General features: G+C 57.9%; 1 protein-coding gene across 1 annotated transcript; it reads left to right on the forward strand.

Moving 5' to 3' along the window:
- Window positions 1–320: 320 nt before the first annotated feature.
- Window positions 321–10,872, forward strand: LOC100357709 (alpha-1-antichymotrypsin). The gene is made up of 5 exons (XM_002723248.5): window positions 321–478; window positions 2,247–2,894; window positions 5,761–6,034; window positions 8,842–8,992; window positions 9,955–10,872. The coding sequence occupies exons 2-5, from the start codon at window positions 2,264–2,266 to the stop codon at window positions 10,156–10,158; spliced, it is 1,260 nt and encodes a 419-aa protein (XP_002723294.3). The 5' UTR covers window positions 321–478; window positions 2,247–2,263; the 3' UTR covers window positions 10,159–10,872.
- The last annotated feature ends 59,010 nt before the right edge of the window (window positions 10,873–69,882 follow it).

Raw genomic sequence — 69,882 nt, forward strand, 5'->3', positions numbered from 1 at the left:
GTTTGCGTTCAGAGATTCACACCTCACACACACACAGACGCATGAAGACTCACGCCCAACGCTCAGAAGCAAAGCGACGTGGAAATACACCAACGGGTTAGCCGGGCCCACCCTGGGGGATATTTCCAGCATCTTTATTTATATTTTCTGGGTTATTCCATGTTCCTCAATACACATTTTATACACAGAAAGTGCACTAAGAAGGCAGTTTTTGTTGTCATTGTTTTTAAGGAACAAAAAGTTAGAGGCGCTTCCCATCACCGGGTTGTTCCATTGGAGCCAATAAACCAGGTTATGGGAAACAGTCGTCTGGCTGTTTCCAGTCTAAGAACAGAGCCCTCGGCTGTTCCCGACAACATTTCCTAAGCAAGGGGCGGGGTTCCCTGCCAGGACAAATAAGTGCTGGCCTTCGGGCAAAGCCAGCACTCCGGGCGGGCGCCTCCGGAACCTCCCAGTGCCTCCTCGGCTTTACCAGCAGGTAACCCACGCTGCTGCCTCCGTGCTGGGAGCTGAGGATTCCTGGGGTGCTAGGCTGTGACCTGGAGCTTGTGGCCTGTGTGGGGTGCAAGGGGGCTCAGGTCATGGGGCTGGGGGCCAAGGGACGGTTCTGGGGCTGCCACCAACTCCAATGTCCCCTTCTCGGGGGATGCGGGTTTTCACGCCTGCCCTGGGTGGAGGGGCCACTGTGGTTTCTTGGGTCATTTCTGACTCCACGCTCTGGGCTCTGAGTGGGAGCGAGCTGTGACCTTGACCCTCAGAGGGGGAGGAGGTGCCGTCCCCTCGGCTGGCACAGGGCACTGCTCTCAGGACGGGGTGCAGACGCACACCCTGCCGTGGGGCCCCTGGACAAAGCACGCAGGCCCCATCAGGGCTGCAGGGTCTGCGGGAGACAGGGGCTGCCTTTGGAGGGGCCAGGGCTCCACTTCTCCCTGAGGCCCCGTGGCCGAGCTGACGGACGGCTGCGCCCCCCTCTGGCTGGCTTAGATACACCAGCCATCTCCCTCCAGCTGTGATTTGCGGAAAATCCCGTGTGACACCATTCCAAAGGACTGGCCACATCTGCCCGACTGTCAGCCGACAGCTGAGGCCAAGGCTGCCCTGTCCCTCAACTCCGGATTCCCAGCAACCCGGAACTGCCTCCCCTCCTCTTCCTCCTCTTCTCCTTCCTCCTCCTCCTCTCCTTCCATCCTCCCCTGGGACCCAACATGAGCGACCCCCTTTCTTTAAGGTCTATTTATTTATTAATTTGAAAACCAGAGTTATACAGAGATAGGAGAGACAGAGAGAGAGAGAGAGGTCTTCCATCCGCTGGTTCACTCCCCAGATGGCCACAACGGCCGGAGCTGTGCCGATCCAAAGCCAGGAGCCAGGAACTTCCTCTGGGTCTTCCCATGCAGCGCAGGGGCTCAAGCACTTGGGCCATCTTCCACTGCTTTCCCAGGCCATAGCAGAGAGCTGAATTGGAAGTGGAGCAGTGGGGTCTTGAACCAGCGCCCATATGGGACGCTGACACTGCAGGTGGCGGCTTTACCTGCTATGCCACAGCGCCGGCCCCAGCCCCCTTTCTCCTCTGGAGTCAGGGACCACGTGGGTGGAAGCTGCCGGCCACAGTCAGGGGTTTGAATGCAGCCCCTGTCTCCGGTCTTGTGCAGCAGCTCCAGGGGCCAGGGGAGGAAGTCAACCCCGCAGAACCTCTCAGGGACCAGCCGCTTGCTGGGTCCTCCCTTAGCAGACCGCGCTGTGACCGGGCCCCTCCAGGGATGGCCTGCCTGGGACCATGGCACCTGCCACCCAGGACTGGGGGAGGGCTGAGGTCTGACACGGGGCAGGAGACCTCCAGGGTCCTACTTCAGGGCAGATAGTGGTTGGGGTGGGGACAAGGCCCCCTACTGTCTCTCCCTCTGATGGGTGCCCATGGGGGAGGAGAAGGCATTCTGGAAGGACACGTCCCCCAACCTCATGGCCACCGGAACTAAGAGCTGGGTGGGCCTGGCTGCTGACCGCACCTCCGTGCCTGGCCCGCTGTGTTCCCTTGGGGAGCCCCCTGCACCACTCTGTGCCCCACTTCTGTCCCAGGGACAGCACTCACCCTCACAGCAGTGGTGTCTGTTGGGTCCCCAGGAAAGCATCGCCCCCAGGGGAGGTCACGAAGCCATGAGGGCTGGAGCGCAGGCCAGGAGGGAGGCCCTGAGGGGACGAGCTGCACCATTTGGGCCTCTGAGCCTTACAGGGTTCCTGCTTTTCAGGGTTGAGAGCGGTGAGGATGTCAACTCTCCTGGCGCTGGCGCTGGTGGTAGCGGGGCTCTGCCCTGCTGTCCTCTGCCACCCCGCGGGCACAGCTGGCCAGGAGACCCGGGGCCAGGAGCTCTCGGAGGATGGGCGGCGGCTTGCAGGGCTCGTCTCCAGCAACGCCCACTTCGCCTGCAGCCTGTACAAGCAGCTCGCTTCGACGATGCCCCACAAGAACCTCATCTTCTCCCCGCTGAGCCTCTCCACGGCCCTGGCCTTCCTGTCCCTGGGAGCCCGCAACTCCACGCTCACCGAGCTGCTTGAAGGCCTCAAGTTCAACCTCACCGAGACGCCGGAGATGGAAATCCACTGGGGCTTCCAGCAGCTCCTGAGCGCCCTCCGCCAGCCGCGCGCGCAGCTGCAGCTGAGCCTGGGCAACGCACTGTTCGTCCGCGAGTCGCTGGAGATGCTGGCGACCTTTGCCGAGGGCGCGGAGAAGCTGTACGGCTCGGCCGCCATCGCCACCGACTTCCAGGACCCCGCCGCCGCCGAGAGACTCATCAACAGCTACGTGGAGAAGGAAACCCAGGGCAAAATCGTGGACCTCATCCAGGGCCTCGACCCGCAGACCGCGATGGTCCTGGTGAATTACATCTTCTTCAAAGGTGAGCGCCCGCCCGGGGTCCGCAGGTCCCAGACGCAGGGTCCTGAGTCCGCAGGCTCTTTCTGCCCCGGCCCAGCAGCTGTGCTAGGGGGCAGGGGACATGGACCGGGCGCCTGCCTTGCTGGTGGGGTTCCCGCCGCCCTGCCCTAGGGCCCCACCCCTAGGGTCACAGCAGACAGACCAGTTGCCGCTTCCACCTCTAGCCATCGGGCACAGGCAGTGCAGCAAAGCCAGCAGCGGAGGGATGGAGGGAGCTACACACTTGGGCCCCCAGGAGGCTGCCACCTCCCTGCTTAGAGCCCCCTCCTCCCTCTCCTGTGCTGACCCCTGGCAGCCCCACCCTTCAGCTTCCCGTTCTGTGCCTCGCCTCCATCTGGTTCACACACAGGAACCTGTCACGTGTGTGCCGGGCCTGGTCGATAGCCAAGTGTGGAGTGTGGACAGCAGGGGGCAGTGTGTGACGCTCAGGTTCCAGAAGTTCTGGCTCGGGGCGCCCTGTCAGTGTCAGTTCCTCCTCTCCCACTGCACCCCACCAGCAGAGGGCGCCAGCTGGCAGTGCTGCAGACCCAGTCTGTGAAAGCAGGGGCAGGGGGCTTCCAGCCAGGCGGGGAAGGGGAGCCGGAGAGGGAAGCCTTCCCCCAGGACACAGCTCTCCTTTGCCTTTACAGGAGAAAGCAGCACCGCAGAGGGAGGTGGAGGCAAACAGAGCTGGGTCACAAAGCCACCCTGGCCTTGTGAGCCACCTGGACCCCCGGGGGAGGGGGCCTAGACTGAGATGATGGAGCGAAGGCTTTGAGAAGAATCAGGAGAGCTGGTGACACACGCAGAGATGGGGGCAGAGGTCAGAAGGGTTAGGGACCTGTAGAGCCACGGCAGGATTCAGTCCAGACCAGGCTTCTTCCCACCCCGGCCCCCTGGGCATCAGTCACGTCCCCAGGGGCACCTTCCTGGCCAGGGCGGGGTGGTGGGCAGGGAGCTGTCTGCTGCCCTGCCAGGGGGCTTGGCTCCGGCTGCCGCTGTCAGTTGTTCACGCCTGGTAGGGGGCAGACAGGGGGCACAGGGGCTGAGCAGAGACTGGCAGCTGCCTTGGTCCTAGAAACCCTGAAGGTAGGAATGACGGGAAGGGGCCAGGCAAGGAAGTGAGGGAGCCAGAGACACGGGGGGCCCCCAGACGCTGCTCGCAATGATGGAAGGAAGGCGGGGAGGGAGGGAGTCCCAGCCCCCAGGCATTCCGGCCGTGGCCATGCTGCGCCTCTGCGAACTGCCCCACGGTTCTTGGAGGCCCTGCCTTTATCACTCCTGCTTCTCTCTGTGCTCCGTCCGGAAGTCCCATCAGCCCGCATCCCCGCACCCAGGCTCTCTCCTCGGCTGCATCAAGTCTCCCGGTGAGGCCGGGGAGGGCGCGCTCCATTTCCGTGCCGCTGATCTCTGGCAATGCTTTCCGCGTCTTGCTCAGTCTCCCTCTCTCTGCCGACCCTGCTCACCTATTCATGCATATCCTTGGAGCCCTTACCTTACTGGTTAGGGTGACTTTAAATTCTCTGCCTCACGCCTAACAATTCCGATGTCCGTGTCGCATCTGAGTGTGACGCTCTGCTGTCCCGGGAGCTGTTTCTCTGGCCTTTTGGTGACGATGGTGATGATGAGGATGACGACGATGACAGCTGGACGTAGTGGGCAGGGCGATAGGAATGTTGGTCAGTCGGTCCTTGGGATGAGGGTTTACGTCAGCCTGGCCCGGGTGGGCTTGTGTTCCAGGTGTGCAGCGGCTATGGGTGCCAGAAGCAGTTTTACCCCTGCAGACCTCAGTGCTGAACAGATGCTGGGGTCAACCTCGCCCACGACGGAATCCTCAGTCAGGACACCAAGCAGGCCCTAGAGGGAGAGAGCTGGGAGGGGGCGTGGGCGATGCTGACCTGGGGACTCTGGAGGGAATCCCCTCCCAAGCCCAGGGACCAGGGCTGGGCACCAACCCCCAGCTGCAACGGGGCTGCCCATGGGGTGGGATCTCAGCGGCTGGATCTTGGCCAACCCAGGGATCTCAGCGGCGGGATCTTGGCCAACCCGGAGCCTTGTGAGACGGTGAGCGAGAGACCTGACAGCCGTCATGAGGGCAGCGGCTCGGTCTGGGCCCAGAGCTAGCACGGCCTTGAGGGGGACAGGAAGGGCCCGGAGACAAGGCTGGCTGGGAGGGCTGACTCCACCGGGTTGCAGGACGCGGCCACAAGGCTGACGAGGCTGGGCTCCCAGGAGCAAGCGGGAGACAGACGCAGAGTCCCAGGGTCCCGAGTTCAAGAAATCAGAGTGGGTGTGACTCGGCGTGAGCGGAGGACCCACAGCCAGCACGTCGCAGCCCCGGCTTGGGGGCACCCAGTGTCCCTGCCTCCTAAGATGCTGCGCGTACCCACGCGTTTGTGCTCATGGTCACTCCTGGCTCTGAGTTCTCCTTCCATTAAGGCCCCATCCCCACCCCCAGGGCTTACGCTGCTATTCCGTCTGCCACTTCCCGTCCCCGTGTGGAGCTCAGACTCAGAGCTGCCACACCCCAGCCATGCCAGCGACTCCAGACACTGATCCTTCCAGGGAGCCAGGAACTTCCCATTCCCCCGGGCTCCTGCCTGCCCCTGGGCCGCCGGGCCCTCTCGCCCACCTGTGCCAACCCCTGCCTCTCTGTTGCGACCTACTCCCAGCCTGCATGGCTCCCCCTCACACCCACGGCTTCTCCACTCACCGAGGTGTTACTGCAGACCCAGGCAGGGCCCCCCGAAGAGGGCCCCTGGCTGGCGGGGGACGGGCAGAGCTCTGTTGCCCCCAGGGGAGGCTGCCCTGGCACTCACCTGGCCTCTGCCCGCTTGCTCCACTTTCAGCCAAGTGGGAGAAGCCCTTTGACCCCCGCGATACCATCAAGTCCAGGTTCCAGCTGGAAAAGGGCAAATGGGTGCCGGTTCCCATGATGACCATGGAGGACTTTGCCACACCCTACTTCCGGGACCAGGAGCTGTCCTGCACCGTGGTGCAACTCAACTACCTGGGCAATGCCAGCGCGTTCTTCATCCTCCCCGACGAGGGCAAAATGGAGGAGGTGGAAGCCAAGCTGTCCCCGGAGACCCTGAGCAGGTGGAGAAGCTCAGTGCAGGCGAAGTGAGTACCCTCAGGGGCGGCGCCGTTGCTGGCCGCCTTCCCTCCCAGCGGCCAGGGTGTGGGGGCTCGGTGGGGGGAGGTTCTGCAGGGGAGCAGGTGGACGCTGGGGTCATCTTGCTCCCTGTAGTTTTGGGTCTGATTTTTTTTTCTTTAAGCTGATGGCATCGGGGGTGGGCATTTGGCACGGATGCGGGAATCCTGCAATAGCAGCTCTGCTTCCAATCCAGCTCCCTGCTAATGCACACCCTGGGAGGCAGCAGGTGGTGGCCCCGGTAACTGGGCCCCTGGAACCCTCACAGGAGAGCTAGAGCTGGATGGAGCTCCAAGCTCCTGGCTTTGGCCTCGTCCAACCTTGGTTGTTGCAGGCATTTGGGGAGTGAACCAGTGGATGGAAGATCTCTCCATCTGTCTCTGTCTTTCTGTTTCTCTTTCATTCTCTTCCTTTCAAATAAGGAATATATATCTATATGTATATATTTAAAAGATGATGGTGTCAGACTGAGCCAGGGCCGGGGGCTTCCTCTGATCCTCAGTGTGTCCTGAGTCAGGAGGAATCTAACACAACGCCCAGCTCTCATGGACAGCTCGGCTCAGTGCGGGGAGACGGCAGGAACTGCAATCAGCCAAGGGGGAGGCGAGGCAGCTGTGAGAACCAGTGCTGCACTGGTTACCCATTCATTCATTCAGCGTCTGTTGAGTGACTAATTGAGCACCTACTATGCGCTTGACACTAACAGTGAATAAAACACAAAACTCTCTGCCCTAGGAAGCCGACCTTGCACCTGGGGGAGAGGCAGACAATAAATACACAGATCGGAAATGACTGGTTTGTTAGAACATAAGACTAGGAGAGGACGGCAGTGCGGGTAACGGGGTCGGGAAAGTGGAGCTGGCGGTGGTCTGTGATGTTGAACCCTTAGATGGCCCTTAGGGGAAGCTGGGGCGCCAACAGAGCCGAGGCAGGGGACTGAGTTAGCAGATATTTGGGGAAAAGCATTCCTGGCGGAGGGAACAGCAGGGCCAAGCCCCTAGGGCTGTGTTCATCGAAGAGCGAGGCCGGAGCACCTGCAGCTGGACAGTGAGGCAGAGGCCCCAGGGCAGTGGAGCAGGTTGTGGAGGGCCTTGCAGACCCCTGCAGATCCCTACAGACCCCTGGATACCCCTGCAGACCCCTGGAGAACCCTGGCCTCCCCTCCCCCCAGAGAAACGGAGAGCCGAGGAGACCTGCCCCGGGTGGTTTTCAAAGAACCACCCTGCTGCTAAGAGCACAGAGAGTGGGTTAGCGAGAGGCGGGGAGAGCAGCCAGGAGCCCCGCACAGAACTCCAGGGGGTGTGGCGGCGGGGAGCAGGGACGGGGTGTGCAGTGTGAGAGGCGACTGAGCTCTAGAGAGACCCGAGGTGGGCAGCACAGGCTGGCCGCGTGGAGCCCAGAGGCTCAGCTCCCAGGGGAATAGGCGAGGCAGCACAGTGGGTGTGGCCTCGGGGAGGGGGAGGGACAGCTGTGAGGGGTGGTGGGGCCACCAGGCTCAGCCCCGTTCCCAAGGCTCAGCCCTGGGGGGGCTGCTTCCTACAAAGTGGGGAGCAGCATCCTGCCTGCACCCTTGTTCTTGGGGGTAATGCTGGGGGGGAGTGTCTGGGGGGCCACTTGGTGAACCACAGAGGGAGGAGGCTGCTGCGAGGGCCACTGGCGGCCGCAGCTCCTGCCCCGGCTGCTGTCCAGGCAGCTGGCGCCCTCTGGGGCTGCCTCACTCTCAGAGCCCAGGAGACCATGAGGCCTGGCTCCCGCCCCTCCCATCCATGTGTCCCCCCACCTCCCACCCCCGTCCCTCCCCAGTCTCCATTTTAGCACCAAGTGACGGCCTGCGAGCTGGGGCTCCAGGAGTGGTTCTGAAAGAAAAGCCTCTTCCTCTGACACTTTGATCTGCGAAACACGGACGAAGTGTCTGTGTGCACCTGCGTGGCCCAGAGTGGATGCTCCGTGGACACTTGTGGTGGGAGGGAGGGAGGGAGGGCTGCAGAGGCGTAGGACGCCGTCTCTGCTCCCACGGCTTCAGAGAAGGATGGAGACATGAGACGTCCGCTCCTTAGTCTGGGCGGCCGTGAGAGCGGGCAGCCGACAGCAGGTGTCTCGGGGAGAGGGGTGCACAGGGCGAGGTGCCCGTTCTGCGAGCAGCCTGCTCCAGGCTCAGGCTCAGCACTGCAGGCAGAGGCAGCCCCGCCCTCACGGAGCTCCCCAGCAGGCCAAGCGGCAACTGCAGCTGTCTCAGGGCACCACGGGCAGCCGAGGCCCCTGCCCGGCCTCCTCCCTACCGCTCCCTGCCATGCCACGGCCACTCCGCACTCACAGTGCCCCCTCTTGCTTCCCACCTTCCTCTGAGTTCTCCCAGCCTTCCCCCAGCCAGCTCCTTCTGATCCTTTGAGACTGAGCCTCCATGCCGCCTCCTGCAGGAAGCCCTCCTGGTGCCCCTGCTGCAGGTTGCTATGCGGCCGATGAGGCTGCCCTGGGCCCCCCCCCCCCCCCGTCTCTCACTGCGGGGGTCCCTGCTGCAGCACAGGTGTCTCCTGATGCATTGTGAGCCAAGGGACAAGGTCAAGGCCAAGCTCAGGCATGGCCCCAACCCAGCCCTGGCCCTGTGCCCAGCCCATGTGGACGCTCACAGATGACACAGGTGTCGATGAATTAGAGGCATAGACCGGGTGGGGAATATGGATGGGGCGGGGTGGGGGAGGGACCAGGGAAGCTCACGCTGGCCTTGGGGAGGACCCTGGGCCAAGCCGCGTTCCAGCGTGGTTCCTGCACTTCCCAGGTGGATTGACGAGCTGCACCTGCCCAAGTTCTCCATCTCCAGCGACTTGAACCTGAAAGACCTCCTTTCCGAGCTGGGCATCAGAGAAGTCTTCACCACGCACGCCGACCTGTCCGGGGTCATGGGGGTCAAGAACCTGGCGGTCTCCCAGGTGAGGCTGTGAAACCCACGCTCCCTCTGACCTTGAGGGCCGAAGCCAGGTGCATGTGGGAGGAGTCTGAGATTTGGGAACCCCTCAAGCCTAGAGAGCCGGCATGGTCCAGCACCTCCTGCCCGGCTGGGGGCTGGCACCCACCTCCCCTGCGGCATAAAGTGATGCAGGAGCTGCCGTGGGGAAGAGTTTGGGCTCAAATCAGACATCTGTGGCCACCGTCCCACACTCCACTGTTTACTGCCCAATGTGGGCAAAATAGAGTCCTCCACCCTCGGGCTTTCCCCCTGCAAAGTGGGGCCATAGTTCTTGGCTAGATGCAGTGCTTGGCTGGGCAGGTGATGGTGGCTCTAGGGCACTTGTGATGTATATGCCATGACTATGAGCGAAGAGCACTCGGGACTCCCGGACTGCGTCACCAGGGACAGAGCCACCAGGAAAAGGGGGCCTCTGGGCAGCCGAGCCTTGTGCTAGGGCTGCTCCCCACCTCCCCAGGAGCACTGGGTGCAAAGGTGTGAAGAGGAGGGGACGGGTGTGTTCCAGGGGTGCGATGTCACTCCCAATGTAAAGCAGTCGTAGCTGAGAGCCGTGGCACGTTGAGGCTGGAGCTGGAGAGGTGCTGAGCCCAGGGCCGGCCCAGCCACGGAGCATGGCTGCATGGTGGAGACGGCTGCAGGGTTACTGGCCAAAGAAATGCGCAGTGTTGGCCTGGCCCCTGCTCCTGGCAGCTGTTGGTATTTGGGGGCAGCACAGACTCGGGACGCAGACCCAGAGGGACGCAGGTCGGCCCCTGCCACACACACCGGACCTCCGCGACTCTGGGCAAATCCCTCAGAACTCTGCACCTGGGCAGAAGTAGCAGAGAGGGCGCTGGGAGGGGGGGGCCCAGCACAGCCAGGCAGGCACCTCCCTCCAGCCCATACCCCCGCCCCGCCGTGAGTCACGCTCTGATGTCCCCGCAGGTGGTCCACAAGGCTGTGCTGGACGTAGCCGAGAAGGGCACTGAAGCGGCGGCCGCCACCGGCGTCAAAATTTCACTCTTGTCCGGGAAACTGGGCCCATTGACCGCGGTGCATTTCAACAGGCCTTTCCTGGCGGTCATCACCCCCAGCAACACAGCGAGCGTCCTCTTTCTGAGCAAAGTCGTCGACCCCACACAAGCCTAGGGCTCCTGCTGGACGTCGGGGGGCTTGGGCCCTCGGTGCGGCCGGACCTCCGAGCCCTGCGCCTCCGTGGGAAGGGGACAGTGACCGCCAGCGTGGCGCCCAGCGCCCAGGGAGCCCTTGCACTGCAGTGTCCTGAGAGCAGTAAACTCTCCCTGGATGGACACGTCCCTGTGCCTGCGCACACGGACGGCCCTGCTGCTGCTGTGCCCTGACACCCACCCTGCCTGCCCCCCAGGCGTCAGCCGCCTGGCCAGGCTCACTGGACCCCAGCCCCAGGCCTGGGCAGGGGCCCATCTGTCCCCAGGCTCGTTCCTGCCCTGGAGCTACCTGGTCCCCTGCCACAGTTTCACACTTCCCCTCCCCCAGAGCCCCTGCTCTGCCACCTGCTAGCCCTGACCCTGTGACACGGCTCCTGCCCCCTGGCATCCCGTATCCACCCGGTTCGAGTCCCGGCTGCTCTGCTTCCGATTCAGCTCCCTGCTTATGCCCCTGGGAAAGCAGCAGAAGGTCACCAAGTGCTTGGGCCCCTGCACCCACGTGGGAGACCTGGATGGAGTTCCGGGCTCTTGGCTTTGGTGGGGCCCAGCCCCAGCCCTGACAGCCATCTGGGGAGCGAACCAGAGGATGGAAGACCTCTCTGTCTCCTCCCCCTACCCGATCTGTGTCAGTATGCCTTTCCAATAAATAAGTCAATGTCTAAACAGAAAAGGAAAAGTCCTCTGCCACTGGGCACAGAAGGGATTTGGGGGTCGGGGATGGGGGTGCACCGGGCATGGCGGGGCCGGGCAGGAATGGGGGCCCCCGGAGGGACACAGGGGCGCCTCAGCTCAAGGGCAGTGGGGCCCAGGGGCGCTCTGTGATTCTGTTGGGGGAGGAAGGGCGAACACAACGGATCCGAGGGCGGGCCCCTGGCTGCCGAGAACACTCTCCGGGCAGCAAGCCGAGCAGGAGAGTGCGTCGGGAGGAAGTGGTGTTCAGGCTGAGCATGCTGGGAGACAGCCGAGGGGCCTGCAGTCAGGAGAGGAATCCAGGCGGAGGGAGGCGCTGCAGATTCCTCCCTGCTCCGGGGAGGCGAGCGCCCCTCACTGCAGGATTGGGAAGGGACCAGGGGACACCTGCCATCCCACAAGTTCCCTCATCACCACCCCACACCTGCACACAGGCACGCCCCGCCTCTGCGACCTTGAACCTGCTCTTGCCTCTTCCGAAGCCCCCAGGCCCCCTTCCTGCCTCTCTCCTGACCCATCTTCCAGTCTCAGCTCAGGTACCACCTCCTCCAGGGAGCCTTCCAGGAGCTCCCTACGTTCCATGCCTCCTGTAGGCTCCAAGTTCACCTCTGACCTCTCCTCGCCAGCTGGGGGGAGCTCCCAACAGCTCAGTCCCCTACCGGGGCCCCCAGGCTCTTTCTGGGCAGACCTCCTGTCCTCACTGCAGACTCCCCGGCCCCGGGTTCCGCTGCGGGATGCTCGGCTTGTTCCGTGGCTCGGGGACCTCAGAGAACACAGTAGCTGCTGCCAGGTTCTGTTAGCACCCGGACGACCGGCACTCGGGGGACCCAAGCCGGAGAAAGCCAGATGCAGGCGGGTTCCAGTACTCACCGCTCTGCATCCCTCGTCCAAGCCGCCTCTGGATCGGGCTTGGCTGCAACCCCCGGCAGCCCTGGGGGGAGAGGTGTGAAGCCACAGGTGTGCACACTCAACCAGGGCAACCCAGGCCCCTCGAGAGAGAAAGCAGAGTCCTGCCCCTGGAGGGGGGGGGGCAGCGGAGGGAGGCAGGGGGAGACCCCAAAGCGGAGCTGAGGAAATTACTTCCAGAGCCCGTTTGGAGGTGGGCCCCCAGACCCCCAGACCCCACAGCCCTGTCACTTAGCGGGTCTAGAGGTCCCTGTGCAGCTGCCAGGGTGTGGGGCAGACGGGCCGGCTGGAGAAACTCTCACCAAACCAGCCTTGGCATCCCTGCGCTGGGGGAGGGGCGCCGAGGACCGGGGCCCACGTGGTAGGTGCGCACGCGCACTCCACACGCCCTCTGCTCCCCAGCAGCGGGTCGTGTGGGCACCCAGGGAGGCAGAGCTCCAAAAGAGGGGTGACCCCGAAAACTGGGAGCTCTGAGCTCCACACAGGAGCCCGGCTGCCAGCTCCCAGGTTGGCAAAGCTAAGGAAAACTGACTGGCTACTCCAAAAGAAATGCATGTAATTCTCTCTCTCTCTCTCTCTCTCTTTCTCTCTCTCTCTCTCTCTCCCTTCTTCCTCCCCCTCCTCCCGTCCCCCTCTCCCCGCCCCCCTTCTTCTCCTTTTTCTTCTTTAATCCCTCCATTACAGAAAGAACAGGTAATGTGAGGTCTCGCCTGTAACACTGAAGTGCCGGGCACAGTACCGTTAACGCAGGCCGGGGCGTGCGGGTCTCTAACTCCCTTGCCGTGCAGAGCCGGCTGCACCTGCTGGCAGCTACGCTCGCTTTTCCTCCCTCCACCCCTGGTGGCGGCCCGCACTCTGGCTACTCTGATGCCCCCTCAGGGTCACCGTGGCCCCCCTGAGCCTGGCTTGTTGCTTTGATAGAAAAATGTTCTCCAGCTTCACCCATGTCGGCCCACACTTTGGGTTTCCTCCTTTTTCAAAGCTGAATAATACTCCGCTGTATATACGCAACAAAAGGGCAGCCTACAGAACGGGAGAAAGGATTCCCAAGCCTCAGGTCTGCTAAAGAGTTCACAGCAAAAGGATTAAGGGGCTCCAGCACCCCAATAGCAAGAAAAACCAGCAAAACATGAGTGAGACGCGGGCAAGGTCTTAAACAGATGTTTCCCCGAAAGACACACACACGGCTGACAGGTGCGTGGGAGGGTGCTCCTCCTCACTAACCATGGGGGAAATTCAACCAAAACCACAGCACGCGCTCCCGCCTGTCAGGACGGCCGTGGGCAACCCAGGACCCCGTGCGCTGCTGGTGGGGCGTGAGATGGCGCAGCCGCGATGAAGAGGGGTCTGGCAGTGAAAACAGGGGCAGGTGCAGTTAAGACACCCACACCGCGTATCCCAGTGCTTGGGTTCAAGTGCGGCTGCGCTCCAATCCCACCTTCCTGCTGACGCACACCTGGAGAGACAGCAGGGGTGGCTTGAGGACTTGGGTCCCTGTCACCCATGTGGGAGCCCTGGATTGGGCTCCCAGCTCCCGGCTTTGGCCTGGCCCAGCCCTGGCTGTGCAGGCGTTTGAAGAGTGAGCCTGTAGGTGGGCGATCTCTCAGTCTTTCTCTCTCTGCCTGTTGCATAAATAAATAAGGCAAAATATATAAAAAGAAAATGTCCTTTTTAGAAAGGTAAAAACAGAACTCCCAGAGGCTCCAGTGTCTGTGCGGGAGGGCTCACAGCAGGCTCTCACAGGGATCCCAAGGGGTCTCAGAACAGCATTCCCCCAGGAACCAGGACGGGGCAGCGACCTGAGCGTCCACCCACGGGCCAGGGCGCAAGGAGCTCCTCTCTCTGTCTGCATCTCCCGCAATTAGAGAAGGAACAGATCCCAGGAGCGGGCGCCCCGTGCCTCCCCAGCGGTGCCTCCCTGAGTGCAGACCTCGGGGGACCGCCAGACAGAGGGCACCTGAGCAAGGTGCAGTGCGAAAAACAGTTAAACGTTAACAGTTCCTGGCCGCCCTTGCTGTCCCCTGTGCCTGCCATGGGAGGAGAAAGGGGCCACAGAGGCTCCAAGGCCTCAGGGCACAGCGGGTGAGAGCCCAGCCGGGCCGCAGGGACCCCTGCGCCCGGAGTCTGAGCTCTGGCCCGAGTGCCGCCCCTTTAGGGCTGCGTGAGCTGGGGTGAGTGACAGACTAGCTTTGCAGCCCTCCCTTGTGGAGCAGGAAACTGTCGCCTCCCACGTGGGGTTGGTGACTGGGGAAGCTGGGACCTCGCCCGGCCTGGGCTGCCCCCCGGTGGGGCATCAGCTGCTGTTCCCTGGGCTGGGGACCCCGGAGCCCTGTGCTCGGTCACAGCCTGGCCGCGGGCACCTCGCTTCGCCACCGTCTCCCCTGCTCAGCAAGAGCATTGCTCTCCAGGGTGGTTCCTGACCGTGGCTGCACAGTGCAATCATCTGGGTGGGGGGGGGGTGGTTCTTAAAAGACCCTAGACCCAGGCCTGACCCCCACAGGAGCTGATGTTGTTGGCTGGAGTGGGCTGGGGACCCGGGTTTTCAAAAGTCCCTTGGTGATTTGACCGCAGGGTTGAGAGCCGCGGCTCCGGCTGATTGTAAGCCCTCCTCCATCTCCAAGTCGTCGTGCTGGACTCAGACTAAGCCGCAGGATCTCTGATAAAGCTTCCCCTCTCTTTGGAGCATGGGGTGAGGTCCTTGGCCCAAGGGGTGCTTTTGTCCCTTCGCTGCCCGGGAAACACCTGCTACGGCCCAAGCGGAACGTTTTCAAAGAAGACGCTCTCCTTCCTCGATCCAACACTGCCTCCATCCTGCCGGCTTCCCCAGCAAACTGACCGTGAAACAATAACCCCAGCACTCAAGGCCACTGCCCCACGGCCTCTCAGATAGCAGTCGAATGTGGGAAAGAAAGCGTCGGTGGACAAATCTCACCCTTTAGTTAACCTTTGCTCACGGCTGCTCCACTCTGTCTCTGCCTACAGAGTCACCAATTTAAAAAAGAGGAGAGAAATTAAGAACTTTCAGATATACACAAAAAAGAAGTGGGAGGAAGAAGGAGGAGGAAGAGGTGGGGCGGGGGGAGAAGAGAGGAAAGGAAACGCTGCCGTGGGTGCACTGGCGCTCATGGTGGCCGATAAAACACTCAGGAGCAAGCCTGAGAAACGCGCAGGCGGCAGGTGGAGGAATCCCTAATGCCACTGAGCCTAAATTCCAGCTTCCTGTTCATGTGCGTCCTGGGAGGACGCAGGTGACAGCCCCGTGCCCCATGGAGACCCAGATGGAGTTTGTGGCTCCTGGATTCGGCCTGACCCAGACTCAAATGTTGTGAGCATTTGGGGAATAAACCAGAAGATAGAAGAGTTCTCTCTCTCTCTCTCTCTCTCTCTCTCTCTTCCAAATAAATAAAAATTTAAAAAGACGGCACGTGGTGGCCTTGGTTGGGCAAGCTAAGCGTCATGGAGATGTCCATTCTTCGTATGTTAATATATATATTTAGGAGCCGGTGTTGTGGTGCAGTGGGTTAAGCCCGCCCGCTGTGATACCGGCATCCCATATGGGTGCCAGTTCATGTCCCAGCTGCTCTACTTCTGATCCAGCCGCGTGCTAACATGCGGGGAAAGCAGCGGAAGATGGTGCAAGTGGTTGGGCCCCTGTCACCCGCATAGGGATGAGGCTCCTCACTCCTGGCTTCAGCCAGGCCCAGCCCTGGCTGTTGTAACCATGTGAGGGCGTGAACCAGTCGGTGAAAGATTTCTTTCTCGCTGGCGCCGCGGCTCAGTAGGCTAATCCTCCGCCTTGCGGTGCTGGCACACCGGGTTCTAGTCCCGGTCAGGGCGCCGGATTCTGTCCCGGTTGTCCCTCTTCCAGGCCAGCTCTCTGCTGTGGCCCGGGAGTGCAGTGGAGGATGGCCCAGGTGCTTGGGCCCTGCACCCCATGGGAGACCAGGAGAAGCACCTGGCTCCTGCCATCGGATCAGCGCGGTGCGCCGGCCGCAGCGGCCATTGGAGGGTGAACCAACAGCAAAGGAAGACCTTTCTCTCTGTCTCTCTCTCTCACTGTCCACTCTGCCTATCCAAAAAAAAAAAAAGATTTCTTTGTCTTTCCCTCTCTCTGTAACTCTGTCTTTTAAATAGAAAAAAAAAACATTTTTAAAAGATATAAAGTTAACAGGATCACAACAAAAATATCAATAAATATTTTTCTCTCACACAGAGACAAACAAGATGATTTTAACAAAAGATGATTCTAAAATTCATATGAAAAAACAAGCAAGAACAGTCAGTAAAACTCTGAAAAATAATAAAGAGTTTGGGGGAAGACAGATCACCCTACAAGATATTAAAACACGCTCTAAGACCCCCAATGGTAAGTGATAAATAAAAATATAATTCACGAATTATGAAACATTTAATGAAAACTAAACGGTAGGGGAATAGAAAAGACTGATCAATGGAACAAAAAAGAAAAATGTCCAGGAGTCCCTAATATATAGTGGAATTTAGAATATGAATGGAAATTATTTCAAACCAAGCACTGAACAGGAGAGACCGCACGACTGTTATCCGGAAATAAAGCGTCAGATGCAGCTCTCATCAGAGGTCACCGGAACTGTTCCCAATGTCCCCGTCTCCTCTCCTGTGGCCCCAGGGCTGCTCTGACCGGTGCCATCGGAGCAGAAGCCCCTCCCTCCTGGAGGGAGCCTTGGGAGCCAGGCCTGGCCCAGCATGTCTCTCAGTGCCTGCCCCGGTGGCCAGCGGCGACCCCAGGGAGGCGCTCTGACCACCTAGGTCCCTGCCAACCAAGAGTGGGCACAACACACGGGTCAGAAATTAGCTTTGGCTTCAAAGATAGAGCAGTGGAGATTCTTCATTCCTACAGCAAACACCCTAACTGTGCATTCCCAGCCTACACCAGGATAAAGCCCATAAAAGGCTGACATGTAGAAGATGAAACCCTGAACATACTAGAAGAAAGTCATTGTGACTCAAAAGTCATTTTGTCAAAGACTGATAAGTTTAAATATGAACAAAAACATTTTTTTAAAAATCTTCATTACAAAAGCTACTACTGGCAACCATCAAAATACAAAGAAAAAAACTCAGGGAATTTCTTAACTTATATCATGCAAAGAAGATTAATTTTATGAATAGAGACTTTCCACAAATCAGAAAAAGACCAACAACACAGTATACAAACAGGCAAAAAATTATTATCCATAATGAAACAAATTAACTTGGTTCTTACCAGTATGAAAATACACTCAATTTCACTCAGGTTAAGAGAAATGCAATTTGGGGCTGGTGCCGTGGCACAGCAGGTTAAAGCCCTGGCCTGCAGCTCCAGGATCCCATACGAGCGCCGATTTGAGTCCTGGCTGCTCTACTTCCAGTCCAGCTCTCTGCTGTGGCCTGGGAAAGCAGTGGAAAATGGCCCAGGTCCTTGGGCCCCTGCACCGCATGGGAGACCCGGAAGAAGCTCCTGACTCCTGCCTTTGGATCAGCTCAGCTCTGGCCATTGCCATCATTTGGGGAGTGAACCAACGGATGGAAGACCTCTCTCTCTGGCTCTACCTCTCTCTGTAACTCTGTCTTTCAAATAAATAAATCTTAAAAGAGGGAGAGAGAGAAATGCAATTTAAAAGTACAAATAGAAGCCCGGTTTCACCTGTCAGATTGGCAGGGATAAAAACAAAGATGCTGAATTTCTAAGAGTGTTGGAAACCTGGCTTCTCATATATTCCTCAGGCAAGTATAAATTGGAACAGTCTCTACAGAGGGCTGTCTGATAATATCTCCCCAAATTATAAGTATACTACCCTTTGATTGGAAATTTCATTTTTTTAAAAGATTTTATTTAGTTATTTGAGAGGCAGAGTTACAGATAGTGAGAGGGAGAGACAGAGAGAGAAGTCTTCCATCCTCTGACTGCAATGGCCGGAGCTGAGCCAATCCAGAGCCAGGAGCCAGGAGCTTCTTCCAGGGCTCCCACATGGGTGCAGGGGCCCAAGTCCCTGCCATTTTCCACTGCTTTCTCAGGCCATAGCAGAGAGCTGGATCGGAAGTGGAGCAGCCGGGACTCGAACCAGTGCCCATATGGGATGCCAGCGCCACAGACGGAGGATTAACCTACTGCACCATGGCGCCAGAGCCAAGGCTATTCCTTTAATTTTGGAATTTGAGCCGTGTGAATATATCACTGATTAAAACACACACACACACACACACACACACACACAAAACCAAACAGCTTTCAGTAGAGAAGAAAGCAAAACCTCTTCGACTGCTCCCGGCCCCTCCAGCCAGCTAGCCTGCAGCGAGGGCCCATCAGACAATGAACTTGTTTATGTGATTCCCAGAGTTGGAAGCAATTATGTAACCTGAGCTGGCTCTGAATCTCCGACGAAGGAGGTTCAAGGCAATTGACCGTAATTTCCCGCTGCATTGAGTTTCTTGTATTTCAGAATTGGAAGCCATCTCGTCAGAAAAAAATCTGAGACCCCAACACATTCTTGAAAGGTCAAGTCTAATCCCGCTCCAGCTGAGGGGTTTTTCTGCTGATTGAAGCCATCGGATTGCCCCAGCGTGGCCGCCTGCTTTTTGTCCTTTCATCTCGGCCGGACGCTGCTGTGAGGACCGCTCACGGCTTCCCTGTCCAGGAAGATGTCTCCACCCAGAGGAGAGTCACCTGCCCTCCCACGCCTCTCATTTCATGCTGAGAAATCCAGCCCTGGACTCCCGGGAAGAGTGGCGGTGACGGCGACCCGCCAGCGGCATGCGTTGTGACCCGTCAGCGGCATGTGGTGTTTCTGTGGGGGTCGGGCACACCGGGCTCCCCTTGGAGGTCCACGCAGCCCCACTGAGCCCCTTGCAGGGAGCTGTGGCTGTGGCAACAGGTGGAGCTTTATAGACTCGAGAAGCCTGGATTTGAATTCATGCTTCCTTGGGGGGATTTGTGCAGACCCCAGGCTGTCTTTCTCCCCACGCAGGTCCCTGGGTGCCTGGCTGTCTGCAGATGACACTATGACATCTGAACTGAGCGCTTCTCCTCCCGAAAGCCCACTGGGCAGTGGCCACGTTTGCTTTCCACGGCTCACCTGCTCCACCTCCGGACCCTGACCTGGCTGACCTCCCACTCACCTCTCGCCTTCCCAACCTGCCTCTGGTCCCCTGCCTCTGGTTCTAGAATAAATACTTATTCTACAATGCCCATATTTAAAAATGTTCCACTGGGGCCAGCGTTGTGGCACAGCGGGTTAGCACCCTGGCTGAAGCGCCGGCATCACATATAGGCACTGGTTTGAGACCCCACTGCTCCACTTTCAATTCAGCTCTCTGCTGTGGCCTGAGAGAGCAGTAGAAGATGGCCCAAGTGCTTGGGGCCCTGCACCCATGTGGGAGACCAGAGGAAGTTCCTGGCTTCTGGCTTTGGATCGGCGTAGCTCTGGCCATTGTGGCCAATTAGGGAGTAACCATCAGATGGAAGACCTCTCTCTCTCTCTCTCTCTCTCTCTGCCTCTCCTCTCTCTATGTAACTGTGACTTTCAAATAAAATAAATAAATCTTTAAAAAAAATGTTCCATTGCCTTCCTTGGTGGGCGTGTCTGCTTACCCACCCTGGCCAGGCCACCTTGCTTTCCTGACAAGCTCTGGGCAGCCTTCCTGGGAAAGCCCCCCAGCCTCTTTTGCCAGGAAACTTGTGCCTACAACAAACCAAGAGCTTCCCGCCTACAGGCTGCCTCCTGGCTGGGCCCTTGCAGGGGCAGGCGACGAGGAAGGCTTTGGCACAGACCTTGCCTTGCCGGGGAGAGAGACTGCTCACCGCCACGGCTGGCTCTGCCAGGCGGAGCCACACGGTCACCTGCAGCACCGTGGGTCTTCAGAGGGAGGAAGAGAACGGTGGGCACCCGCCTCCTGGTGGGTCCGGGCTCTATCCCCGTGTCTACCTGGGGAAGACAGACTAAGTTGTTTCCAAGGCGACTTGTAGAGGTACAAGAGAAAGGCTAAAAAAAAAACAAAAAACAAAAAACAAAAAAAAAAAAAACAAAAAAAAAACACACAACTCTAGCATACACAGTATGGCCGGCGATGTTGGCTAGTGCGTGTTCTACTCTAATGGGGACAAGAGACTAAACAGTTCTGCCTCTTTTTCCAACAGACTCATGTGCAACTCTCTCTCTCTCTCTCTCTCTCTCTCTCACACACACACACACACACACACACACACACACAAGACAAAGACTCCAGGAAAATTTTATCAATCCTCTAAAAAGAAGTGTTAATATAAAATATAGCAAAGGAAAAAGAGGACCCTGATCTTCAGTAACAGAGCTGGAACAATCTGCCGTGGCAGGAGAAGGCACTTTTAATTTCGTGGATTTTCCGTGGTTCTTTGCCAGTCTTACAGTGCTGGACCCGGAAGCTGCTGGAGGTTTGGTTCTCTCGGCAGCAACCTGACGCAAACCAAGGATCTGGGGATCTTTGCGGTATCGGAGACCTAAGCGGGACACACTGCTAAGGCTGTGCGATACCGTCATAAGTGGGACGGCGCCTGGCAAGCAGGAAGCTGCCGTGTTCCGTGAGAGCAGTGTGTCTGACCCCGAGACGCCCCGTTGTGAAGATAGCTTCCCCTGGGGAAGCCTGCCAGGGACTGCGGTGGGTCTGACTCAGTTCAGAGCTTCTTGCATCCCCGTGAGAGTTCCATGATGCCTTCTCACCAAGGGTACCCACGCGGAGTCGTCCAGGTCATAGGGAGAGCAGGTGAGGATGCAGACACACGTGGAGGGAAGACCGGGGAGGGGGCTCCCAGGGAGGAGGGGCGTGTGCAAGCCACGGGCAGAGGAGAAGCCACCCTGCTGACACCCTGCTCCCGGACCCGCAGCCCCCAGACCCAGGGGGCCCCCAGTGGGTGGCACTGGGTCACGGCGGCCCTCGCAGACAGAGTGCCGTGACTCATCCACTCGCACAGACTGCACTGGGAGCTTCGCCGGTCGCTGTCTCGGCTCTGCTGCCCGTTTGCTGGTGTCTGATGCGCTCTGGTCGGCCCTGGACTGTCCGCTTGCGCCTTCCCTCGTCCGTTTCTTTCTTTGTCGCTTCTCTTTTCCTCCCTTCTTCCATCTCTCTCTCTCTCTCTCTCTCTGCCTCCCTCCTCCCACCCCACGCAGCATCAAGGAGAAGCACAAGGCATCTACAGACGTTTATCAAAACAAAGCAAACAGAACCAAAACCAAAACCCACCCCTGTTCCCGCGAGGAACTAAAAACCCGTTCCTAAGCATGGAAACTTCCTGTTGTGCAAATGGAACTTCTCGTGGCATGACTGGCACACAGGTGGGTTTTATTTATTTATTTTTTAGATTTACTGATTTATTTGAAAGTCAGAGTTACAAAGAGAATCTTCCATCTGCTGGTTCACTCCCCAAATGGCTGCAATGGCTTGGGCTGGGCCAGGCGGAAGCCAGGAGCTTCTTCTGAGCCTCCCACGTGGGGGATCCACAGAGTTCCTGGCTCCTGGCTTCTGCCTGGCTCAGCCCCGGCCATTGCGGCCATTTGGGGCGTGAACCAGCAGATGGACGGTCTCTGTCGCTGTCTCTCCCTCTCTCTCTGTAACTCTGCCTTTCAAATTAAAAAGTAATGGGGCCGGCGCCGTGTTGCACTAGGTTAATCCTCCACCTGTGGTGCCAACATCCCATATGGGCGCCGGGTTCTAGTCCCGGTTGCTCTTCTTCCAGTCCAGCTCTCTGCTGTGGCCTGGGATAGCAGTGGAGGATGGCCCGAGTGCTTGGGCCCCCACACCTGCATGGGAGACCAGGAAGAAACTCCTGGCTCCTGGCTTCAGATCGGTATAGCTCCGGCCTTTGTGGCCATTTGGAGAGTGAACCAATGGAAGGAAGACCTTTCTCTATGTCTCTCTCTCAGTCTGTAAACTCTACCTGTCAAATACAAAAAATTAAAAAGTAATAATAATAAATCTTTTAAAAATAATAAAAGGGAAATCACACAATTAGTGCTTCACACAGAGCCTGGCGTGTGGCCGGTGCCCTAAAGCCCTGATGGTCGCTGTGACCTTCGTCTGGGCCACCTCTGAACACCTGGCAGACGACTCATCTAGTCAATTGCCATAATTTCCAGGAAGGACTCTCCCTCCTCCTTATCACTGTAGTCACCCGCAGCTGCTCCAGCGTAAGCCAGCGTGCGAGGACTGCCAGACACCAGGGCGTGACAGTTGCATCCCATGCACTTCTGGGAAGCCGCCCACCACATTGCGCATTGATGCAAGGCCCTCCCAAGCATAGTCTGTCATTTCCGAATTCTTCTTGGCTGTTGAGTCTTGATGGAGAAACATCTTGTGCTGATTGCCACCCCATCATCCACGACATTCTCCAGGGGAGAGGAAGAAGTCTCAGTCGGAAGCCCACAGGGGCTCAGAGCCCTCTGCCCAGGAAGCCACAGCTGGGGCGGGCGCTGGGGCGTAGCAGGTGAAGCCAGTGCCTGCGGTGCTGACAGTTCGAGTCCCGGCTGCTCCACTTCCTGTCTAGCTCTCTCTTAATGTGCCTGGGAAAGCAGTGGAACATGGCTCGAGTCCTTGGGTCCCTGCACCCATGTGGGAGACCCAGAAGAAGCTCCTGGCTCCTTTGCTTAGTACTGGCCCAGCTCTGGCCATTGTGGTCATTTGGGGAGTGAACCAGCAGATGGAAGACCTCTCTCTCTCTCTCTCTCTCTCTCTCTCTCTCTCTCTCTCTAACTCTGCCTTTCAAATAAATAAATAAGTCTTAAAAATATCAGCAGCAGCAGCAGCCATAGCCATGGAGATGGCCTCAGGGCCCCTCCTCAAGGCGTCTCCTGCGGCTTAGCCCCATGACTGGGGTGCCTTCTCCTGCCCTCTGCAACCCTGGCCCCCCAGCACCTTGGCACAGCTTACCCTCCAGGCCCAGGCCTTTGGGGCCCAACCCTGAGGCTTGCCAGCATCCAGAGACACCACTTCAGCACTGGCAGAAATCAGTGTCTGAAATCAGTGCGCGGAGCCAGGGCCGCACGCTGAAGGGGCCCTGAAGGCAGGAGATGCACTTTGGTTCAGGCAGCCTGGCCCCAGAGGCCTGGGTGAGCGCATTCCAGAAGCCCACATTAGGGAGTTAGAAAGCAGTGTACTGGGACTGGCACAAAGGCGTAGCGGGTAAAGCGAGTCCCCGCGGCTCCACTTCTGATCCAGCTCCCCACTAATGCACCTGGGAAAGCAGCAGAAGATGGTCCAAGTGTTTGGGTCCCTGCACGCACGTGGGAGACCCGGATGAAGCTCCAGGCACCAGCCTGGCCCAGCCCCGGCCACTGCAGCCCTCTGGGGAGTGAGTAGCTGGGTGGAAGACCTCTCTCTCTGTCTCTCCCTTTCTCTGAAAAACTCTGCTTTTCAAATAAATAGATCTTTAAAAAGACCTTCATTGCAAGGAATAAATGTCACAGTACCAGGTTGAACTCCGCAACACTGCCATCTTTGCAGACCCAAAATTGGCCCGACTCGGCCATTGCAGGGGTCAGTGCGGCGGGAAAGCTGGCTTCCCTTGGCCCTGGCCTGTGGGCGCCCTGTGCTCTGTTCTATTCATGTAGCAGCCTCCTGAGGGAGGAAGTCTTCGTGTCTCTGTTGGACACTTGAAGAAGTCACATCCTGGAGAGGCCCAGTGACCTGTCCGAGGTCAGCCGGTCAGAAGGGCTGCTCCAGGGCATTCAGACGCGCCCCCCCCGCCCCCGGCCACCACCCCGGAGCTCCTGCTGCTCCTCTGTACAGCCTCTCACTGCCAGCAACGTGTCCCTGTACCTGGGTGCCCACTCTCACGCTGGGCCCAGATTCTGCCATGAGCAGCAAGTGGCCATCCTTAAGAGGAAGCTCTCAGGGGCCCCAGTACCGCCGCCTCAGCCACATCCTCTGTGCTTGCAGCACAGCTATGGACTTGGCTCCCCACCCAGTCCCTGGCCCGCCCATTTCTCCCCTCCTCCAGCCTCCTCCAGGTCTCAGCTCTAACCGGGTGCACCTGCAATCCCCTGTCCCACCTGTACGACCATTCCCTTGCTTTCATTTTCTGTTTTCTTCCCCTGGTACCCTCCAAAGTCTGTCTGGCAAACCTCAGAGCCACCTTTGTCATCACTGTCCAGAGAGGATGCCTCAAACTCGCCCAAGTCCCAGCCCCGACAGGGAGACTCACAAGCTTGAAATCCAACCAGGGCTTTCTACCATTCCACAGGTAAGTAGAGGGCAGAAGCCAATGCAGTGGTCCTGCTGTTGATGACCAGGGCTGGGCGGGGGCTGGACCCGCAGCTGGGAGCCCAATGCAGAGCTCCCACATGGGTGGCAGGAGCCCGATTCTTGGAGGCATCACCCGGCTTTCAGGGTCTGGGCTCGTGGGAAACGGGACTGGCGGGGCTGGAGCCAGGCGTGGAAGTCAGGCACTTTGATACCTTCACCAGCATCTCAAGTGCTCGCTCGGACACCAGCTTTTTGAAGCCCTCCCGTGTGTGTGTGTGTGTGTGTGTGTGTGCACATACATGTAGGAAGGGTCTTCAAAAATGTCAAAGGAAATGTGCATTGTGGAAAACCTGTGTACTGGTATCAATCTTTTTTTGCACCTAAATACATACTTTTTAATCTTGTTTTCCACGAATTTCTGCTAATCCAAGTGGAAGTAAGTTACATAGATCGAGACGCACACATACACATAGGCGCACTGAAATATACACTCACATACGCTCACATGCACACACACGCATTAGGGAACGGGAAAGGCGTCTGTGTTTCTCAGGGTTGGGCGCACAGCGCTGGCCAGTGCAACCCCACACGTGCACCTGTGACTAACACAGCACGGGGCCCACGGAAAGGCCGGGGTTTCTCCACATCTCTCGCCCACGACACCAACATGAAAGATACGTGTGTCGCAGTGCTGGTGGGGCCCGTGGGCGTGTCTCTGGGACTGTGGCCACCGGCCTTGCTTCTGTTCCCCGGGGCAGGTGGGGGATGACCGCCTGGCTAAGAGGAAAGACAGGGCCGCTGGCTTGCCCAACCTTCCCTCACAGTGAGCGGCAGTGCCAGGGACGCTTGTGCAACAAATGACCCCAGCGTCCCCCAGGGTTGCTCACGACAGTGAGGAGTGTTTGTCAATATCAAGTCATTCCTGTAACTCCCAAATTTGTATAAAGGTAGATCTAGTAGACAAACCGTACAAGAAACACACGAGCTTCTCTATAGACAACTATGTTAGCATTGCAAATGGTTTTATATTTATTAAAATATTTACAGGATTTAATTTGATTTAAAATAAATTCTGCTTTAGTTACATGATTCTGCTTTTGAGCTTCACAATTATTAATTCTAACTTACATTTTTCATTAATAAAAGATCATTTTAGAAGTTTAGAAGAAAAATCATGACTTGAAAATATTAAAAAGTGGCCGCAACAGCTGGAGCTGAGCCAATCCAAAGCCCGGAGCCAGGACCTTCTTCTGCGACTCCCATGAGGGTGCAGGGGCCCAAGGACTTGGGCCATTCTCTGCTGTTTTCCCAGGCGTATTAGCAGAGAGCAGAATCAGAAGTGGAGCAGCTGGGACTCGAACTGGAGCCCATATGGGATGCCAGCACTGCAGGCCAGGGCTTTAACCTTCTGTGCCACAGTGCCGGCCTCTCAAATTTCTTTATAATCTATTCTCCAGGAGCAAGTAGAGATATTTGGAAGGTGAGTAGCTTAATGGTAGTTAAGCTATTAATTTAATAAAATGCATTTATCAAAATAAATAGTCCTAATAAATGCCATAGGAGCAGTTGATAAAATTGCATATTCATTCTCCATTTAGACGTCCAAAAATGTTTAGAAAATTGGGAAAAGTCAGACATCAAACTCAATCTCCTGTTTCATGATGAAGGATCACAGATATTGTCATGAAGCTTCGACAAGAAGAGGATGCCTGGGGCTATTTTATTAATCAGCATTGTCCTTGGATTCCCACCCAATGAAATTCTGTAAAAGAGGTAGAGCTAAGAGATAGAATTTCTGTAAGAAGAGATGAAATCGTGGTGTTTGCAGACAGGGTGATAAATCAGAGAAACCCAGGAGAATCGCCTGAGAAGCTATTAAAAATCACGAGAGCCCGATCATGTGGCCGGTGCGAGATAAACATGCCCAGGCCAATCGCCCTCTTTATGCACCAGCAGCAACAGACGCACAGAGAAACCATTAAAGTGCTAAGAACCACTCTAAAAAGATAACGAAAAAATCCACGTGAAAAACTGTATCAAACTTTACTGAGGGCTTTAAAAGAAGATTTAAGGAAGTTGAGAGCAGAGATTTCTGAATGGGAAGGCACAGGGGGAGACAGGAACACGCATCCCCGATTCAGCAGGTTGACCGCAGCCACGGCCAAGCCAGCACGAGCGCTCGGGGACGCGACAGAAGCGGACAGCAGGCTGCCCCTCCGGAAGTCAGCACAGCCAAGGGGCTCTGTCAAGGAGGGTGAAGTGCAACCACGGAGCTCCCGGCTACACACCCAAACCCCCGTGCCAAAGGCAACGTGGCCCCGAGCGAGCCCAGAGCGAGCCGAGAGACGGAAGCCGCCTGCCGCCTGCCCCTGCCGGCCTGCCCCCTGCCCGCCTCCCCTCAGTTATTTTGCTCTTGTCCCCTTCCTAATCCTGGTTTCTGTCTTAGTGACTCTGAGCAACAAAAGTCAACGAAAGCACAGTCTACAACGTCTCCAAGAGACTTTCGACTTCTGATTTTTTCTAATGAGACTCAAGGGCCGGTGCCATGGCTCACCTGGTTAATCCTCCACCTGCGGCGCCAGCATCCCATATGGGCACCAGGTTCTAGTCCCAGCTGCTCCTCTTCCAGGCCAGCTCTCTGCTGTGGCCTGGGAGTGCAGTGGAAGATGCTTGGGCCCTGCACCCGCATGGGAAACCAGGAGAAGCACCTGGCTCCTGGCTTCAGATCAGTGCAGCGCGCCGGCCGCAGCGGCCATTGGAGGGTGAACCAACGGTAAAGGAAGACCTTTCTCTCTCTCTCTCTCACTGTCCACTCTGCCTATCAAAAAAATGTTTAGTTTCTAGATAGTCAGGTCTATAGGTCTTTCATCTTGGGATTTCTTCCATTATATTTAGGCTAAAAAGTCCTCTCAATCTAACCTGTGATAAATGCGGCATTTGAAATGGGGGGGGGGTGGATTTTTCAATCAATATTGTTAAAGTAACATAAGTGTAGAAAGAATTAGCTTTCATTTCCGCATTCTCTATACGAACACAGTCCAGATGGAGCAACGACTTAAATGTAAAAGCAGAATTTAAAAACGTACTAAATGGGGCCGGCACCATGGCTCACTTGGTTAATCCTCCACCTGTGGAGCCGTCATCCCATATGGGTGCCGGGTTCTAGTCCCGGTTGCTCTTCTTCCAGTCCAGCTCTCTGCTGTGGCCTGAGAGTGCAGTGGAGGATGGCCCAAGTGCTTGGGCCCTGCACTCGCATGGGAGACCAGGAGGAAGCACCTGGCTCCTGGCTTCAGAATGGCGCAGCGCCAGCCATGGCGGCCATTTGGGGAGTGAACCAACAGAAGGAAGACCTTTCTCTCTGTCTCTCCCTCTCGCTGCCATTAAAAAAAAAAAAAAAAAAAAAAAAGTACTAAAAACTCTGTAAGACAAACGCGCTGGGGCTGATGGTGCTTTCCTGTAGCGCCCACGTGTCTTCCTCATCGTGGTCCTGAACCCAACGCCCAGCAATGAACACAGAGCTGGTCCTGGAAAGCTGTGCAGTCTACCTGGGAAACTACCGCGAAGTTACAGGGCAAGTGACAAACGAGAAACAGTTTCTGGATGCACACGCAGGAGCGTAACCGTATACACGGTCATCCCTGTGTATCTGGGGGCCCGACTCCAGGACCCTGCAAAGACCAAATTCCACAGGGGCTCAGGTCACTTTTATAAAACAGCACGGTGTTTGCAAATAACCTGCACCCTCCAGGACTCTAGACGACGTAGGCCATCAAGTCCCATATAAACACTATTAGATGACTGTAACAACACGAGTGCTCTAAGTCTATACTTGTTCAACACAGCTGCACTTTTTTAAAAAAAAAACTTTGTTCTTTTATTTGAAGGCAGACTTACAGAGAGGCAGAGGCAGAGAGAGAGAGAGAGAGAGAGAGGTCTTCCATCCACTGGTTCACTCCCCAGATGACCGCAACAGCTGGAGCCACGCCGATCTGAAGCCAGGAGCCAGGAATTTCTTCTGGGTCTCCCACAAGAGTGCAGGGGCCCAAGGACTTGGGCCATCTTCTACTGCTTTCCCAGGCCGTAGCAGAGAGCTGGATTGGAAGTGGAGCAGCTGGGCCTTGAACCGGTGCCCTTATGGGATACCCACACTGCAGGAGGAGGCTTCACCCGCTACGCCACAGCACCGGCCCCGACAGATGCACTTCTTTTCCAAATAGTTTTGACCTGTGGCTGAATCCACACATACAGATCCATGGATGCAGGGGCTGAGTGTATGTAGATATAATATAAATAATCCCATAGAAGGACACACAAGCGCAGCACCCAACAGTGAACTCAGCAAAGGCTATGGACACATTTCCCGGAAGGGGAACTCTGGGTGGCATGTTCACATTTTTTTATTTATTTGAAAGGCACAGAGACAGACAGGTCTTCCAGCCACTGGTCCACTTCCCAAATGCCTGCACCTGTCAGATCTAGGCCCGGCCAAGCCTGGAGCTCAGAATTCCATGCAAGTCCACCACGTGGCTGGGAGGAAGCAGGAACCCAAGAGCCTGTGCTATTGCCTTCTGTCTCCCAGAGTGCGCATTAGCAGGAAGCGGGGAGGGAAGAGGAGTGGCCAGAACTGTGACGGGCACGGTGGCGCGGGATGAGGGTGTCCCACGCAATGACTTACTAACGGATGTGCCAGACACCCACCGCGGGCGGCGTGGAAACATATCATGTCATACTTGCTGAAATCTACAGTTCCATGCCGTGTTTATCTGGCCGACTGACCAAGAGCTGCCGAGACGATTGGCGCCGTACTGTGTGGGCGAGAGTGTGGGAAAGCAGGCACCGGCAGCCTCTCCCTTAGGGGTGCGAGGGGGCCGACCCGGGGGAAGCAGCTCCACAGTATGCATCGAAATTCAAAACGCTTCGCATCCACTGTTCCACCTGTTCATGAGACCATGCAGGAAAATGTTCTCGGAAACCAGCAAGTCTTGCTCACACGGGCACGCACACAGTTGTACAAGCGTTGTAGCATCATTTTAGCGGCAAATAGATGCGACCTCAACGTGGGGCTGAGTGAATGAGTTATGGCACAGCTACTCGACACGTCACCACGCCGAGGTTACAAAGCAAGCAGCAAGCCGCCCTCTCCGGCTTGCCGGGCCCCCGCCCAAGGAGGAGGGGGTAAGGAAGGAGATCCCTGCAGCCCAGCCCCAGAACTGACCAGGGCCAAGCCCGGCAGCCAAAGTGGCCCTGCAGAGGCGCCCTCTGCTGGACAGGTGAAGAAGTCTCATGACCACAGGTCCACCAGGGAACGCCCTCAAATTAGTAGCAAAAGTGCCCTGAACTTTTGGTTTGCAAACCTGCCTGCCAGTGTTCAGGGACAGAACCTGCTCAGGACTTCAAAGCTGGCTTGGGCTCCCAGAGAGAGTGAGGGAGGCCTCACCGTGTCCACCTGTCTGAGACACCACCCTGTGTGCTGAACTGTCACTCCCCAGATGGCTGCAGCGGCTCTGTGGGGCCAGGCCAAAGCCAGGAGCCAGGAGCTTCCTCCGGGTCTCCCACGTGGGTGCAGGGGCACAAGCACTTGGACCATCTTCTGCTGCTTTCCCAGACCATTAGCAGGGAGCCAGATCGGAAGTGGAGCAGCTGGGACTGGAACTGGTGCCATAGGCGGTGGGCAGGGTTACCTGCTACGCCACAGAGCCGCCCTGTTATATTTTTCTACCAGAGTCGTCCTACATACAAGATCCCGTTTGAATCTGTCTTCTCTGTTCCCGCAAGCTTGGATAAAAAATAACAAGCTACATTTTCAAAAGGAAAACAGTGCAGTGGATAGCAAGGAGTGGGACTTTTACACCTGGCAGTGCGTTCCTGAAGACCCTGGGTGAGACCAGTGTTTAACTTCTCTACTTGGTAGCTCAAACTAGATGGAGGACTTTTATTATCCAAGAGTGACCAGGAGGGTGGTAGGATGGGACTCGCCAGAGAGGGCAGAGGGCAGAGGGGGAGGGGAGGGGAAGGGAGAGAGAGAGGGGGAGAAGGGGAGGGGGAGAGGGAGAAGGAGAGGGAGAGGGAGGGGGAGAGGGGAAGAAGGAGGGGGAGGGAGGGGGAGGGGGAGGGAGGGGAGGGAGGGGGAGGGGGAGAAGGAGGGGGAGGGAGAGGGAGGGGGAGAAGGAGAGGGAGGGGGAGGGGAGAGGGGAGGGAGGAAATGGGGAGAGGGAGGGGGAGAGGGAGAGGGAGGGGGAGAAGGAGGGAGAGGGAGCGAGGGAGAGGGAGGGGAAGAGGGAGAGGGAGGGAGAGGGGAAGAGGGAAAGGGATCTCAGCTGCTGTGGGGTCAGAGCCAAGGGAGGGAGTCCCCCTGGGCTTTGGGCCGACCCCTTGGGAGTCACGATGCACCCACCTTGTCTGTGGGAGAGCGCAGGCTGGCTGACCGCCGCAGCGCCGGCAGGGGGTCCCTGGGGCTGGGGGGCTCCAGGACGTGGCGTGCGGAGATTGAAGAGGTTTCTTGCTGTCCTCTTAGGCAAGCGTCACTTGAGCAGATAAGACAAAGCTGTGTCTGCACGCAAGCATCCGCACCCACATACACATGTGCACACGTGTGCGGGGACGCGGCCACTGAGGACGCCTCCCCAGTCAGGCTCAGCCGCGGGAGCCCAGATGTCGGAAGCCAGTGGGCGGACGGCAGGGCTGGCTCGTGCACTCTGTGCAACTCCAGGGGTGAAATGGCAGCGCGTCCAGGGGGCCACAGTGTCCACCGCCATCGGTGCCAGCCTCCTGTCTGGGCAGCGGTAGTGGCACCCAGCCCTCCCTGCCTAAAAGCCCTCGACGCTGCACCCTGGCTCCCTGCAGATTCCGAGAGCTGCTAATGTCCTTCTACGATCTCCTTCCCTCTCAGCCTAGATGGGTTCTGTTCCTTGTAACCCGAAGTTCTGATGTACAGCAGTGACAGAACAAGAGCCAAGCCAGAGCTGTAGACAGACGCCGGCTGCCGGAGCTTGTGTGCCACACCGGGAGCTTGGATGGAGGGGCCAGCGCTGTGGTGTAGTGGGTTAAGCTGCCGCCTACAGTGCTGACATCCCATATGGGCACCGGTTCTAGTCCCAGCTGCTCCACTTCCAATCCAGCTCTCTCTGCCATGGTCTGGGAAAGCAGTGGAGGATGGCCCAAGTCCTTGGGCCCCTGCATCTGTGTGGGAGACCCAGAAAAAGCTTCTGGCTCCTGGCTCCGGATTGGCACAGCTCCAGCCATTGCAGCCGATTGGGGAGTGAACCAGCGGATGAAAGACCTCTCCCTCTCTCTGTCTCTCCTTCTCTCTGTGTGTAGCTCTGACTTTCAAATAAATAAATAACTATTTTTTAAGAAGAAGGAGCTTTGATGGGACACACAGAGCAGGTGGTGATGCGAATGTCCAATGCAGAGCCCACACGTGTCCCACAGCAGACGCCACAGAGAGCCATTGGCAAACTTGAAGCAGGGTGGAGAGAAGCTGCCTTAGCCAGATTCGTGTTTTAGAAAGACAGGGACCAAGGATGGTGTCAGGACACGGCTGGGGGCAGAGAGGCCACCTCAGCTGTCACCACAGCACCCAGGCTCCCTGTCAGCCAGGCCTTGCCCCAGGTCTGCAGAGTGAAGAGAAGCCCAGGGACAGACCTGAGGCTTAGCCATGGGACAGGGTGGAGCGTGTGAGACAGTCACCAGGGCCCTGAGGGCGGCTGGAGGACAAGTCCCCCCTTACCTTACTGACTTTGGCATCACTGAGTGGCATGAGCCACTCATTCCCAACGGTCAACGTTGGGTGGCAGCCGGGGCTCGGTCCTCTCCACGCCTCTGGTGTGGGGTGAGCAGCACGAGGGTTTGTGTCAGCAGGAACCGTGTGGCTCTGTGCGCTCACAGCCAACCCCACAACTCAGTCCCTGAGAGGAAACTCTGCCCCTCCCACAGCATGTTGTCTGGGTTCAGCCAGGAGCCCTGTCCCATGATCCCCTGCGGCAGAGGGAGGGGAGCTCGCAGGAGTCTCAGGCCACGGCGATGTCTTTCCTTGGAGGTGACAAGGCCCTACACACTCACACTGGTGGGCTGGAGCTAGTCACCAGGTTAAGCCTGGTTAAGCCAACACCTGCGACACCAGCATCCCATATGGCCACCAGTTCATGTCCTGACTGCTCCACTTCTGATCCGGCTCCCTGCTAATGCACCTGGCAAAGCAGTGGAAGATGGCCCACATGCTTGGGACCATGCACCCACATGGGAGACCCGAAAGAAACTCCTGGCTCCTGGCGTCAGCCTGGCCCAGCCTCAGCCATTACAGCCATCTGGGGAGTGAACCAGCGAATGGACAATCTCTCTCTCTCTCTCTCTCTGTCTTTTAAATAAATAAAATAAACCTTTAAAAAGAAAGACATTTCATTGAGCCATGCACGGTGCATACGGAGCTAGATGTATTTTATTTCTACTCAGAGGTAACTTACAAAGGCAGCAGGCCCCTATCTGTGGGAGCTGCATTCCTGAGGCACCGGGGGGTTGGGGGAGCAGCCCATGTTTTCCTACGCCAGGACATGCACACCTGCGCCCACGCTTGGTTCTGGAATCAGGCGCAGGAGGAGATAACACCAGCGATGGACAGTGAGTGAGCAGCCAGGCCAGTTGCGCGCTGCTGCCGGCCATGGGAGCGGCCTCCTCCCCTCTTACCCACGGGATCTTCTGTTGAGGATTCTGGAGCCACAGGGACAGCAAATAACTGAACCCACAGAAAGCAAGGCCACGGCCATGGGCCACTGCCGTGAGACCCACACACTCCCTCAGGGCAGAAACCCCATTCTGGGGCCTGTGCTGTGGCTCAGGGGGGAATAAACAAATAAAATAATTCCTTAAAAAAAGGAAGAGAGAGAGGGAGGGAGGAAGGAAGAAGAAAGAAAAAAAAGAAAGAATCCTTCTTCTCCCACAGTCCCTGGCCTGGGGACAACCCCATCTCTCCTCTGCTCCACTCTCCTGCGCAGTCAGAAGGCTGGTCCTCAGCCTGACAGCTGTCAATCAAGGAGGCGTGGCCCACTCAGCCCGTGTCCCCGTCCAATCCCTGGGGGGCCTCCCAGCTTCCACTGGAGGCTGGGACAGAGGCACCAGGCAGGTTCAGCGGGTGGCCGGGCGGCGGGAGCCCCTGGGCCTGGAAATCCAGGCGAGGAGACGTCGCCCTGGGGACCTGGCAAACGCCTGACCCCTCCTGGAAGACTTTTCCAGGGTCAGCCTATTAGGAACGAATGCGGACTAATTCGGCCGCCCTCCCATTTCTCAAGTATGATTTGTGGCTTCACTGCAGTGGGACAAGAATCCCGAAACGTGCGCGGCCAGGCCACAGCCATAACTCACAGGGGCAGTAAACCCCGGCCGGCCGGCGCGACTCACGCAGGCCGAGCGCCGTGCACGCCGGGGCGGCGCGGGGCCCAGGTGTTTCCGTTCCGGGGCGTTTTAGAGTTCATGGCCTAAAGGATCGGGGCTCCCCTAGTGTGGGGGTGAAGCCCAGCCCTGCTGGAGGGGGAAAGCAGGGGGCAGGCGGGAGGAGCCCCACCCAGGAAGCCGCCGTGGCATCAAGCAGCAGAAGCCCTGTGGCAGGAGGGCAGGGCAGCGTAAGGAGGATGAATGGGCTGGGGGGTGAGGTTACCGATGGTACAAAGCCGAGGTCAAGCAGCTTCCACCATAAAGGGGATTTATGGGCTCACGCACACGAGGAGCCCAGCCCTCGTCCAGCCTTCAGGCAAGGCTCGGTCCAGAGGCTGGAGCGAGGCCATGGCAGGGATGGCGTCTTCCAGCCGCCCGCTCTGCCTTCCGCCTCCAACTGCATTCGGCGGCTTCGGGCAGGTCTGGGATGTTGCCTTCCAGGGGCCAAACGGCTGCACCAGCTCCAGAATCCACAGCCCCGAGCAAGAACCGCCGCCTCTCCCCCAAGCATCGCGGACAACTGAAAGTCAGCCCCACGCAGCCCGTGAACTTGAAACTGAGGGACGAGAGGCTCCTCACGGGCCCCTTGCCTTTCTACAAGCACCGGGATCCGAGACACTGCTGGCAACGGCCGGGCGTGCACAGAGGCAGCCAGGGGCCGCGTCCAGCCAACACTGGACGTTGTACATGGAGTTCTGCTGGCACCCAGCCCTGCACTGCTGTGTGCTGGTTGTGGCTGCCTGCGGGCCGCAGTGGCAGTCAGGAGCCCACGTCCGTGCCTCCGTGGACGCTGCCTGCATCTCAGCGCAGGGGAAGCTTTGTGCCAAGGGGCCCCCGGGATGACGAGGAAGCGCCCACGGTGCGTGTTGCCAATGTCTGGGCACCTTGAAGTCGCAGCCAGCTCCTGCGCCTGCCTCGGCCCAGCTCAGCTGGGGTCCTGGGGGACCTGCCGGGGTGGGGGGCAGGATGCCAAGAGAAGAGGGGTGGGGCGTGGGCCTGGCACAGCCAGCTCTGGAGAAGGGCACCTAGTCCTGGCTGTGCTGCCCGCTAGCCGATGGCTGGGGTTGGGAGGGAGCTGGACACCACTCGTGGCCAGGTGGACGGGACGGCCCAGGCATCTCAAAGCCCTCTCCACACCTAGCGCTATCAATTCCTCTCCTGTACGCAATGAGGGGAGAAACCCTCCCCAATCCAGCCCCATTTGGCTGAGGGCGTGGGTCGGGATTTACCAGCAGGGGGCGCCAAGAGTCCAGGAAGGGACTGCACCAGGCTTGGCCTGTAGGAGGAAATCTGCAGGTGACAGGAGCAACTAGGCAGGGGCATTTCTCTCCTCTGGAGGAGACCCCCCTGAGCTGGCTGCAGCCCCCTCCGCCCCCTCTCCTGGACCAGGACTCCTCAGGCCCCTGGCTAGTGCTAGACCCCACTACTGCACCCCAACATGGCTCCCCTGGTGCCTGCCCACACCTTCCATTGGGCTTTCCTTCAGCTCCTTGAATCAGCCAGTTGGCAGCACCCTCAGCTTCTCCGAGGGCCCCATCTGATGCACAACTCACGCCACACTGAGCCCAGGGAGGCCAGAGTGGGAGGGGGCGGGAGGGCACAGTGTGGAGGAGGAAGAGCCTCGCTCAAATGCACCTGCCTGGGGTGAGGCCTCTGCCCACAATGCAAGCATCCCACATGGGCGCTGGCTCTATGCCCAGGGCTCCACCTCCCACGCAGCTCCTCCTAAAGGGTGCGGTGAAAGTGGCAACAGGAGGAAGACGGCAGGAGCAGGAGGAGGAGGAGATGGAGGAGGGGGAGGAGGAAGAGGAGGAGGAGATGGAGGAAGAGGAGGGAGAAGGGAGGAGGGGGAGATGGAGGAGGAGGGGGAGATGGAGGAGGGGAAAAAGCAGGAGCAGGAGGAGGAAGAGGAGCAGGGGGAGGAGGGGCAGGGGTCGGAGGGGGAGGGGGAGGAGGGGGAGGGGAAAAAGAGCAGGAACAGGAGGAGGAAGAGGAGCAGGGGGAGGAGGGGCAGGGGTCGGAGGGGGAGGGGGAGGAGGGGGAGGGGAAAAAGAGCAGGAACAGGAGGAGGAAGAGGAGCAGGGGGAGGGGGAGGGGGAGGGCCCCTGGCACAGGAAGCCAGCTGGCAGTCACTGGTAAGAGCAAGCTCAGCTCTGGCACAAGAGGCAGTGCTTCCCCTCCCCCACAGGTCACCTGCATGCCCTGGCCCCACTCTCGCTGGACTGCGCCCAGGCGTCCCTGGCTGAACAGGACCTCACCTGTGCCCAGTACCGGGAGTCGGGAGTCCAGCTCCAGTCCAGGCACGGGGCGGCTGCTCACTCGCATAGATGTTTCCTTACTCTTCATGACAACCTGGGAGCTCCTTGGTCTCTGTGAGTGGACGGTGTCAGGCCCCGTGTGTGCGTGTGAGTCAGGTGCAGACAGAGGCGAGGCACCCAAACCAGGCCTCCAAGAGTGCAGAGAGAAGAGCCTCTGCCCACAGCTCCTGCACCCACAGCAGCCCCCTCCTGCACGTCCAAGTGTACACAGCCACAGGTGAGGCCCCGGCCTCTGCCTGCACTCCTGTGTGCACAGGTTCACCAGGTCGGAGGCCACAGGCAGCCCTGTCTCTCCAAAGCACCCACTGTGTGCTGTCTCCCACAAGCACCCGCTGTGTGCTGTCTCCCACAAGCACCTGCTGTGTGCTGTCTCCTACAAGCACCTACTGTGTGCTGTCTCCCACAAGCACCTGCTGTGTGCTGTCTCCCACAAGCACCCACTGTGTGCTGTCTCCCACAAGCACCTGCTGTGTGCTGTCTCCCACAAGCACCCACTGTGTGCTGTCTCCCACAAGCACCCGCTGTGTGCTGTCTCCCACAAGCACTCACTGTGTGCTGTCTCCCACAAGCACCCGCTGTGTGCTGTCTCCCACAAGCACCTGCCGTGTGCTGTCTCCCACAAGCACCTGCCGTGTGCTGTCTCCCACAAGCACCCACTGTGTGCTCAGACACCACCTCCGTGAGCCAGGGTCGCACTGTGGCCTGCAAGCGGCCCGAGCACGGGGGAGCACGGGGGAGCATGTGGAGCACGGGGGAGCACGTGGAGCACTGGGGAGCACGTGGAGCCCGCTCGCCTCCCACGAGGAGGTTAAGAGAGAATCAGATTTTCCTGAAAGCCCGGGAACAGTCGTGTGCTGACAGCACCACGGCGGCTGCTGGCCCTCTCCAGCGACGACCGGAAACGATTCACGTTCCTGCCCCTGCGCACTGGTGCCCCCCTTTGTTCGTTCACCCATTCGCTCGCTCATCCGCTCGGCAGAGCCAGCAGTGGTGCGTGCGTGCGTGCGTGGGCCTGGCTTCTGGGTGACCCAGGGATGACGCACGTGCACACAGCAGCACGCTGCACACCGAGCGCCCACGCGTGGCCACACCTGCGCTGCCCACACGTGCACAGGGCTTGCACGCAGGCCCCCATGTGCATGTGCATAAACACACACACGCACACACACGCGCGCGGCTCCAAGCCACAAGCTGCAGACAGGAATCCGGCCCTGGCGCCCTGGCCAGCAGCGGCAGCCAGCACTTCTGCAGGACAGCCCCCTCCTGCCCGGCGTCCTGGCCTCTGCAGGTTCCAGGCGCAGCGGGAAACCACAGAGCGCTCACACAGCTCAGCCTGCAGCCCTGGGGGGAGGGACGCGCAAGACAGCAGCAGCCCCTGGAAACGAGGACTGGCCGGGGGCTGGGGGAGACGGCCCAGCGTGGACAGGCCAGCCCCGTGCTCAGGTGTCCGGTGGGCATCACCTTATCCCACCCAACCACTTCAAGTGACAGGATCTTGCAAGCCTGGAGCGAGACATGGTCCAGGTCGTGGGTGCTGGGCATAGCTTTCAGAACTGCTGGGGCCGGCGTCCCACGCTGAGAGCCAGAGCGTCTGGGTCGGGGGAAGCTTCCCAGGTGACCTGACCCGCATCCAAGGTTGGGTCCCATGGCGGGCAGCTCACTACCTGCCCTGGGAGCACCCTGGGAGCCTTTCTCTGCCCCCAGCCTGGTCCCAAAGCACAGGACATGCCCACCTGGGGGGTGTTTGCTGCTCCTCCTGCCCTCTTCCTGTGGCTGGCCACCCACCCGCATCAAGGCCTGCCTCCTCCAGGAAGCCCGCCTGATTTCTCCAGCCCCTAAGCCCCTCCCCCAGTTCTGAGCTGCCAGGACCCCTGTGGTGGGGTGCTTGCTTCCCGATTCTGTCACCCAGCCCCGCTCCCAGCAGGTTTGTCCAGCCACGTGGTCGCAGGCAAGACTGGCAGGGAGGAGCGATCCCGGATGCTGCAGAGCCCTGGGTAGCTCCTCCACCACGCAGAGGCGGTGCACCTGTGTGAAATCCCCCCAGGCCTGGCACCCAGAGGGGCTGGCTCCCCCGAGGGCTCCCTCACCCCAGGGCAGGTGCCTGCTGGACAACGACAGCCATTCCCCGGGCACAGCAGGCCCAGTGCCTTGAGCTCATGCACCCTGGGAGGCGGCGGGGACGGCTCAAGGCCTTGAGTCTCTGCCTCTCACGTGGGGGACCCGGCCTGCGTTCCAGCTCCCGGCCTCGACCTGGCCCAGCCAGGATGTCGCAGGTACTCGGGGAGCAGCAGATCTCAGTATCTCTGTCTCTCTGCCTTTCAGGTCGAAACACACTAAATAACGCATTTTTAAGCTTCGGGTTTGGGATTTGGGATTTTGCACTTGCCCTGGGGTGGGGGAGCCCTCGGGGGAGCCAACCCCTTCTGTGTGCCAGGCCTGGGGGGATTTCATGCTCTCCCATGGCCGTCTGGTGTCCTATCAGAGCGGTGCCCCATTGTTGGTGTAGCCACTCCGCTGCCCACGTGAGCTGTGGGTAGAGCTGCCCTGAGATTCTTGGCTTCTGGTGCACTTCCTAGGATTCATGCGTTCTAATGATAGCAAGTGGAACAGAAAACACTGCGAATGGCGCATCGTCGTTAACAGCGGTGTTAACTGATGCTCGTGAGAACTGACTCCGGAGGTGCGCTCGTCGGAGGACAGCCCGGCAGCCCCCACCCGCCTCCCCTCCGCAGAAGCCCCCGCAGCCTCACCCCACGCCCTGGTTCGCTTTCTAGGACCTGCGGATGCGAGAGCCGAGGCCCAGAGGAAGGGGTTGGGGTCCTCTGGCTCTTCCCCTCGTTATAGTCTCAGGGTGAGAGGCGGCAGCAGCCAGGCAACCAACCCATGAGGAGACAGGGCGCAGGGGTCGCAAGCGAGACAGAGAAACTTCGGGGCATGAGTGGGGCCTGCCGCGCCCGCACCTGCCACCAGGCGGTGCCAGAGTAGCGTCTCCTGGTCGACGTTGGCCGCTCCGGAGCTGCTAGGGGGCCGCCAGGACTGCGGGGCCTGTGCCCAGGACTGCCGGCTGCGGGCGGGAGGCTCCCGACGGCCCCGGAATCCCACGTCACTGGCCAAGACGAGGAGGGGCGTGGGGGCGAGGCACCGGCGACACGCGCGCCCCTTGTAAAGACGTCCGGTTCCGGCCTCAGGTGCATCGCCCGGCCCGCCTGGACCTTTGCCGTGTGTCCAGAGAGGGCGGTGGGCCAGCCCGAGGCCACACAGCCTTCAGGGGTCCCCCGGCGGCCAGAGGGCGACTCGGCCGTCCCCGCCCCTCTCCCGCCGTGAGCCGCTCTCAGAAGAGCTCCCCACCCCACCCCCCCGCGACTAGTGGCGGTGAGCACGGCGGGCACGTGTCTCGGTGGAGGAATCAAAGGGACCAAGGCTCCTGCAGCGCCCCCACGAAGCCCCTCCCCAGGGCTCTCCGCTCGCTCGCGGCGCACTGGGGGCCGTGCTGGGCGGGCCGGGCCCCTTCTCCAGCGGGCATCGTGGGCCAGGGTGACACACACCTGCCGCGTGGGACTGGCCGTGCTGGCCATCACAGAGGCCACTGCCACTAAGCCCAGCCCTGCCAGGCACCCGGCCCTTCCCCTCCTGGCCTCCCGTGCGGTAGGCAGTGAGCAGGCAAAGTGGCCCACCCGGACCCACACCCCCACTGCAGAGCCGGGATCGCCCCTGCCCCCCTGCCCCCCTGCCCACCGCCCCGAAGCACGCAAGGACCTAGCTGCTCAAACCAGAGACAAGCACAGTGACTGCCTTTCCCAGAAGCTGCTGGGTGAGGGCGGCAAGGGCGGTCAGACATGCATGTATGCAGCATGCACACGCATGCACACGCATGCACGCAGGGATAGGCAGCATATGTGTGTGTACACACACGCCACATGCACACAGAGATGTAACACATGTGCATATGCACACAGAGATAGGCAGCATTGCACACGTACACATGCAACATGCATGCACTGTGGCCCCTGGACGGCCTTGCTTTCCGTGGCTCCCCCGCTGGGTCCATCTCTACACGGAGCTGCTGCCCCTGGGGGACGGGCTTGCCTCGCCCGGTGCCTGGCATCCGGCGTCTGCCCAGGCTCGGCACGAGACTGCGCCGCATCGCCAGCTCCGCTGCTCCGGGGGCAGATGCGTGCGGGCCACGGGCAGGGCTCCGCTCTCGGCCTAGCCCAGTCGGTCTTAGACCTCTGCAGGCTCTCCCGTGCCACGAGCTGCTGGTGTTCGTCGTTGCTCCTCAGGGCTGAGCCGCAGGCTACGACGAGGGACTGCATCCCCGCCAGCTCGGAGGCCCCCTCTGCTTCCAGAAAGCTCCAGGAGGTGGCCTCCGATTCACCACGCTTGCTCCTGCTCCGTGTGTGTGTGTGTGTGTGTGTGTGTGTGTTCAAGAAAAGCCACTTCGCAGGCACACACATGTCCTGGGACGGCCTCTGCACACGAAGCACTTTTTTTTTAAAACACTCGTCTACATTGCAGGGTAATTCCACGCTTCTTCCCCTGTGACGGCTGCGTGCGAGCGTTCATGTGCTGTTTCATCACCTGTGATCCCGGCTCACAACTCCATTGCGGGGGGGCGCCATGGTGCAGTGGGTTAATCCTCTGCCTGCAGTGCCAGCATCCCATATGGGCGCCGGTTCTAGTCTCGGCTGCTCCTCTTCCAATCCAGCTCTCTGCTGTGGCCCGGGAGGGCAGTGGAGGATGGCCCAAGTGCTTGGGTCCCTGCACCGGCGTGGGAGACCCGGAAGAAGCCCCTAGCTCCTGGCTTTGGATCTGCGCAGCTCCGGCTGTTGCAGCCATTTGGAGAGTGAACCAACAGAAGGAAGACCTTTCTCTCTCTCTCTCCCTCTCACTGTCTGTAACTCTACCTCTCAAATAAATAAATAAAATCTAAAATAAAATAAAATCCACCTGGGCCCCAGACACATAATGATGACGGCATTTCACATCCTCAGCATTTCGGAATCAGCACTGACCAGGCTGTGTTGGAAGCGCTGGTTGCTGCCAGGAAAAAACCCACATCTTACACTGGTTATCAGAATAAACTCCAGGTGGATCAAATAGTCTGTGCAAAACAAACAAACAAAACACACACACACACACACACACAAAAAAACTCTAAAAGGAAGCACAGTATGAGGACATGGTGTAAAGATAAAAGACAAACTTCTCTTGGTGCAAAAAATGTTGACAAGCGTGCATACTCGCATGCATTGTTCATGAAGATCTTGCAGGTGCATGGATTTCAAACCATCTTTGCACCACAATCAATCTATCTTTTAATTCCATTTTCCATGAACCTTGTGAAATCCCCTCTTGTATGTAAGCACCGGGGAAGGCCTTTCTGTAGGGATGAACCAAGATTCAACTAGCGGGAGACAGAGAGAGTGTTTATTTAAGTCTCAGCCACAAGGTAGAGAACGAAATAAAGTCAAAAATCAGACGCAGAAGGGAAGACTATTTGCAACTTGCACCACAGATGATGTCCTTGGCAGGTACAGACCTCCTGCAGGTAAGGCCAAAGGCTCGGTGGATACAATGGGCCCAGGTCAGGCGCAGCCCAGGGCAGGCATTGGGCAGGAGGCTTGAGAGGGCCAACGCCCACGTTGGAGGGCCTGAGCTCATGTCCTGGCTCCACCCCCAAGTCCAGCGTCCTGCTAATCCGCACCCTGGGAGGCCGTGGGTGACAGCACCCATGTGGGAGACTGGCCTGGCCCAGACTTGGCTGTGGTGGGCCTTTGCAGAGTGAACCAGTGAATGAGAAAGCTCTCTCTCTCTCTCTCTCTCTCTCTCCCTTTCAAATAAATACTTTAATTTAAAAATTCCTTTATAAAAGCCCCCAGCTCTGCAGGCTACTGCCTGTGTGTCCCTGGGGAAGTTACTCAGCCACTCTGGAAGTTGGGGCCCCTCGGCTGGCAGAGGGTCCTGGCCTCACCGAGGCTGCCGTGACGAGGGGATCCATAATGTTCTCAGAGCTGCCTGCCCGCGTTCCAGAACTGGCAGCTCCTGGGGCACAGCCTGGGCACCCCCCAAGGACCCCCCACCTCCTGCACGCCTCTGAGGCTGCCGAGTCCTGCTGAGCTGAGCCCAGCCTGGGCCCGGACGGCCAGCTGGGTCACGATGCAGCATCCAGGCCCTGTTCTTTGGCCTCAGGCCCAGTGGTACCCGAGTCACGGGTGGGGCTGCTGAGGGCCCTACGGTACACGTAGGCGAAAGGGTGGAGCCACAGCTCCTGCCCGCGGACGGCAAACGCAGGCCTCCTCCAGACGCCACAGCTCCATGGCCCTGGCTGAAGTCACAGTTCGCAGCCTGTTAATTAGCACGTGGAGCTGGAGGTGTCTAAATAGCTGTGCGGGGGGGGGGGGGGGGGAGGCAGAGCCAACAGGGGGCTCTGTGGCTTTCTAGCTCAATGGGGGCCCACGTGGGAGTTCTGCCCGTGTGGGCCGCTGCAGGGGACCCTCTGCCCCCTGGCCACGTGGGGCCAACAGCAGGTGCAGGAGGGCAGAGCTGGAGACGGCAAGATCCTCCCTCGCAGCCCGCAAGGGGCTTTCTCTGCCTGCCTTTGATGAGCCCCGCTGGCCGCTCGATGAGCCCAGACTCAGGGACCTTGACCTTGAGTCAGTGCCGTGGATGCTTCTGGGGACCTTGAGCCCCACATTTGCCACTCAGTCACCGTCGTGCCTGCCTGGGCCTGTTTCCCCCTCAGCGAGGAGCCTGGGCTCTGTAACCTGCTCAGCCCCACAGCTGTCGAGGTCAGATGGGAGGCCCCGTCCCTCTCTGCTCCCCAGTGCTGACTCCAGCCTGGGAGGCACTGGGTCCCAGGCAGAGGCTGTGAGCTTCCCCAGGGCTTGTTCCAGCTGTGGTCTCCTGGTGCTGCAGGCACGGCCACAGGCTGTATGGACTGAGGCAGCCCACTGCCCGGTGCCCACGCCAGGCTAACTGCCCTCAACCTCTGTGCATCTGCGCTCTCCCAGCTTAGAGACCCAGGGCAGGGAATGAACCTGCTCCCAACCTGTGCGGGGCAGGTGTCCCGCCCACGCAGAGGACGATGCACCAGAGGTAGCAGAAGCAACCTGTCGCCCGGCCTGAAGCTCTAGGAGACCACATTCCTGACAGGCAGCAGCAGCCTCTTCCCGCCCCTCCAGGCCCAGGCAGAGCCACAGCCTCCAGGAAGCCTTCCCTGACCTCACCAACCCCACTCACTCTCACACACGTATGCATCCTCCACAGCATGCCAGGCCCCGCCTGAGCGGGTGGTCCCCGCCTGAGCGGGGCGGTCCCAGCCTGAGCGGGTGGTTCCATCCTGAGCAGGTGGTTCTATCCTGGGTGGGTGGTCCCAGCCTCAGCAGGGCGGTCCCAGCCTGATCAGGTGATTCCAGCCTGAGCAGGTGGTTCTATCCTGGGTGGGTGGTCCCAGCCTGAGCGAGGTGGTCCCAGCCTCAGCGGGCACCCTCTCCTGCACATTCTGCTTCCCAGGCGCTGGCTGCACAGCCCCGCAGCTTCTCCGCCCTTTCTCATCCTTATCCGGCACCGTGGTCATGCCCAGAAGATGCGTGGCTCAGAGTTTAAGGGCCAGATGGCCTCGGCCCAGATCCCAGCTCTGCAGCTCCTGGTCCCGGGACCCGGAGCCCTTGCTGCCTCTCTCTGTGCCCCGGTGTCACACGTTCGGTCAAGATCACAGCGGTGCTGCCAGATGTGGACAATGAGTGACCTTAGCCGAGCAGCCGGCCTGCGAGGGGTCACTGTCACACGAATCAGGCGGCCACAGAAGCAGGCACACATCTTCCCCCAGACCCCGGAAGATGGCAGACACCAAGCAAGGCCAGAGTGGAGCGGGCGGGAGCCCTGCCCACGGCCTGGCTGCTGGGAAGGAATCCGCTCAGGGTCGCCAGGTCGTTCCCTCCTCAAGAGAACCTAGGAGCATTTAATGAGAAATCTCTTAAATCATCATCATCATTATTATTATTATTACTGCCATTTCAGAGGCAGAGAGAGAGCCAGCTCCCATCTATGTCACTCTCCAAATGCACACAAGGCCCCGGGCCAGCAGACAAAGCCAGGAGCAAGTGGGAACGCAGTCCACGTCTCCGTGTGGGTGGCAGGGACCCGAGCACTTGGCCCATCACGGGCCACATCAGCAGGAGGCTGGGGTCAAGAGCTGGCACTGGGCGCTGCACCCAGGTTCTCCATAGCAGGCGCCTGAACCGTTAGGCCCAACACTCACCCCAGTCAACTTCTGCAAGTTGGCAGCTAACTTAGAAAAAAGTCACCACATCAAAGGTGAAGTAAAACACACGCAGGGGCTGTCTGCGCGCAGGCTCCGGCTGACTGTCTGTGTCCCAGCACCAAGAGCCTAAGCTCCATGAGGGCAGAGGCCCTGTGGTCCCAGAGCCCAGCCCAGTGCTGGCCCACAGTGGATGTAGGGAGGAAGGAATAGCGGGTGTCGGACAAGGGGAGGACAGGAGCCATTGTTCACTGAGCGTCCGCTCGGTCACAAGCATCGGACTGGGCATGTAGTGAGTCTCATCAACACAAGCGCCCATGCAGTGTCCTCCCACAGAGGTGTCTTCAGCTCTGCTTCACAGGCGTGGACTTCACAGGTGTGGACACGGGGCTCCGTGGGCTGCACTGCTCGTCACGCTTCACGCAGCAGGCAAGTGGCGGAGCTGGGATGGGGTCCAGGGCCTGGGGGCTTCAGTGATGAAAGCCCCACTCCAACCTGCTTTGGGATGAATGCATAGATGGATGGAAGAAGGGAGGGAGACAGGAAAAGAGAGAGACGAAGGGAAGGATGGAGAGAGGGATGAGTAGATGGATGAGTGGAGGATGGATGGATGGATGGGTGGATGGATGAATGGGTGAATGGATGGATGGATGGGTGGGCGGGTGGATGGATGAATGGGTGGATGGGTGGGTGGATGGAAGGGCGGGTGGATGGATGGATGGGTGGATGGGTGGATGGGTGGGTGGGTGGATGGGTGGGTGGATGGATGATGGATGGAAGGGCGGGTGGATGGATAGATGGGTGGGCAGGTGGATGGATGAATGGGTGGATGGATGGGTGGGTGGATGGATGGATGGATGGGTGGATGGGTAGATGGATGAATGGGTGGATGGATGGATGGATGGATGGGTGGAAGGGTGGATGGATGAATGGGTGGATGGATGGATGGATGGGTGGGCGGGTGGATGGATGAATGGGTGGATGGGTGGGTGGATGGAAGGGCGGGTGGATGGATGGATGGGTGGATGGGTGGATGGGTGGGTGGGTGGATGGGTGGGTGGATGGATGATGGATGGAAGGGCGGGTGGATGGATAGATGGGTGGGCGGGTGGATGGATGAATGGGTGGATGGATGGGTGGGTGGATGGATGGATGGGTGGATGGGTGGGTGGATGGGTATATGGATGAATGGGTGGATGGATGGATGGATGGGTGGGTGGATGGGTGGATGGGTGGAAGGGTGGATGGATGGGTGGGTGGATGGATGGATGGGTGGATGGGTGGGTGGTGGGTGGATGGGTAGATGGATGGATGGGGGATGGATGGATGGGGGGATGGATGGATGGATGGGTGGATGGATGGGTGGATGGATGGATGGGGGATGGATGGATGGGTGGATGGATGGATGGGTGGGTGGATGGATGGGTGGGTGGATGGGTGGATGGGTGGGTGGATGGATGGGTGGGTGGATGGGTGGATGGGTGGGTGGATGGATGGGTGGGTGGATGGGTGGATGGGTGGGTGGGTGGATGGATGATGGATGGATGGGTGGATGATGGGTGGGTGGCAAGTGGGTGCGTGTGAGAGTCTCTTCTATAACAGAGTTTCCCAGGTGAACATTCTTCCCTTCTCACTTGCCATTCTGCTGGGGCCCCGCTGTTTTTACCCAGCAGCTCTCTGAGTGGTCCAAACAGGGTTTGCAGCCAAAGCTGTGGCAGCCATGGGGAGGGCAGCATCTGTCTTTCCCCTTCACACCTCAGCCAGGTGCAAACAGTGTGATTAGACTAATCAGGGAGCCCCGCCCCCAAGTCCTGGTGCTGAATCCACATTCTCTGACCCCCCATTGAGGATCAGGAAGAGTGGCCCCCTCCCCAGGACAATGGGACCCCCCTGGGGGAGGAAGAGAGATGCGTGTGACTCCCCAGCCCCCTGGCCGCTCTTGCAGGTGGGCAGCACAGTTCTCCTGGGGGAGCTCGGTTTCCTGACCAGCCCCAAAGACTGCTGAGAGAGCACTGTGTGTGCAGTGCCTTGAACAAGCACGCAGTAGGCGCCTGCTCCACTTCCGCTTCTTTCTGCCCCCACCGTAACCCGGTCCCAAAGGGTTAACCCAGGTAGGGGCTGGCAAAGCCGCAACTATGCCCTATCACAAGCTGGGCATTCACACACCTTTTGCACGAGGCTGGTAAGTGGCCCGTGGGGTCCCAGGTCCTTCTGGCCTCAAAGCAGGCAACGGGAAGAGGTCAGGCTGAGCGCAGACTTTCAGACGGGCCGCACAGCCTGGCGAAGGCTCCTTATGTCTCCCCCAGTGCCCCGCTCGCCGCCCCAGATGCTCGGGATTAGCTTTTATTCTGGGCTCAGGTGCCCGCGCCAAGAGCCTGCTCGGGCTCTGAGTGAAAGGGGCATTCTGTGCGCACCAGGTCCGCCCCTACCACAGCCTGCCGGGGCTCTTTATGTGCCCAGTAAAAGCCCCAGGTCTTCTCCGTTAATATGGGAATTATGGCTCCCAAGCCTTTCCCAGGGCCTCTGAAAGGAAAATATGAAACCAGGGCAGTAAAAACCAGACCCGAGAGCAGGGGGCTCGAGCGCCGGAAGCCGCGTGGCGGCGAGGAAAGGGGCAGGGGCCAGAGACCCGGGGTGGGGGTTCCAACGCTGGCTGCTGCCTACAGCGGGACCCTGGGGGAAGTGCCTCTCGGGTCTCAGTGCTCTCATCTGTGTAATAGGACCACACGGATGGCAGAGCGCCTGCTCCTCACACATTCACTGGTCCTCTGCAAGTCGGCGCTGTTAGCATCCTTGGAAGGAATGAGGCTCGAAGAAGGAAGAAGACTTAAGAGAGAAGATGCAGGGGTCCCAGCTGTCCGTGGGCTCCTCGCCGTCAGGCCAGAGGGGTCCCCGTTGCAATAGGAGGGTTGGAGCTGTGTGCCCAGAAGCTGCAAGGGACCGGGACTTGCCCAGGGCCATGCCTCTCTGCTTATGGTCAGCTGGGAGGTGGAGCCCACGTGCAGTCCTGGTCACACCCACGTTCACAGGCTCCCAGGGGCCAGCATTGTGGCATAGCAGGGAGCTCACTACCTGCAACAGAATTCCACTGCTTCGTGTCCTGGCTGCCGCACTTCCGATCCAACCCCTGCCACCAGCCTGGGAAAAGCCTCAGAAGATGGCCCAGGTGTTTGGGCCCCTGCCACCCATGTGGGAGACCCAGGTGAAGCTCCTGGCTCTGGCCTGGTTCAGCCCTGGCCATTTTGGCCATCTGGAAAGTAAACCGGCGTATGCGAGAGCACGCTCTCTCCCTCCCCTGCCTCTTTGTAACTCTGACTTCCAAATAAATAAATAAACCTTAAAAAAAAAAAAAAAAAAAACACAAACACTTCCCACTTCCCACTTTGCAGAACTGCCCAAGGTCCAGCTACCTCTGTTTATCCGGAGCCCTGGCTGGGGCGGGACGTGCCAGCCAGGGAGGAGGCCCTGACACCACAGCCTCGCCCTGTGGGACAGTCATTGTCTTTGCAATTCCTTCCCAGCCTCGCTAACTACATCCTGGAGAAGAAAGGCCGGCGGGGATAATGTCTTTAACACCTCTCTAACACCTGTGCGTCCTGGGCCTCAGCTCACATCCTCCAGCCGACAAAGGACTCCAGGACACCGCACCAGCAGCATTTTCCATCTATTGCTTGTTAGCATTGCTTTCCGCTTCCAGCAAGAGGCGTGCTTTTCTGTCTGTCGACACGCGGCTTCTGGCTCGGGAAATGTAGTCAAGGGAAGAGCGGAGCGCGTCCAGAAAGAGGATGAGGAACCGCGACGTGTGCGTTATGTCAGTGTCTGGTTTCAGATGGGTTAGGAGCTCTGCAGGAGCTCACCCTCAATGGGTGAGCGAGTCCTGTTCGATGCCACAGCTCTGCCACTGGCTGCCCCTGACCCAGACCAGCGGGATGCCCAGGACTCAAGGCTGTGCATCCCTCTCTGTCCTGCAGCCACGCCATGTGCTGTGTAGGGCTGAGCCCAAGTGTCACGGCTCACCGATTCCCAGAACATTCACAATCAAATCCCCATGTTGCAGGACCAACCGTGAGGCTGCACAGACAGGACACACCCGGCAGCTCCCTTCTCCCCTCCCCGGCTGGGGGCAGCAGGGCTGGTTCTGGAAGCTGAGCTCTCTGTGGAGAACATTCCAGAACATTCTCTGGCCCCTCTGCTGTGTGCTGGTGCTGGTGAGACCCCTTGCATGGCGTTCAAGTCAACCAACCACACAGCTGCAAGCTCCCTTCCCACCCCAAGAGGCAGGTCAGCACGGCACCCCCCCTTCCCCATCCCAAAGTCACTGCTCCCCCTCCCAGGGAGAAGGCTGCATCGGGGGCTGGTGAGGGGCCAGTTGTGTCCCTCGGGGTTTTTCACCCCACAGAGGGACTCCAGCCGTCTCCCCGCCACGGCCTCTCCAGGGGCGCAGGTTAGACACCTGTCTGGGCTCCCGTGTGTGGGCTGTTGGTGGCAGAGCTGGAGGGAAGAGGAACAGACGTGACTGAGCACAAAGAGGCAGCAAGCCCACAGGGCCAGTTACAGAGCGTGGGCAAGGCAGGGACGTGCAGGGGGTGGGGGGTAGACACGCCACGGCCACCCCTGGTGCTGTCAGGGACACGGAGCACTGTCAGCAGAGCCCAGGCAGAGTGGAGGCCGCTGGAGGCCTCCCGTGGGAGCTGCAGCCCTAGAGCGACTCAGCACTGGGGCAGGCAGGAGTGGGGAGAAACGTCCCGACCTCTGTGCGGCCCCCACTGGCCCTAGCTCCGGCCCTGCCACCGGGCCAGGGAGCCTGGAGCCACGGAGCAAGGAGCCCACAGCGGTGGCTTCCCTGCCAGCATGGAGCCCAGGGGAGCCATCTGGAGCCAGGGCTTCGGGACAGGAGAGAGCAAAAGGCAGAGAACAAGGGTGCAAAACCCGACCCTGCTGCACATACAGGGCTGCGGCTGAACGCGACCCCAGGCCCCCGGGCTGGAAACCTCACCCACAGTGCACCCGTGTGCCCAGGTGTGAGCTTGGACAGGTGCACAGGTCGTGGGGCCCTGGAGCAGCTGAGCTGTGTGGGGGTGCTTCCTGGCTCTTCCGCCTTCTGCATGGGGTGACACCCCAAGAAGGTCCTCCCCAGATGCCGGCCCTCGACCTTGAACTTCGCGGCCCTAGAACTACAGGCAGCAAACCTGTGTTCGTTATCAATCACCCAGGTCAGGGGCCAGCTGTTCTGTTACCGCAGGTCCAGACAGACCCAGACCCGCAGTCCGTCATTCGGGAGGCTTGGCGGAACAAGACTTCATTTTTAACTTGAAAGTCACAGGTTGGGGCCAGGGGGAGGGTTGCACCTACTGGTCCACTCCCCAAGTGCCCACAACAGCCGATGGTGGGCCAGGCTGAAGCCAGGAGCCAGGAACTCCATCCAGGTCTCCCATGTGGTGGCAGGTACTCAAGTACTTGAGCCATCAATGCTGCCTTCCACATGCGCACCAGTAGGAAGCCAGATCAGATGTGGAGCTGGGACTCGAACCCAGGCCCCCTGATCATCTTCCTCTTAAACAGATGAAGACCCTGGGGCTCAGAGAAGTCAGGGAACTTGACCCAAGGGTGGCCCTGTAGAGCAGCCGCACCGATGCTGGAGTCTGCCCCACCCCTCACCCCACAGCAGACCACACAAGGGGTCGCCAGGCTTCCCGGGGCTCTGGCTGGGACACTGCCAGGCAGGGAAACTGGATTTTCCTGGCCGAAATGTTCCAAAGTTTCATAAATTCGCCCGGCGTTCCTCCCCAGCACCGCTGCGTTTGGCAGTTCCGCAGCCGAGGGCGAGCCTTGCTGGCCAAGCCCAGAGCCCATCAGCTCTGGGGCTTTGGCTTTGTCCCCCTGCACCCTAGTGCCTTTCTCCAAACACTCAGCGCATCTGCTTCGCACTTGGCTGTGCAGCGAGAGACGACGCTGCCCTCAGGGCCATGCAGGGGACACCCCGGCAGGCGAGGGGGTGCAGGAAGGGGCTCCCCGTCCAGGGCTAAGCAGCCAGAAAATCCACGGGCATCGAGGGGCCACTGAGGAGGGCATGGGGGGGGATGCTGCCCTGCGACAGGGACTTCATGTCACCCTCAATGGGTGAGCGGCCGCCTGTGCCTGGCATGTATTCTGCCCCCTGGGACTGTGCCCCGCACAGCACCACACAACTCAGCATACGGCTGCCCCGGGCTCTGAGGCCCAGCCCTGCCCATCTCATTTCCCAAATCAGCCAAACAACAATCAAAGACAAGGAGCAAAATGGCACTCCTACCTCGCGGCTACACTGGAAACCATGGAAACCAGCGACTCTGCTTAAAGAGCTCCCAACGGAGGTGGGTGCTGACGCCAGCGGGCGGGACGCCCGCATTCCGTACTGGAGCGCTGATGGGAGTCCTTGTTCCTCTGTTTCCCATCCACCTCCCTGCTAATGCACCTGGGAAGGCAGCGGAAGGTGGCCCAAGAGCCTGGGCTCTGGCCACCCACGTGGGAGACCTGGACAGAGTTCCAGGCTCCTGGCTTTTGCCTGGTCCTGCTCTAGCTGTTGCATGTTGGGGAGTGAAGTAACAGCTGAAATCTCTTTCTCTCTAAATTATCTCTCTCCCTGCTACTCTGCCTCTCAAATAAAAATAAATCAAATCTTTTTTAAAAAAAAGCATGCAGTAGGGGCCAGCACTGTGGCACAGAAGGTTAAGCCTCCACCTGCAGCACCAGCATCCCACAGGGGCGCCGGTTCAAGTCCCGCCTGCTCCACCTCTGAGCCAGCTCCCTGCCAACGGCCTGGGAAAGCAGCAAAAGGTGACCCAAGTGCTTGGGCCCTGCACCCACGTGGGAGACCTGGAGGAAGCTTCTGGTTCTTGGCTTCAGCCTGGCCCAGCGCCGGCTGATGTGGCCATCCGGGAAGTGAACCAGCGGATGGAGAATCTCTCTCTCTCTCCCTCCTTCTAGTTCTGCCTTTCAAATAAGTAATTTTTTTAAAAAAAAGCATGCAATAAGTGACACCTGTGGTTACTTTAATTGGGCGCTTCACCCTGGGCAGCCTGCCTCAGTCGCCTCCCATGTAACTTGGGATAAAATAGTGCCGACTTCATGGGGCTGTTGTACAGCCTATGCTTAGTGCCGGCCTGATGCTCGGGATGAGTCCCTAGTTCTCTTATCACCGTCGCCATGATCTCTCTCTCTCTCTCTGCCCAACACTCACTCATCCAGCGTGGGTCACCTCCTCCGAGAAGTCCTCCATGATCTTGTTGTGGGATCTTAAAGCAGCCGCACAACTTTAACCCTCCCTCTACTACTGTATGGTAGTGACCCCTCTCCAGGTACTCTCTCAACCCCTGCTTCTCCCTGGGACCACAGCCTGGCTCCTCTCCTCTCTTCCCTCCCAGGACTTAAGGCAGGGCACAGCCCACAGCAGCCTTCCCGAACGGAACTGAACAAAAGTGACTCAGCTCTGAATCTGGATCAAGTCGGCAAAGGGAAGCCGAGGAGAAACAGGAGCGTCGCAACCCCTGTCCTCCGGGTGGGAGACTCTGGGTGCCAGACTTCATTGAGAGAGCCAGGGAGACAGAATCCCCACTTTGCAGGTTGTAACACTGAGGCTGGGGAGGTCGTCAGTCGCTCCATCCAGCATGAAAGTCAGGCCAGGGCTGGCTCCCCTGCTGCCTGCACAGTTGGACCCCCCAGCAGGTCGACTCTTTTCTCTCCTTGTTGCCGGGGCTCTCGGCTCAGCCGCACTTTCCCAGCCCTTCCTCCTGCCACCGTCCAAATGCCCGGCTCCGGCCCTTTGTCAGAGACCCTGCCAGGACTCCGAGGGGAACCTCTGATGCTGCCCAAGCGCTAGGGGCTCGGTGCGCTCCACACTGGGTTAGACGCTGGGGTGAGGTGGGGGTCCTCGTAGAGCAAGGTAGTCACTGGCCCCCTGGGGTGTGCACACGTGCGTGTCTGTGTGTGTGTGTCCTGGGGTGTGCACAGTGTGTGTCTGTGTCTGTGTGTCCTGGGGTGTGCACAGTGTGTGTCTGTGTGTGTGTGTCCTGGGGTGTGCACACGTGTGTGTGTACTGGGGTGTGCACACGTGTGTGTCTGTGTGTGTGTCCTGGGGTGTGCACACGTGTGTGTCTGTGTGTGTGTCCTAAGGTGTGCACATGTGCATGTGTGTGTGTGTGTGTGTGTGGACACAGAAGTGACAAAGAAATAGGTCTTCAAAACCTCCACGGACAGCACGGATTATGGGACAAACTACGCGCGGATTCTAACATGCTCTTGCACCCAAAGCAAGTGATCTTTTGTTCCCTTCCTCTGAACTTTCTGAAATTCCTGGCAAGCCCTGGTGTGTGGTGGAGCCGAGACTTGACCCAGGGGGTCTGACTGCTGTGGATGAAGGAGAGATCCAGCGCTGCACAGCGACAGGATGAGCAGGAGCCGGGGAGCAAAGCGCCCAGCACCCCGGAGCTTCCAGCACCACGCGGAGCACGGCAGCCGTCGCAAGAGCTGCAGGGAGGGAGAGAGGCCCGGGAGCACTGAACCCACTCCTCCCAGACCCACTAATCCACTCCTCCCGGACACATGGAATCCACTCCTCCCGGACCCACGGAATACACTCCTCCCAGACACATGGAATCCACTCCTCCCGGACACATGGAATCCACTCCTCCCGGACCCACTGAACCCACTCCTCCCGGACACATGGAATCCACTCCTCCCGGACACATGGAATCCACTCCTCCCGGACCCATGGAATCCACTCCTCCCGGACCCACTGAACCCACTCCTCCCAGACACATGGAATCCACTCCTCCCGGACCCACTGAACCCACTCCTCCCAGACACATGGAATCCACTCCTCCCGGACACATGGAATCCACTTCTCCCGGACACATGGAATCCACTCCTCCCGGACCCACGGAATCCACTCCTCCCAGACACATGGAATCCACTCCTCCCGGACCCACTGAACCCACTCCTCCCAGACCCACTAATCCACTCCTCCCAGACACATGGAATCCACTCCTCCCGGACCCACGGAATCCACTCCTCCCGGACCCACGGAATCCACTCCTCCCGGACCCACGGAATCCACTCCTCCCGGACACACTGAATCCACTCCTCCCAGACACATGGAATCCACTCCTCCCAGACACATGGAATCCACTCCTCCCGGACCCACTGAACCCACTCCTCCCAGACACATGGAATCCACTCCTCCCGGACCCACTGAACCCACTCCTCCCAGACACACGGAATCCACTCCTCCCGGACCCACTGAACCCACTCCTCCCAGACACATGGAATCCACTCCTCCCGGACCCACTGAACCCACTCCTCCCAGACACATGGAATCCACTCCTCCCGGACCCACTGAACCCACTCCTCCTGGACACATGGAATCCACTCCTCCCGGACACATGGAATCCACTCCTCCCAGACACACTGAACCCACTCCTCCCGGAAGTCCTTCCAGCTCCTCGCTTCTACTGAACGTCTGCTGAGCACAGCCAGGCATCAGGCCCCGCTCTGGCTCTGGAGGAGCCGAGTCTGCTTGCATCCTAGTGGAGAGAGGACAATGAACGAGACAAAGTGAACCACGGGGCAGGTGCGTGGCGCAGCAGGTCAGGCCGCTGGTCAGGTGCTGGATCGGGAGGCCGGTCCTCATCCGGGCTCTTCTGCTTCCAAGCCAGCTCCTTGCTGATGAGCACCCTGGGAGGCAGCGGCTCAAGTGCCTGGGTCCCTGCCACCCACGGGGGAGACCCCGATTGCATTCTGGATCCTGACCTTGGCCTTGGCCCGTCCTGGCTGTTGCAGGAGTTTGGGGAGTAGAACAGCAGGTGGACGAACTCGCTCTCTCTCTCTCTCTCTCTCACTTGCTTTCTCTCTCTCTCTCACTCGCTCGCTCTCTCTCTCTAGTAGATGAAAATAAATGAACGTTTTTTAAGGAAATTACATCTTCTTACCAAGCAGCACTAAAGGCGAGGTAGGAAGCCCCGCCCATGGGGGAGGGCCCTACCGCTGTCCTGGGAGGAGGAGTGCGTGTTGGGGGTACAGCAAGCCTAACCCCTCCACTGTCTTCCGTTCCCGAGCCTGCAGTGAGAAGGTGGAAGACCGCACACGCTTGTGCTCATGGTCAATGTCAAGGCTAGCAGGCACCGGCTCAAGTGGGCTGTGAGGAAGCCACATGACCCCAGGGGCCCAGCGTGGCCCCTGCTCAGACCTGCCCGCCTGCTCCTGACTGCCAGCAGCAGTGGGCGTGTCTGGAGCGGGGTGGGGGCCTGCTTTCTGCCCAGGGCCAGCTGGGTACGCAGAACGTCCTCCGCAGGCCGCACACGATCCTCAACTCAGAAATGACCCCGCTGTGGGCTTGCTTGAGCTCCGAGCCCCCGCTGTGGTTGCCCCAGTGGGGCTGGACCAGACGATGGCCACGGGCTGCAGTCCCCACCCGCACTGAGTCCAGCAGACTGGTTCTAAAGACATAGGCACTTCAAAAAGTTCATGGAAAAGCAATTAAAAGATAAGCTCATTTTGGAGCAAAAAAATTGAAATTCATGCATATGAGGGATCTACAAAAAGTTTGTGGAAAATGCAGATGATTTAAAAAAAAAAAACCTGCATAGATTCCAAAAGGCCTCGCACCAAAATCACCTTATCCTTTATTTCCCTCTTCCAAAGACTTCGTCAAGCATATTTACGCATTTTTTCGCCATAAAAATGACTCCATCGCCCTGCAGGCTGGCAGGTGATAAGTGCTATTGAGAAAAATAAAAGTAAGGACACCCTTCGCGATTGAGGCCAGGGCGGGGCTGGGGAGAGAGTGGCGGCCACGCACAGCTGTGAAACCCCACAACGTGCTGTTTTACGGGGTCCCTCTCAATTATAATAAGTAACAAGGGAGCAACAGCTGCCATGAGGCAGGTGCCATTCGGCTCGCACCATTATCTCAGTAAGCCCCAGAGCAGCCAGCAGGACAGGACCTGCCAGGTCCACAGTTAAGGTTCAGGGATGCTAAGAAATTTCCCGAAGTCAGACGGTTAGGACCCATTATTTTCCCTCTGCTTGACTTCCACCTGGCTCTACCGCGTTCCGGGACGCTGGTGCCGTGCTATGCACCCGCCATTTCCCAGACGCCACCACCACCTGGCCTTCTGCCGGGCACTGACCGCAGGAGAGGACAGCAGAGAGCCAGGGCGGTGGGAGGAAGCCACCTGCCCAGCCCGCTGCTCCTGACGCGACCACTGGAGCTGGCGTCACCACGGCTCCTCAGTCGGGACATCCTCACCTCCTGCCCTCACAGGCACCCACAGGAAGAACCCCCCACGCGCGCGCGCACACACACACACACACCCCTCTGTTCCAGAGACCCCCAGAGTCCGGCCTCGCTCTCTGTTTCTCAGCCGCGGCTGCTTCCCGTGTGAACTTCCGGGTTCGCTCTTTCTACTCCCGGGGTGTAGGGAGTCAGCTCCCCTCTCACCCCATCTTCCTGGACGTGCCCACTGACACTTCAGGAGAGAGACCCACAGAGAAAGGCTGTGCCCGTCTCTGGGACATGGCCGGCACGGTGGATCCCCTTCGTCGCGGCGTGGCTTGTGGTTTGTGGCTTCCCAGCACCTGCTGCTGCCAGCTCCGCTCATGTTCTACAGCTTGGCCAGCCCTTCATTGTCCGAGGGCTGCAGAGGGACCGGCAGAGGCCTGGACAACTCAGAGGCCCTGGCCGGGCCCTGGAACTCACATCCATCCGACAGCCAGGCCGAGGGCAGGGCCACATAGGTGTTCAGAGGAAGCCGTGACGTCCAACCTGTCCCTTCCCGTGGTCACCAAACAAAACCATGTGGGGCGGGTACCTCCGGGACAGAACCTGGCTGAGACCTAAGGTGTCTGTTAAGTCCCCTCTGCCTCTCTTTCTCCTCTGAAAGGGGGATCTGCTTCCTTGGGAAATCTGTGAGGATAAACTGCCGCTGAGCAGGGGCCTGATGAGAGACGCGACTCCAGGACTCCTGGCCCGGCTTTCTCATGAGCACCCCTGAGCTTCTAAGACACCCAGCACAGCCCCCCCACCTCCACCCCAAGTCCAGGTTCCTGGGTCCTGACACAAAGTTGTAGCAGGTAGAGCCACCACCTGTCGCACCAGCATCCCATTGGGCACCGGTTCAAGTCCCGGCTGCTCCACTTCCCATCCAGCTCTCTGCTGTGGCCTGGGAAAGCAGTGGAGGATGGCCCAAGTCCTTGGACCTCTGCACCCACATGGAAGACTGGGAAGAAGCTCCTGGCTCCTGGCTTCAGATTGGCCCAGCTCCAGCTGTTGCAGCCATTTGGGGAGTGCACCAGCGGATAGAAGATCTCTCTCTCTCTCTCTCTCTCTCTCTCTCTCTCTCTCTCTCTCTCCCTCCCTCTCTCCCTCTCTCTGTCTGTAACTTTGCCTCTCAACTAAATAAATCTTAAAAAGCAGCAGCAGCAGCTCGAGGAAAGTCATATTGAAGAAAAAAAAAGTCCTGTGACCTGGGGCAAAGCACTGCACTTTTGGAGCCTCCGCTTTCCCATCTGCAAAATGGGAATGAGAGCAATAGATGAGGCAATGCCTATTAAGTGCTGGGGGGCGGGTTACACAGTGGGTTACATAAGTGGTTGCTCTATGCTTCTTTGTGGCTTTGTTTCTGCCAGCTGAGGGACCCACGATGCTCTCTGGCAGAGTGGGAGACGGGGGGGGGGGGCATCTGGAAGAGACCGTCATTCATTCACCCACGCAATCGATGAAGGGCGTAGCATGTGGTGTTGTGCAGAAGGGAAGCTGCGTGGGTTCCCAGCCCTGAGCCAGAGGGAGGAGGACCACAGCCCCCGTCTCTATGGGGCTGCAGGTGGGGGAAGGCAGGCTGCATGGACAGGCAGCACTGACAGAGGCCTCGCCAGATCGTGGGGAGCCAGGGAGCGGTCCCTGTCTGCTGAGTCCCGAAGCCAAGTGGGAGCTGTCGGGGTCTGTGCCACATTGTGAAGACAGCGGACAGCGTCAGAAAGGCGCAACCAGAGTGTAGCTAACTGGGCCGCCAGGGCCTTACGAGCTGGGCTCCCGCGGACAGGACGGTTAGAGAGAGGGGTGAGGGAGGGTTCAAGCAAGGCGATGCCAGAGAGTGGGGCCGGGATGGGGTGTTAAAGGTTGCAGGGGTGAGGATTAAAATCTGGGCAAAGAGGTCAGCGCTGGACCCTGAAGGCTACGGAAGCCTGGGTGGGGGCCGTCACTTCTCGGCAGTCCCTGCGCCTGTCTGAGAACCTGCAAGCCCGGTTGCAAGTGCAACGGTGAAGGATGCAACTGCTCCTCCACAGCTCCGCGTGCCTCGAGTCCTCATTCCCACTGGCTTGGGGTTTTCAGGTCGATAAATCCTAAATGCGCCTTTCATTTCATTTTCCACTCCGCGAGGACATCTGTTTGACATTTGCCTGGCCGGGCTGAGGGGGAGGTCCACGCGGGGCGCGTTCCTCTTCAATGTCATTGCCTTGAAGCAAGAGGCCACAAACGTGGGCAAGAGCAGTGGGCAGGGCCCGGCTCCCTCCGCCCAGCCCCCCAACACCAGGGCATCCCATCGCACCCCTGCTGCCCGTGGAGATGGCCCCACCGCCAAGCCAGCATATTACAAACCAGATCTCCAAGCCAGTACACGGCTATGTCACATGTTTCCAATTTATGGATTCCCGCTCCGCATGTTGTAATATGGATTTTATATACACGTATATTCAGGTTATTTCTTTTCTTTTTTTCTGTCAATGGGACTTACTCTGTCTATATATTTCCATTTTAATTTGGCCAATAGCTCTGAGCTGAGCTGGGCTTTCGAAAGGAGACAAATGTTCACATAAATTTCAAGGCTGCTAGCCAGTAGCGACGGTATCAACAGACCCAGTGAACAGAACCTCACTTCTGGGCACCTGCTCTCCGCTGGTCACTGTCCACCATGTTTTTTTTTTTTTAATTTTTTTAAAGATTTATTTATTTATTTGAAAGTCAGTTACACAGAGAGAGGAGAGACAAAGAGAGAGAGAGAGAGAGAGAGGTCTTCCATCCGATGGTTCACTCCCCAGATGGCTGCAATGGCTGGAGATGTACTGATCTGAAGCCAGGAGCCAGGAGCTTCTTCTGGGTCTCTCACGCGGGTGCAGGGGCCCAAGGACTTGGGCCATCTTCTGCTGCTTTCCCAGGCCACAACAGAGAACTGGATCTGAAGAGGAGCAGCCAGGACTCGAACCAGCACCCATATGGGATGCCCGCACTTCAGGCCAGGGCGTTAACCCACTGTGCCACAACACCGGCCCCCCACCGTGTTTTTTCTATGCCCTCTCATTTTTTGGTTTGGTTTCCTTTTTCTAAACTCAAATATCTTTTGGTGGTGGCAGGGGCCCAAACAGTTGGGCCATCTTCTACTGCTCCCCCAGCCCCTAAGAGAGAGCCTGATCCGAAGTGGAGTAGCCAGGACTCCAGTGGCTGCCTGTATGGGATGCCGGTGCCGCAGGTGCTGGCTTGACCTGCTGTGGCACAATACTGGCCCCGCTAGAAAACGAATTCAGTAGATTACAAACTTCTGACGTAAGCTTATCCCGAAGTGATAGACGCTGCTAAGAAAGTACGTAAATGTGTATTATATAGTTTCAAAAACTGAATAATGCCTTCCATCGTGTTCCAAAAATCTGTTGCGTGTGTGTGTGTGTGTGCGTGTGTGCACTTCTTTTATCCTTACCTTTCATTTCTCTCCAAGTGCCTGACTGCAGCTCTGCCTGGCTGGCCGTAATGGAATGGGCACAGGGCGTTTTACTGTGCAACCTCCATCAGTGGCTGAATGCGTGCCATTTCCCCTCCCTCTCCTCGGGGTGGTCCTGAATGTCTCATTCCTGCAGGCTTGTCCAAAGTATTCCCCACGATCAGTCGCACCGAGTGGAACAGGGCTCCAAAGCTGGACTCGTCAGTGAGCCCAGCCGCCGAGCCCATAGGGTGGAGCCTACTCCACGCGCAGGATGCCTGAGAACCTGTGGGGCAAGAGGCTTGTATCAGCAGGGCCCCTGCCACGCCCACTGCCCAGCGGAGCATCTGAATGCAGACAGAGCTGGGGGATGGGGAGGTGGAGCAGGATGGGGACCAGCCCACCTGCAAGAGGCGGGAAAACCTGCAGCCCCAAGCAGGGAGCAGCTGCAGGAGGGAGGGAGATGTCACCTCAGCTCCTCCCCTCTGTGTGTCCAGTAGGCGGGACGCTTACCTGCCCTGCTGCACGCGCCAACCACATGTAAGCAGGCATCCCAGGCAGTTTTCATCCCCAGACAAGGGTGCTGGACTTGGGGATCCCCAGACCCCTGGCCAGCAGTGAGCCCCCCACGACTCAGGAGCCGGCTCACTTCCCCTGCTCGGCCTCTCCGCCTGTTCGTATGAAAGCCCTCGAGGTCTTTTTATTGAGTTATAAAACCAGGATTGCTTTTGGATGGGGCTGGAGAGAAGGCGTGGAAACTCGGTAATCTGAACTCCCCAGGTTTGTAGACAGATCTCGTGGCTCCGAGGAACAACGAGGCAGCTTTGGCGAGTATTAAATTATTGTCATTTTTCAGATGGTGCCAGAGGCTGGGCTCTGCTTCCCTGCCCAGAGAGAGGACACTGGGAGGCTGGAGGGACAGTCCCAGCTTCCCGTCCCCTGCAGGGGCTGCAGAAGGCAGCTGTCCAAACCCAAAAAGTGGAGGAGCCTGCTGGGGATCACAGGATACCTCCTCCACCATCCAAGGCCCCCTGAGACCAGGGCAGGTGGCCCCAAAGCTACTCCCGATGTGGGCCCCTCACTATGGACCATCGGTAAGTCCAGGGCCTGCCCAGGAGCACCCCAAGGCTCAGCGTCCCTCCTTGAGGCTGGACTCCTCCCTGCCTGGCCCACACGCCTCCAGCCATCATCCTTGTGGTTGTCCAGGAGCTCCGAGGAATTCAGTAAATGCTAAGGCCACTTCCTGCTGGGAAGGCCTCCGAGGCCTGAGCCTGGCCCTCCCGTGCCCACGCAAGGTCACCCTACAGAAGACCCCTGCTGAGTGCTCCCTCCGCGCTCTGCTCCCGTGGGAGCTCGTGGCAGCAGTCAGGTGGGTAAATGTGAGAAACACACACAGAGCAGGGTCTGCTGCTGTCCCCAGGCAGAGAGGACTTGAACCCGCACAGCCCTGCTCCCCTGCATCCACCCACAGGGCCACAACGAGGGGTTGGCTGGAGCCCTCCCCGAATCCACGTCCCTCTGCCTCATGGGGGGGGGGGGGAGGGGGAAGGGAGGGGTGGGGGCTGCTGTGTGATTAAAAGTTCGGAAAGCAGGGAGGGCAGCAGCCAAACAAAGGGAGAGCAGCCTGCAAGCCCCCCCACAGCCCCTCAGTGCAGGGTCCCCGGGCCCTGCGTGCTTGCAGGAGAAGGGGGTCAGCATTAATCCTAAAGACTCCCAGGGCCCCACCCTCCCAGCCCCCGCGCAGGTTAAGAGCACACCCCCCACCCCCACCCCAGGACCCTCTGCCTCTGGAATGCGTGCAGTGGCCAGGCATGACGGGTCCGGAAACTAACCAGCACGCACAGCCCGGGCGCGCCCCAGACGGCAGCCCCGTGCTAACGCGGGGCGCCTCTCTGGGAGCGGGGCTCTGGATCGCGTCAGCACGACGTGTGTCTTTCCTTCCCTTCCTCTCCGTGGTGAAACACAAGCCTGTAACAACACTGAGTCCCTGTTCTCCCCTGGACAAAAGTCAAAACTCGGATCTGATAAATCTGAAATGCACCTCCATTGTCTAATTGGACTTCGCGGGCGGACGCGGTGCCAGAGCCGGTGGCGTTTCACGCCGTTTGTTATTGTTGGTGCCGACAGAAGAAATGAATCTTTCAGGAGAGCAGAGAAGAAACCAATATTACTGTGATTCCAGGCAACTAAATCCCTGACTATTTCACTTCTTACAAAGGGGGCCTATGTCCAGCCCTCAAAACCTTGCAGGAACTGCAGAGGCGGCCTTGGGAGCCCCTCCCCCAGCCTTCATTGCACACCCAGATCCCTCTCCTCATCTCAACCTGCAGTAGACCCACTGGCCTTCCAAGATCCGGTGGGAGCGCCTCTGTCCCCAGGGTCACTCATCCCTAACAGGTGGCCCTCCACATCCATGGGGTCCACGTCCAAGGATCCAGTCCAACACAGACAGAAACTGCTCCAGCAAACTGTGCCACAGCAGGTTACGCTGCTGCCTGCGATGCCTGCATCCCGCATGGCGTCAGTTCGAGTCCTGGCTGCTCCACCACTATTCCAACTTCCCAGGAATGGCCTGGGAGGGCAGTGAAAGATGACCCAAGCGCTGGGGCTCCTGGCACTCCTGCGGGACTCCAGGAAGGAGGTCCGAGTTCCTGGCTTCCACTTGGCCCAGCCCCAGTCGTTGCGGCTATTTGAGGAATGAACCAGCAGATACTCGCTCTTACTTGCTCGCTCACGCTCTCTCTGTTACTCTGCTTTTCAAATATTTGGGGAAAAAAAAAACACACACACACACACTATGTCTATAGGGAAGATTACGATTCCATAGCACGGACAGGGTGCTAGGTGTTACAAGTAATCCCGAGATGATTTTAAGCACACGGAGGATGTGGGTAGGTTCTAGGCAAACGCTGCACCGCTTACATAAGGGACGTGAGCATTTGGTGTCCATGGGGCCCTGGATCTAACCCCTCGAGGGTGCTGAGGGGCAGTCACAGTCACTCCTTGGTGACCGACGGTCTGGGGTGTCTCTGCTCCTTCAAGCCCATTTATGGGCCTCCCCTGGTTCCTGTGCCTCTCCCCCTCCCCAAAGCAGCTCCGGGACAGGAAGTGCACCCTGTCCTTGTATTCTGCTCAGGGTCCCCAGAGCAGGCAGGGGACCAGCACCCAGCAGGTGCCCTGAGAATGCCCATCGAGTGACCAAACACATAGTCCTTTCCTTGTCAGGTAGAGCAGCGATTCTTAGCTGGCAGGTTTCACACCTTCCTCCCAGGGGACACCTGCCTATGTCTGGAGACCTTGTTGACTGTCACAGTTGGGAGGGGGCATGCTGGTGGCATCCGGTGGGTAGGGACAGGGAAGCCCTTCTGTGAGCCCCTTCTGCCAATAAAAACATTGTATTTGGGGCTGGCATTGTGGCACAGCTGGCATCCCCACGTGAGCGCCAGTCCCGGTCCCAGCAGCTCAACTTCTGATCCATTTCCTTGTTAATACACCTGGAAAAGCAGCAGAAGATTCCCCAAGTGGCCAGGCATGACGGGGGCCCCTTCTACTCACGTGGGAGACCCGGATGGAGTTCCAGGCTCCTGGCTTTCACCTGGTCCAGCCCCAGCCATTGTGATCATTTGGGGAGCAAACCAGCAGATGGAAGACCCCAGCCTATCTCTCCCCGCCGCCCCTCCCCCATCACTTGGCCTTTCAAACAAATAAAAAAATCTTTCTAAAAATTATATTTTAAAACTGAGTTAGGGTGCAAATGACTACCATTCAAGCTGAAACCATTATTAAGTATTCTTTATTATTACATTAAGTTTTTCTTCTGATTTTAAAATTAAATTTAAAAAACTTTTTTTAAAAGAGCCCTAGGCACTGTCTCTACTGCAGCCAGTGGGTGAGCTGGCCCGGGGCTGAAACCACCAGGGATGCTGCAAACATCCCACAACGCACAGGACGGCCCCCAAGGCCAAGGTGCCAGCATCGGGAAACCTGGGAGGAAGGACAAGCCCATCATCACGGGACAGCTGGGGCCTTACTGTCCAAGCTCCAGAGACTGAACATTCCGGTAATTAGCGAGGCCCTGGGCAGGGAAGCCAGGGAGCACAGCACACGCTTTCATGCGAGCACGCATGGAAAATCCAGGCGGGTTTTTCCTCCTCTTCTCCAGCAGCGGATAGAGCACGGAACACATACCACGTTCATGCTCAGCTGTGCAGGCACGGCCACACGTCATTATTCAGGCGAACCGGAAAGCCCAGGATGCCTCCTGCCTCGCGACCAGGTCTCGTTATCCTGGAAGGGAGCCGGCTCTGCAGCAGGCAGCGGGACGGACGCCGTGCCCCCACCTGCCTGCTGTTTGTCTTTTCTTCTTTGTTTTCAACATTTCACTGAAAACATTTCGTAGACCTTTGGCTAGAAACACGGATTTATTTGCCAGGAAGGATGATCCCATCACACTTCTTCTGGAACCAGCACATGGCTCCCTCTGTGAATTCTCTCCAGCTGCCATGAGCTTCCGTTTGCAGTGCCGACACCTGGCACCTGGCACCTGACGCCTGGCCCACTCGGCACCACGCAGAGGTCTGAGCTGTAGATACCAAAGCTTGGGTCATATCTGATTGACTGTGGTCCATATACGAGTGAGGCTGAACAGCTTTTCACTATTGTTTATAGCCTTTGTCTATTTTCCTGCTGAACTTTGTTGAACTGTTTCTGAGAGCATTAAGCCTTTAACTGTAAGGCAAATTATCTCAAAAAAGGCAATAAAATATTAAGTTAAAAATAAATACAGCTCATGCTTTTGAAACACACACACGCAGCTTCCCACAAAAATGTCCTCCTCTCTCACCTTCCGCTGACATCATGTACACCTGCATCAGCCCTGCACAGGGTCCCCATGTCCCGGCTTCCTCGTCAGCCCAGTATGTGTTCCTGTTTGTCTTTGGCCAGGCTCACAGTTACAAAGTCGTGTCTCACTCTCCTCATTTGCTCTTCTCAATTCTCTGCTGAGTTTAAGCATTTCTTCCTCTGCCAATAGTCGTCTCTTCTCTTCTGTGAATTGCCTGTTCTTATCCTTCGCCCAGACTCCCTTTGCAGTGCCTTTTTCTTGTTGAGTTTGCAGAAACTGTGAGATATTAGTGCTTTGTCGTTTCTGACATGCTGCCCGCCTTTGTGTTTACCTGAGTGTAACTGGCTCCAGTGTCCTACATAGTACCAAAAACAACCATTGCATTGTAATCAAATTCGCCTGGTTTCTTTGTCTTCCGATTTGTGCTTTTGGATTGCCTACACACACGGGCAGTGGCTTTCCAACAGATATCCTTCTTTGTCACCTGCTGCTGGCATCATGCTCAGTCTTGCTTTGGAAATTCCAATCTTGCTGCATCTGGGATCCACCTTTGTAACCAGGTAGAGATTCGAGTTTTATTTGCCTTCATGTGGTAGGGCTGTTTTCCCAACTCCAGTCACCAAATTGTTCGGTCTAGGGGTGTGAACATAGGTTGGTTCTCACTTTCACGCACGGGGCCTTCCCCAAGCTCTCTGGTTCCTCTGGTTCAACTGCATGTTGTAGTTCCAGGCTGTTCTCACTACTGCTCCCTTAGGTATGGGAAGCTTTGATTTTTTTTTGCAAAGCTGACTCAACTATTCATGGACACTGATTCTTGAAAAAATAAATAAATAAAATAGGTTCAGGCATTTTCCCCAAAAACTACAGCTGCAATTGTGTTTGGGCCCACACTGAATCAATAGCTTAATTTGCAACAATTGACGTTTTTATAACATTAAGGAAAGCTACTAAAAACAATGACCATCTCTTCTATTTTCAGATTTTTTTCCCTACTAATGCAAATGCTTAAAATTTCCCCATAATGGTTTCATGAATTATTTTGTTAATTCCTAGTTTTTATTGCTATTGTGAATAATGTTGGCTTTATTTTATTCTTTATTGTGTATAATTTCTGTATGCTGGTATGCATTATTACATTTCTAGTTGGTCACTGATGATGCAGAGAAATGCTACTGGTGTTCTAAGTTGCCCCTTGATCTGGCTTCTATGCCTGATTTTCTTCTTAGTTTTGATTCCGTGGTTTTTAAGATGATCATTTCTTCTGGAAAACAAAACCTCACCATCTCGTTTCTTTGTACCCTTATTTTTCATTTCCCTCCTTTTCTTATGAAATTTCTATTTGCTGTTCCTGTGATGCAGAGAAATGGTGATGGAACCTGTCCTTCTGTGCTAAGGAAAACAGCTACAGTCACTCTCTTAACACATGAAGGCTGTGGTAGATGTTCTATGTGTGCTTACCAATTCAAAAATATTTCCATTTTATTGCCACGTGGTTTAATCACAAGGAAGTATTAAACTTCAGGAGATGTTTTCCGCACTGATCTGAGTTTGTACAAATAGATTTGATGTTTTTCCAAAGAGATTTTCTGATATTAAACTATCCTTGCATTCCTGATGAGATCAGCTCTACTTGATCATAATGTCTTATTTATTTTAAATGCTTTTGGATTCAGTTAGTAAATTATTTATTTAGGATATCTGACACTTACATTCATTAGGTAATATGACCAATAATTTTTTGTGTATATTTTTATCTGATTTGGACAGCAGTATCATTCTTGTTTCATAAAACAGGCGGTTTTCACTCTTTTATATTTTCTGTGATATCTTTTAAGAGATCAGAGTTAGTCACTCTTTTTAAAGTTTGCTGGGGCTGATGTTGTGGTACTGCAGGTTAAGCCACAGTTTACAACACTGGCATCCCATGTGGGTGCCAGTTCAAGTCCCAGCTGCTCCACTTCCCATCCAGCTCCCTGATATTGCACCTGGGAAAGCAGTGGAAGATGGTCCAAGTGCTTGGGCCTCCCTGATACCCACATGGGAGACCCAGATGGAGTTCCAGGCTTCTGGTTTCAGCCCGGTTCCAGCCCCAGCCACTTGGCAAGTGAACCAACAGATGGAAGCTCGCTCTCGCTCGCTCTCTCTCTCTCTCCTTCTCTCACTCTCTGCAACCCTGCCTTTCAAATAAATAAATAATTCTTCAAATTAAAAAAAAAAAAGTCAGATCTCTGTTCCCTGCCAGCAGGAGGCAGTTCTTCCGTGCAGAGCGCACTTGACCGTGCCCTGAGAGCATTTGGCCGTTACACCGCAGGGAGAGAGAGGAGGGTGCTCTGGTTTCTGGGGGTGCTGAGCAGCGTCTGGCACCCAGAACAGCCCAGGACCAAGAATCACCTGTTCTACCATCACCAGTGTCCAGGTTAAGGAGCCCCACCTGCTCCTGCTTCCCGCCCGACACGAGACTCTCCCGTTACAGCCTCTGAGTGGAGGCATCCAGGAACATCCGGGACCAGGAGGCTCCCTGCCTATGAACCTGCTGCCAGAGGGGGAAGACACGGGGGCCAGGCACCCGCGAACCCAGGCCCACCCTTTGTCCTGACTTATCATCCTAAGCCTCACTTTCCTCATCTGCAAAACGGGCAGCACCTTCGGCTGTGAGTTCCCCCGAGACAGAGCGCAGCGCCACGTCCAGACCGGAGCGCGCGGTCAGTAAAGTCGCCCCTGCAGTTAGCACTACTGCAGCCACGCTGGTTCCCCAGGAAGCTCAAAACTCTGCACTTTGGCCACGAAGCTCTCTCTTCTCTGAAGCCCCCCGAGCTACCGGCAAAGAGAGACCAACAAGAGTCATTCCTGGGGTGGGGTTAGGGCGCGCTGGGGTTGAGGCACCACTTGGGGACTGACATCCCAGACCATGGCACTGGTTCAAGTCCTGACTGCTCTGCCTTCTGTCTCGGTCCCTGCTTTGCACCGGGAAAGGCGGTAGATTTTGGCTCAAGCACCTGAGTTCCTGCCACCCACGTGGGAGACCCGGATGCGGCTCCTGGCTCCTGGCTTTGGCCTGGCCCAGCCCTTGCTGCTGGGGCCATCTGGGGAGTGAACCAGCAGTGGAAGGTCTTTCTCTGTGTGTCTCTCTCTGTCTCACTCTCTCTTTCCCTTTCTGTCACTCTGCCTTTCAAATCAATAAATAAGTATTCACAAAATAACGATTCTTGCTTCTCTCTGGGTTTCAGCTTTCCTGGGAGAGAAACAGGGGTTGCCACAAACAACGCGTCTGACTGTGCACAGCCGGATCGTGTCCACAGCCGGATTGCGTCCACAGCCGTGCCTGCCGCTCGCTCTGCACTCCTTCCTCTCCGAATTCAGACCTAGGGGCTGGCGCTGTGGCGCAGCGGCTTAAGCCGCCACCTGAGACACCAGTATCCCACATGGGCACCAGTTCAAATCCCAGCTGCTCCACTTCCCATCCAGCTCCCTGCTAATGCACCTGGGAAAGCAGCAGAAGATGGTCCAAGTGCTTGGGCCCCTGCACCCACACGGGAGACCTGGGAGAATCTCCTGGTTCTTGGCTCTGGCCTGGCCCAGCCCTGGCTGCTGCAGCCATCTGGGGTGTGAACCAGAGGATAGAAGCTCACTCGCTCGCTCATTCTCTCTCCCCCCCCCCAAAATCTCTCTGTAACTGTGCCTTTCAAATAAAATAAATAAATTTTTGTGTTTAAAAAATAATGGGAAGGTTTCACCTATACATCAAGAGTTCTGGCATCTGCTGAAGAAAAAACGATTGAGTCGCACTGGCCTGTTTCGGTCACAGCAATGCTCTGGGAGACAGAGCAGCGCCACAGTCCCCACCACACCCTATTGTCCCACTGTACCCCCGTGTATCACTCTGGCTCCTGTCGACACTCGGCTTTACAATTCACGAGATTTATGGGAGTGTCTGGTTCCTTTCATCTCTCCCAGTCCAGGAATCCTGGAAACCACGAGTTGCTACTCAGAGCAGAAACTTCCTGATAAATTACTGGAGGAGACTCTAACCACTGCTGATTTGCTACAGACCTTACTTAAAACAGAAGTGCTCTTGGATTCGGATCCCTTTTTTCAACAAGGGAAGGGAAGTCTCTCTTAAAGAAGTCCATAGCCAACTTACTGACGCGAACACAGAGCGCAGTCTGATCTGCAAAGCCCTGGAAGACAGCGGGCAGACTCGCGGCTGCAGAGCGAAGGGGAAGCTGGGACACATTACAGGGACATCAGAGCCCGGGCTGTCCCCAGGCCCCGCCCCCACGCTACACAGGGAGGCAAATGCAGCCCAGCTGGGGACCCCGAGGCTTCTGCCAGGCACAGGCAGCCCTTCCGGAGGGAGGGGTCTGGGGAAGCGGGCAAGGCAGGGATGCCAGGCAAGCAAGCAGCCTAGTCACACCCGCCCCACCCGGGAGATGGAGCTGGAAGTTCTCCCCAGAGTCTCTGCAGGACCTCCCCGAGTGCAGGATGAAATTCTCTCCCCTGGCGGTTTCTCCGCGCAGCCCACGCCACCCAGGAAAGAGCCATGGTTTAGACACAACCGGCACTTCATCACTCATTCAACCCCGGGCGGCTCATGTGATACCATCACAGATTCCCCATCAGAACAGGGGTGCAGGTGGGGGGGCGGGGAGCAGGTTGCACCAGCACTTGGGACGCCTGCGTCCTGATTCAGCGCACAGGTTTGAGTCCCAGCTCTGCCACTTCCTGCCCCGCTTCCTGCTAAAGAGCCCGGGAGGCAGCAGATGACGGCCCAAGCGCTGGGTCCCTGCCACCCCTGTGGGAGACCTGGATGGAGCTCCAGGCTCCTGGCTTCAGCCTGGCCTGGCCTGTCCCTGGCCTTTGTGACCATTTGGGGAGTGAAGCAGCACAGATCGATGATAGACAGATGACAGCTAATGAAAAGTTGATAGATGATAAATTGATCAATAGATGATGGATAGGTCAGTAGATGGATGGATATGGATACCCATCCACAAAGATAATGCTGTACCACAAGGCAGTGGTGGGGATGAGATAGGATACAGAAAATAGCACCAGAACTGATCATCAGTTTGAACAAACATGATTAAATTCTGCTATCCTCTAGATACTAAAACGAACTCCAGGCCCACGCCACGGCTCACTAGGCTAATCCTCCGCCTTGCGGCGCCAGCACACTGGGTTCTAGTCCCAGTCGGGGCGCCGGATTCTGTTCCAGTTGCCCCTCTTCCAGGCCAGCTCTCTGCTGTGGCCCGGGAGTGCAGTGGAGGATGGCCCAAGTGCTTGGGCCCTGCACCCCATGGGAGACCAGGAGAAGCACCTGGCTCCTGCCATCGAATCAGCATGGTGCGCCTGCCGCAGTGCGCCGGCCGCAGCAGCCATTGGAGGGAGAACCAACGGCAAAGGAAAAACTTTCTCTCTGTCTCTCTCTCACTGGCCACTCTGCCTGTCAAAAACAAAACAAAACAAAACAAAACAAAACAAAAAAACAAACAAAAAAAAACTCCAGATGGATGAGAGACATGAACGGAATCAGCCCCTCAAACTAGAAAAGCCCTGGGCAGACTATGGGAGACAGCGGCAGGCCCCTGGGGGAGCAGGGTGTTCTCACCAAGGTAAAGCCAGAAGCCATGAGAAAGCGATCTACTGCAGGAAAGTGACATGCTCCAGTAAAAGTCCACCGGCAGCAGGAAGGCACCAATGACACGGGCAGGCATTTGTCGCCACTTGGGACACCCACATTCCATGTCAGAGTGCCCGGTTCAAGTCCCGGCCCTGCTCCCGATTCCAGCTTCCTGCTGCTTCGTACCCTGGGAGGCAGCAGATGACGGCCCAAGTACTTGGGTCCCTGCCACCCCCATGAGAGACCCAGATTCCATTCCAGGCTCCTGGCTTTGGCCTGGCCCGTCCCAGCTGTTGTGGCATTTGCATTTGCAGATGGAAGATTCTCTCTCTCTGCTTTTTTTTTTTTTTTTTTTTTTTTTTTACTGATAGAGTTAGACAGTGAGAAAGAGAGACAGAGAGAAAGGTCTTCCTTCAGTTGGTTCACCCCCAAAATGGCTGCTACAGCTGGCGCTACACCGATCCGAAGCCAAGAGCCAGGTGCTTCCTCCTGGTCTCCCATGCAGGTGCAGGTCCCAAGGACTTGTGCCATCCTCCACTGCCCTCCTGGGCCACAGCAGAGAGTTGGACTGGAAGAGGGGCAACTGGGACTAGAACCTGGTGCCCATATGGGATGCCAGTGCTGCAGGCAGAGGATTAACCAAGTGAGCCACGGCGCTGGCCTCTC

Source organism: Oryctolagus cuniculus, chromosome 20 (assembly GCF_964237555.1).
Source record: "Oryctolagus cuniculus chromosome 20, mOryCun1.1, whole genome shotgun sequence".
Classification (NCBI taxonomy): Eukaryota; Metazoa; Chordata; class Mammalia; order Lagomorpha; family Leporidae; genus Oryctolagus; species Oryctolagus cuniculus.

Bases quoted from the DNA above. Each gene is read 5' to 3' on its own strand.
- LOC100357709 (XM_002723248.5), top strand. From the start codon at position 2,264: ATGTCAACTCTCCTGGCGCTGGCGCTGGTGGTAGCGGGGCTCTGCCCT. The intron at 2,895-5,760 runs GTGAGCGCCCGC...CTCCACTTTCAG, and splicing joins GAATTACATCTTCTTCAAAG to CCAAGTGGGAGAAGCCCTTT. The intron at 6,035-8,841 runs GTGAGTACCCTC...TGCACTTCCCAG, and splicing joins AGAAGCTCAGTGCAGGCGAA to GTGGATTGACGAGCTGCACC.